Source organism: Zea mays, chromosome 1 (assembly GCF_902167145.1).
Source record: "Zea mays cultivar B73 chromosome 1, Zm-B73-REFERENCE-NAM-5.0, whole genome shotgun sequence".
Lineage (NCBI taxonomy): Eukaryota > Viridiplantae > Streptophyta > Magnoliopsida > Poales > Poaceae > Zea > Zea mays.
The window spans coordinates 87,595,025-87,667,113 of NC_050096.1; the positions used below are offsets into that span (position 1 = coordinate 87,595,025).

At 45.2% G+C, this 72,089-nt stretch overlaps 2 protein-coding genes across 2 annotated transcripts; one reads left to right on the forward strand and one right to left on the reverse strand.

Annotated features, from left to right (window-relative positions):
- The first annotated feature begins 33,350 nt into the window (after positions 1 to 33,350).
- Positions 33,351 to 55,675, forward strand: LOC100384314 (uncharacterized). Its single transcript, NM_001348678.1, has 25 exons — positions 33,351 to 33,788; positions 33,886 to 34,053; positions 34,138 to 34,215; positions 34,534 to 34,612; positions 34,853 to 34,917; positions 35,012 to 35,101; positions 35,363 to 35,452; positions 35,707 to 35,793; positions 36,025 to 36,108; positions 36,218 to 36,337; positions 36,452 to 36,480; positions 36,889 to 37,021; positions 37,721 to 38,200; positions 38,765 to 39,243; positions 39,325 to 39,388; positions 39,489 to 39,591; positions 39,706 to 39,878; positions 45,480 to 45,605; positions 45,710 to 45,780; positions 48,847 to 48,909; positions 54,236 to 54,308; positions 54,527 to 54,646; positions 54,734 to 54,811; positions 55,050 to 55,100; positions 55,197 to 55,675. Exons 1-25 carry the CDS (start codon positions 33,540 to 33,542, stop codon positions 55,305 to 55,307), a joined length of 3,264 nt encoding a protein of 1,087 aa, NP_001335607.1. The 5' UTR covers positions 33,351 to 33,539; the 3' UTR covers positions 55,308 to 55,675.
- A 4,758-nt stretch (positions 55,676 to 60,433) lies between these two features.
- LOC100216839 (Cyclin-dependent protein kinase inhibitor SMR1) lies at positions 60,434 to 61,531 on the reverse strand. The gene has a single exon (NM_001143232.1). It carries the CDS (start codon positions 61,312 to 61,314, stop codon positions 60,904 to 60,906), a length of 411 nt encoding a protein of 136 aa, NP_001136704.1. The 5' UTR covers positions 61,315 to 61,531; the 3' UTR covers positions 60,434 to 60,903.
- Positions 61,532 to 72,089: the final 10,558 nt, after the last annotated feature.

Consider the following 72,089-nt stretch of genomic DNA (forward strand, 5'->3'; position numbering starts at 1 on the left):
ACACCCCGGATCCTCTAATTATTCAGCTAAGGGCATCCCATTCCACCCTCATGGTTGCACTGTTTTCCCAGGCGGTCATCCATAGAACAGGTCCTTACGGAGAGGCACTCGAGAAACCGCTCGAGCCCCCTTAAAGGCCACAAGTACAACATCATATTAAGAGAAGGGAAAACAGCGTATCATAGATAATCTCATCATGTTCATTGATTAGAGTTTGAGCAATAGCATAAAGCTAAACAATAATAATCCAACCCAAATAGGTAAACAAGGACATGGATAACAAAAGCTAGTCAATCCTTAGGCATAAATGTGTAAAGCGGGAGGTGAATTAAAGAATGAATAGGACAGAGATAGGTCAAGGGACACTTGCCTCCACCAACCGACTGCTGCTCAGGGGCTTCTCCTGCGAGTTCCTCGGGCTCTTCGACCGGATCGTTCTCTATGCGATTGCAAGCATACATACATCCATCCATTCAAATTAGGGAACAACCAGTACACCATACAAGAGAACAAATGAAGTAAATATGCATAGAATATCACATACGATAATGAACTTACCATGATTAGAAAGAAATGAGAAAAGGTCTCGCGAGAGTTAAAGCTTATGCCCGAGACGCACTATGGGTTGATGAATAACTAGACATCACGTGTTCTAATTCCAATTGGTTCTAACAAAAGAATTAGCTACATGCACTAATGTAAACGTGACCACTTTTAGTAGATTAACATTAAATGAGTTAGGCAATTAGCTATACAAATTAACTAATGTAACCAATTTCCAAATTGAGACTCCTATCTTATTAATATAAACACGTGATTAGCGCACATAGGACACGGGGGAGTAGACGGGGCGTCTGGGGGGTAGACGGGGGCACGACGGGTCGTGCCAAGGCACGCGCACTACCCGAGCACGCGCGCGAGGCCGCACGCACACGCCACGAACTAGTCGTGCGCATGTCGGGGCCGAGCGCTAGCCGAGCTCAAAGCCGTGCGCTAAAGGCACGCTGGGCCGAGTTCGAGGCCACGCCGGGGCCGTCACGACGCGAGCAAGGCACGTCGGGGCGAGCGGTCAAGCGCGCCGGGGCAAGCGAGCACGGGCGAGCGAGGACGCGGCCGGGCGAGGACACGGCCAGGCGAGGCCGGGCGCGGGGGCGGGTGGCCGAGCCAGGGCGCGACGGGAGCGGCCGAGCCGCGGCACGGGGCGGCCGAGCTCGCCGGGGCGGCGCGGGGCGGGGCCGAGCGGGCGGGGCGGACGGGGGCGGGGCTCGCCGGAGCGGCCGAGGGCGGGGCGGACGGGGCGGACGGGGCGGCGAGGGGCGGGCTCGCCGGAGCGAGGCGCGCCGGGGCCGGGGGTGGCCGAGGCGGGGCGGCCGAGCCGCGGCGAGGGGCGGGCGGCCAAGCGGGCGGTCGGCCGAGCGCGGGCGAGGCCGGGGCGGCCGGGGCCGGGGCCGAGGCCGAGCTCGCCGGGGCCGAGGCGGGCGCGCCCATGGCGCGGGGGCGGGGGACGCCGACGGGAGGGAGGGAGGAGGGAGGGGAGGAGAGGAGGGAGGAGAGGGGGAGAAACCTCACCGGAGAGGGAGGCCGACGCGGCGGCGGCGCCGAGGAGGGGCGGCGACGGTGCGGGGGCGGGACGGGGGCGACGGCGGCTAGGGTTAGGGTGAGGGAGAGAGAGAGGGGATGACGAGCGGGGCCCGCGGGGAGGGGATTTTTGGAAAAAGAAAAGGGGAGGGGGGCGGTTGGGCCGGCTAGGCCCAAAGGGGAAGGGGGGAGCGCGGCTGGGCCGCCAGGTGGCCCACGGCGGGAAGGGAAGGGGGGGGCGGCTGGGCCGCCGCGAGGCCCACGCGGGGGGGAAGGGGGGCGGCTGGGCCGAAAATGGGGAAGGGGGGGAGAGGAGAAGAAAAAGGTTGTTCTTTTTCTAAAATCTATTTTCCTCTAGATGAATGCATTCACATTTTTAAACAATCAAAAGGTATGCATGGTTCGGCATGGTGCATCACACAAAATAAAATATTTTAGGGTTTTTCTTTACATGGGATCTCAAGCCGAATCCCGCTATACTTTGGAAAAGATCAAGGTTTAGCGAGGAGAAAAGGGAAAAGGAAAGGGTAACGCCTGAATTTGGTGAGCGAAAAGAAGAAAAAAATCTACCCCCAAATTCAGGGCGTTACAAACCTATCCCCCTTAAAAGAATCTCGCCCTCGAGATTCAGGGTTGGCTAGCAAAGAGCTCTGGGTATTTAGCCAACAGATCATCTTCACGCTCCCAGGTTGCTTCTTCCTCTGAATGGTGATTCCATCTAACTTTGCACATTCTGATGGTCTTCCTTCGGGTGACTCTGTCTGCAACCTCAAGGATTTGCACTGGCTTCTCAACGTAGGTCAAGTCCTCCTGGACTTCAAGACCTTCCACTGGCAACTGCTCTTCTGGCATACGCAAGCACTTCTTCAACTGAGACACATGAAAGACATCATGCACAGCAGACAAATTCTCTGGCAGACTGAGCTGATAGGCCACTTCTCCACGCCTTGAGAGAATTTGGTACGGACCAATGTAGCGGGGTGCTAGCTTGCCTTTGACTCCGAACCTTTTGACTCCTCTAATCGGTGACACTTTCAGATAGACAAAGTCTCCGACTTTGAAACTCAGCTCTCTTCTTCTTGTGTCTGCATAGCTTCGCTGCCTTGATTGCGCTATCTTTAGATTCTCTCGAACCATTCTGATGTTCTCTTCGGCTTCAAGCAAAATGTCTAGCCCAAACACCTGCTTTTCTCCAGGCTGGTCCCATTGCAACGGAGTTCTACAACTCCTTCCATAGAGCGCCTGAAATGGTGACATCTTCAAACTGGCCTGGTAACTGTTGTTATAGGAAAACTCTGCATAAGGCAATCTCTTGTCCCATCCGGACTGATCTTGCAACGCACAGGCTCTCAACATGTCTTCAAGAATTTGATTGGTTCTTTCGGTCTGACCATCTGTCTGCGGATGATAAGCTGAACTGAAATTCAGATGTGTGCCCAAGGCTTCATGCAACTGCTGCCAGAAATGAGAGGTGAACTGTGTTCCTCTGTCTGACACTATCTTCTTTGGCACACCATGAAGACAAACGATCCGAGACATATACAATTCTGCCAATACTGCACTGCTGTAGTTGGTCTTGACAGGTAGGAAGTGGGCTGACTTGGTTAAACGGTCCACTACTACCCAAATGGAATCGTAGCCGGCTCGTGTGCGAGGCAATCCGACTATGAAATCCATACCGATTTCATCCCATTTCCACTGAGGAATTTGCAATGGTTGTAGCAATCCAGCTGGTCTCTGGTGCTCTGCTTTGATCCTTCGACAATTGTCACACATAGCCACATGCTCTGCGATTTCCCTCTTCATTCCGTACCACCAAAATTTCTTCTTCAGGTCCTGATACATCTTCTCACTACCAGGGTGAATCGAATAGGCTGTCTCATGAGCTTCCTTGAGGATCAACTCCCGAATGGATTGGACATTGGGAACACACAAGCGGTCTTTGAACCATATCACACCTTCTGCATCTTCCCGAAAGTCTTTGCCTCTGCCATCTAGAATCAGTCGCCGGATCTCACTGATCTTCTCATCATTCTTCTGTGCTTCTTTGATTTCGCGCTCCAAGGTAGGTTCCAACTCAACTGTGACTCCTCGCGAATTGTTCAGAAATCCGAGACTCAACCTGTCAAACTCCTTAGCCAACTCATAAGGCATCGGACGAGCGACCATCAGATTGACTTGACTCTTCCTGCTCAAAGCATCTGCCACTACGTTTGCTTTGCCTGGATGGTAATGGATCTCCAACTCATAGTCTTTGATCAACTCTAACCATCTTCGCTGCCTCATATTCAACTCTGACTAAGTGAATATGTACTTCAGACTCTTGTGGTCTGTGTAAACATCGCATTTCTGTCCATACAGATAGTGCCTCCATGTCTTCAGTGCGTGAACCACTGCTGCCAACTCTAAGTCATGGATTGGGTAATTCTTCTCATGAACCTTCAACTGTCGGGACGAGTAAGCCACAACTCTTCCCTCTTGCATCAACACACATCCCAAACCTGTGTAACAAGCATCACAATACACCGAGAAGGGCTTGTGCACATCAGGCAAGACTAGGACAGGCGCTGTTGTCAACTTCTCTGTCAGCGCTTCAAAGGCCTCTTGGCACTTCTGGGTCCACTTGAACTCAACCTTGTTGCCTAGCAACGCTGTCATTGGTTTCGCAATCTTTGAAAACCCTTCAATGAATCGCCGATAATATCCGGCCATTCCAATGAAACTCTTGATTCCTCGAGTATCTGTTGGCGCTTTCCAGTTCAGAATGTCTGCCACTTTCTTCGGATCCACAGCCAATCCTTCTTTGTTGATTATGTGACCCAAGAACAGGACTTCATTGATCCAGAATTCACATTTGCTCAACTTTGCATACAACTGGTGCTCTCGCAATCTCTGCAATACCATCTTCAAATGATCTGCGTGCTCTTCTTCGCTTTGAGAATAAATCAGAATGTCATCAATGAATACCACCACAAACTTATCAAGATAATCCATGAATACATTGTTCATCAAGTTCATGAAGAACGCTGGCGCATTGGTCAAACCAAAAGACATCACTGTGAAATCATACAAACCATACTTGGTAATGAATGTCGTCTTCGGAATGTCCGAAGGTTGGATCCTGAGCTGGTGATAACCTGACCTCAGATCAATCTTGGACAACACACTGCTCCTCTCAACTGGTCGAACAGATCTTCTATTCTGGGCAAGGGATACTTGTTCATGATCGTGACCTCATTCAAAGCTCGATAATCGATACACATCCTTTTGGTGCCATCTTTCTTTTCCACAAACAAGATAGGAGCGGCCCAAGGCGAGGTGCTTGGCCGAATGTAACCTTTCTCTGACAGCTCATCAATCTGCTCCTTCAGTTCAACCAACTCTGGTCCAGATATTCTGTAAGCTCTCTTAAAGATAGGGGCGGTTCCAGGAAGAAGCTCTATGGCAAATTCAACTTTCCGCTCTGGTGGCATACCCGGTAAGTCCTTTGGAAACACATCTGGGAACTCGGACACAACCTTGATACTCTCGATTGGGTCTGCTTCACTGCTATCAACAGCTATCTGATAACAACTTCCTTTCTTTGGCTCAGGCGGGACTAACTCGGTCACTACTTCCTCTCCTAGTGGGGACACCAACTTGATTGTCCTCTTATCACAACTGATAACTGCCTGATACTTATCTAGCCAATTCATTCCTATGATGGCATCTATTCCCTGAGTACCCATTACTATAAGTTTAGCGGGAAACGCTATCCCCTTATTTCCACACTTACATTCAAACAAATGCTATCGGCTCGAATTCTACCACCGGCTGAGTCAATTTGAATGGGGGTTGACATGGTAGTAATCAGAAGATTATGTGCTTCTACCCATGATGCAGTAATGAAAGAATGCGTTGCTCCAGTATCAAATAACACTTCTGCAATATGGGAGTCGACTGGGAACATACCTACTATCATGCCGGGAGTCTCCTAAACTGCTTCAGCCTCCAAGTGGTTCAGTCTCCCATGATTGTAACGTGGCTGAGAGCGGTTGCCTGCTCCAGGCTAAGACACGTTCTGCTTTGCTGGGGCATTGGGGCCTGACTGCTGCTGGGCTGCCTTCTTCGGACATTGCATCACCCAGTGGCCTTGCTCTCCACAGTGGAAACATGCCCTGTTTCCAACCTGAGCTGGTGTTGCCTGATTGTTCTGCTGGTTTGCTGGGGCAGGAAGACGAGGTGCCTGCTGATTCTGCCTCTGAAACTGACCTCCTCCTGACTGATTGCTCTAACGGTTCTGATACTGATGCTGAGGATACTGCCTTTGGAACTACTGATGCTGTTGAGGTGGACGCTGGTTCTGCCTGAACTGCTGAGGTTGATTGCCTGAAAAACGAGGACGATTGCTGCTTCCAGGCTGGGGTCCACTGATCTTGCGCTTACGATCCTCCATCTTATTACGCTTCCTTTCTGTCATGATTGCTCTGTCAATCAGGTGCTGAAATGTCGGGAAGGTGTGATTCATCAGTTGGTACTGCAAAGGGTCAACCAAGCCTCTCAGGAAACGGTACTGCCGCTTGGCGTCGGTGTTGACATCCTCAGGAGCATAGCGAGACAACTGCAGAAACCTGTCCGAGTACTCACTGACAGACAATGACCCTTGCTTGAGAGCCAGGAACTCCTCCTTCTTCACTGTCATCAGACCTGCCGGAACATGGTACTGACGAAAGCTTCCTCTGAACTCTTCCCAGGTGATGGCGTCAGGGTGGGCATGGGTGGCAAGGTAAGACTCCCACCATGACTGAGCTGCTCCTCTCAACAAACGGGGACCATACAGGACTTTCTCTCTGTCATCACATTGAGCGGTGTGCAACTCCCGCTCCACAGTGCGCAGCCAGTCTTCAGCATCCATGGGGTCAGAAGAGTGAGCAAACGTTGGTGGATGACCTCTCATGAATTCAGCACGCTTGTCTCTGGGCATCTGAGGCATCTGAGGCTGAGGTGGGGCCTGCTGATGTTGTTGTTGCTGTTGCTGAATGGCGGCCAGAGTCTGACCGATGGCTTGAACTGCCTGAGTCTGCATCAGAAACATCTGCTCGATCAACATCGGGGGCGGGGGCGGCAGGTGCTGTTGCTGGGGTACCTCTTCCTGTTGAGCGGCTCGCTCCTGCTGAGCACGCCTTCCTCCTCGGCGCCTGTTCTCTGACATCTGCAGAATGCAACCACACATCAGAACTGATCTGGCACATCTTGCAGCATAAGAAAAGAGTATAGAATCCTTCAATAGCACTGAACAGGTGAGCATCTTCACTGATCTCTAACACAGACCACACAGCTTCTCAGATAAAGAGGAAAGTGGAATAAAAGGTTTCCCAACTATATAACTAACTCCATTAACATAATAGGTAAACCAAAATGCAGGGGGTGCCCACACTCTGGTGACAGTCATTACAAAGATCCAAACCAAACATAGTTCATCATGACAAACATAAATGCACAGGATATAGCAAACTACCCTGTCTAACTAAGACTTAACTAAGAGCGAGACTAACGCTAAGACTGTAGCTTCTACGTATATATTTTGTATTAATTACAAGACCCAACTCTAACGATCTATGGTTCTAGATTTATCTTGGTCTTGCAGTCGGGATTGCCATAAGGCTGGCGTCCACGCCGAGGTGAGCGGTACGGGTGCTGAGTCCCGACGGGAGCGAGGGAACCATCATCCAGGTGACGACGTTCCGCGCGCTCAGCCCGCAGCAGGGCGATCTCAGCACGAGCCCTACTCAGCTCGTCTAATGCATGGTCCAGCTCCGTGTTTAGCACGGCGGCTAGGTTGACTATGCTGCTCAACCTAGGATTGTCCTCACCGACGGGTGAGACAATCACGCCTCCTGTGCTGCCAGATGGACGGTGGGGGTAATATTTCAGGTCGAGACCGTCAGCTACCCCACCGAGAACCGAGCAGTAGTGCGAAAGCGCACGCCGTGCAACATCTTGCATGGCCGCCTCAGCTGAGTCCCGCTCAGAGATAGAATAGTGCTCTGAGCAGGCCTCCGCACCCTGGAGACTGTTCTCCGGACGGCGCACCAAGCAGGTCGCCTCCCAGCGGTCCGGGTAAACCCCACGACTATGCTGGTAGACCACACAGCGATACTCGATGGACCAAGTACGCCGGTTAAGTGCCCGACGTAGCAGGGTGTCGAGCGCATCGTGGAAGTGACACCCGCGAGCAGCGTCGCGAGCGACGGGTCGAGCAACACATCCTTCCGGCTCATGGTCAGCAGAGAAGTCGGTGTCGTGGCTCGAGCTGTCGTCGCCACCTCCGTCATCTGGGTCTCCTCCAGCAGCTACTCCAGCAGCTACTCCAGAAGCTGGGGCGCCCAGTGGTGGTGCAGGGGGCGCCTCCAGGGGAAGCACAGGGGAGCAGCTCCTCACGGACTCTATCTCCTGTTGGAGCGAGAAGGAAGAGCCCTGCTGCTCCTGTCGTCGACGTTCCTGCTCCTCATGCAGGCGGTGGTGCAGTCTCTCCAAGTGGCTGGACTGTCCGGCCACGGGACGGTGAAGCGGACGCTCAGCAAGGCGGGAGGGTAAGAAGGGGATGACGGACTTTCGTGCAGTGTGTCTAAGTCGAGCCATCTACAAAAGACATCGCAAGCAAAAGGGTGAGAACAGAATTAATATGACCAGCAAATAATGAATCATAAATAAATGAAGGATTAGAATAAAACACAATTTTCAGCAAGGTATAATATATAGTAGAATATAGGTTTGGTCGGTATGACCAACTTTTGAAGGGATATCAAAGTCAAGGCAGGGACAGAGGCCTATAGTCCTTAGAACGACCATTCTATTCTAGGTTAGCGGTCCTACAGTCAGCACGGCTTTGATACCACTTATGTCACACCCGGTTTTAGAAGGCAAACCGAATGCGAACCATGTACGTGCCAGGATCAGTTATTCACGTACACAGCAGTTACATAACATGGACATCATCACACAGTGCTCAAAATAGTATTAAAAGGGAAATAATAGTCGATTACATCATACGTCTGAGACGTCCATATAGTCCCTACAATAAATCAAAGTGCGGAAAAGAAACGTAGATAAACGCGGCCTTCACAGGCAGCCGACTGGGGGTTGCCGCTAACCCACGCCTAGAACTCGTCGTAGTCTTGGAACTCCTGGAAGTCTCCTTCCACATCTTCATCTTCTCCTGAGCAGTGGTTGCAATGCTGACAACCTGGGGATGAGGGGGGTTTGGTGTGTAGAGCAAGGGTGAGTACACATCAACATACTCAGCAAGTATCCTGTTTGGTTGTAGTGGACTAGCTTTATGTGGGGGTAAGTCAACCAGTTGCTTTTAGTTGGTCAGATTATTATTTACTAATAGAAAGCCAGGTTTTAGCATTAACCCAAGTTATTAGCCCAATGTACTCTTTCCAAACGGAAAGAATACCACTTACCAGCACCATAGTCATAACCAAAACCATCGATCTCATAGCCACCTGTACCATAACGTCTCTGATCAAGTACCACTAATCACTGGAGCTCCCTTGGCCGCTCATAACCGCGAGCACGGCTGATATATCAGTTTTCAAACACTCTGCAGAGGTTGTGCACTTTACCCACAAGCCGTGATTCCCATTCTGCCCGGAGAGAGCTACTCCCCATTAACCACTACCTAGGTGGTCTAGCAGGGCATCACTACGTAGCCTTTACAAAGATTCCCCGGGGCTGTAGCCGCCCGTTAGGTTTCCTAAATGCACCGCACTCCTCCCCAAGGGGGCGAACCCAAGCTTGGCAGAGCGAGCTGCATACACCGAGCCCCATTGACGGCACGACCTCTAAGCGAACTACACCCCGGATCCTCTAATTATTCAGCTAAGGGCATCACATTCCACCCTCATGGTTGCACTGTTTTCCCGGGCGGTCATCCATAGAACAGGTCCTTACGGAGAGGCACTCGAGAAACCGCTCGAGCCCCCTTAAAGGCCACAAGTACAACATCATATTAAGAGAAGGGAAAACAGTGTATCATAGATAATCTCATCATGTTCATTGATTAGAGTTTGAGCAATAGCATAAAGCTAAACAATAATAATCCAACCCAAATAGGTAAACAAGGACATGGATAACAAAAGCTAGTCAATCCTTAGGCATAAATGTGTAAAGCGGGAGGTGAATTAAAGAATGAATAGGACAGAGATAGGTCAAGGGACACTTGCCTCCACCAACCGACTGCTGCTCAGGGGCTTCTCCTGCGAGTTCCTCGGGCTCTTCGACCGGATCGTTCTCTATGCGATTGCAAGCATACATACATACATCCATTCAAATTAGGGAACAACCAGTACACCATACAAGAGAACAAATGAAGTAAATATGCATAGAATATCACATACGATAATGAACTTACCACGATTAGAAAGCAATGAGAAAAGGTCTCGCGAGAGTTAAAGCTTATGCCCGAGACGCACTATGAGTTGATGAATAACTAGACGTCACGTGTTCTAATTCCAATTGGTTCTAACAAAAGAATTAGCTACATGCACTAATGTAAACGTGACCACTTTTAGTAGATTAACATTAAATGAGTTAGGCAATTAGCTATACAAATTAACTAACGTAACCAATTTCTAAATTGAGACTCCTATCTTATTAATATAAACACGTGATTAGCGCACATAGGACACGGGGGGTAGACGGGGCGTCTGGGGGGTAGACGGGGGCACGACGGGTCGTGCCAAGCCACGCGCACTACACGAGCACGCGCGCGAGGCCGCACGCACACGCCACGAACTAGCCGTGCGCACGTCGGGGCCGAGCGCTAGCCGAGCTCAAAGCCGCACGCTAAAGGCACGCTGGGCCGAGTTCGAGGCCACGCCGGGGCCGTCACGACGCGAGCAAGGCACGGCGGGGCGAGCGGGCAAGCGCGCCGGGACAAGCGAGCACGGGCGAGCGAGGACGCGGCCGGGCGAGGCCGGGCGCGGGGGCGGGTGGCCGAGCCGGGGCGCGACGGGAGCGGCCGAGCCGGGGCACGGGGCGGCCGAGCTCGCCGGAGGGGGCGGCCGAGCTCGTCGGAAGGCGGCCGAGCCGGGGCGGTGCGGGGCGGGGCCGAGCGGGCACGGGGCCGAGCGGGCGGGGCGGACGGGGGCGGGGCTCGCCGGAGCGGCCGAGGGCGGGGCGGACGGGGCGGCGAGGGGCGGGCTCGCCGGAGCGAGGCGCGCCGGGGCCGGGGGTGGCCGAGGCGGGGCGGCCGAGCCGCGGCGAGGGGCGGGCGGCCAAGCGGGCGGCCGAGGGCGACCGGGCGCGGGCGAGGCCGGGGCGGCCGGGGCCGGGGCCGAGGCCGAGCTCGCCGGAGCGGCCGAGCTCGCCGGGGCCGAGGCGGGCGCGCCCATGGCGCGGGGGCGGGGGACGCCGGTGGGAGGGAGGGAGGAGGGAGGGGAGGAGAGGAGGGAGGAGAGGGGGAGAAACCTCACCGGAGAGGGAGGCCGGCGTGGCGGCGGCGCCGGGGAGGGGCGGCGGCGGCGCGGGGGCGGGACGGGGGCGACGGCGGCTAGGGTTAGGGTGAGGGAGAGAGAGAGAGGGGATGACGAGCGGGTCCCGCGGGGAGGGGATTTTTGGAAAAAGAAAAGGGGAGGGGGGCGGTTGGGCCGGCTGGGCCCAAAGGGGAAGGGGGAGCGCGGCTGGGCCGCCAGGCGGCCCACGGCGGGAAGGGAAGGGGGCGGCTGGGCCGCCGCGAGGCCCACGCGGGGGGGGGGGAAGGGGGGCGGCTGGGCCGAAAATGGGGAAGGGGGGGAGAGGAGAAGAAAAAGGTTGTTCTTTTTCTAAAATCTATTTTCCTCTAGATGAATGCATTCACATTTTTAAACAATCAAAAGGTATGCATGGTTCGGCATGGTGCATCACACAAAATAAAATATTTTAGGGTTTTGCTTTACATGGGATCTCAAGCCGAATCTCGCTATACTTTGGAAAAGATCAAGGTTTAGCGAGGAGAAAAGGGAAAAGGAAAGGGTAACGCCTGAATTTGGTGAGGGAAAAGAAGAAAAAAAATCTACCCCCAAATTCAGGGCGTTACAACGGTCGACTCCAACGGAAACCTGAAAAGCGCTACAGTGCGCGTACAGTGCGCGCAGAGTCAGAGCAGGCGCCAGAAGGCGCACCGGACAGTGAACAGTACCTGTCTGGTGCACCACCAGACTATCCGGTGGCCCCACCTATCAGAGCTCCAACGGTCGAACCCTAACGGTTGGGTGACGTGGCTGGCGCACCGGACTGTCCGGTGCGCCCATCGACAGCAGCCCCTCCCAACGGCCATTTTGGTGGTTGGGGCTATAAATACCCCCCAACCACCACACTTCAAGGCATCCAAGTTTTCAGCCATTGCATTCAATACAAGGGGTCTAGACTCCACTCCAAGACACAAACAAGAGATCAAATCCTCTCCCAAGTCCGGAATCACTTCAAACAAATAGTGAATAGTGAGAGAGAGATATTTGTGTTCATTTGAGTTCTTGTCGCTTGGATCGCTTTTCTTCTTCCTCCATTCTTGTTCTCAAGCAACTTGTAATCAAGCAAGAGACACCAAGTGGTGGTGGTCCTTGTAAGGGGTCTAAGTGACCCGTTGATTAAGGAGAAAAGCTCACTCTGTTTAGATGACCGTTTGATAGAGGGAAAGGTTTGAAAGAGACCCGGTCTTTGTGACCACCTCAATGGGGAGTAGGTTTGTAAGAACCGAACCTCGGTAAAACAAATCACCGTGGCATCCGCTTTATTTCCTTGTGATTTATTTTTGCCCTCTCTTTCGGACTCGCTTTTATTTCTAACGTTAACCCGGCTTGTAGGTTGTGCTTCAAGTTTATAAATTTCAGATTTGCCTATTCACCCCCCTCTAGGCGACATTCAGAAGGTCCAGCTCCTATTCCGACAGGGTCGGCAGGTACGTCGGGGTGCAGTCGCGAATACAATTCATGAACTTCCTCATGCAATGTATTGCAGTACACCTGCAAGTTGTCAACGGCCGTGCTAAGCTCCTCCACACGGGCTCGAGCTTTGGCTTCCCGGTCCCAAGAAATGGAACGTGAGTTGACAGCCCAATCAAGTGCCGAATCTCGTTCGGCAAGCTCGTCTTGTAGATGTCGGATGTCAGTTCTTAACTCATTTATACGTTGACCATCCTCTTCCCACACCCTATTTCTGTGACGTAGCTCCGTTCAAAGCTGCTCCACCTGGGCTTCCATATCTCCAATGGGGTCATTGCTGCCGCAGTTGCTCTCCTCATGCCTTGGAGCCAGCTGGTGGCGAGGCACGCCAATCGGTCCAGTGGACTTACGCGCGGTTTTCCTCGTGCGCGGCGGCATATCTCCATAAGGGGGATTTTTTTTAGTATAGTTTTTAACATGATGCATGCATAATTACAGAATCAACCTTAGTTGATTCACAACCTTCTATACATTTCACTCTACTATCCGGTCTTAAAATAAGTACTTCAGAAGTTAGTTAGATAAGAAGGAAATAAATTTTCTTAGATAAGTCTTTGAAAATTGTTTTTTAAAATGCTTCATAACATTTGCAGAGATGGGCTTCGCTCCGATACCAGCTATGACGGAACCTCCCAAGTCATTAGGCCCACCTACAGTTGTCCTTGTCCATCGGACCTCGGACAACCATGCAGGTGCACCTGATCACTTGACAAGTTTGGTATCTGAATTATTTACCTTGTCCAAGAGCGTTTCACCCGTCACACAGATATTACAACACATCGGAGGTACGAGTATGCGGAAGCAGTTACAACAACTTATTTTATATTAAAGTATAGAAAGAGTAGTATTATTACAGACCAGTAAAATATAAGAGTGTTGGAGTAATATTATTACAACCCTGGGAGGCCCGATTAACAGTAAAAAGTTTTTAAAGGAGGACACTTCCTCCCGAGGCTTCAGTCTTGGTTTTCTTCCTTAGGCACCACCTTGGAACAAAAGCAACAAAAATTTGCTGCTTCCTCACCTACAACAACATGGGTTCGAAAACCCTGAGTACGGAGTGTACTTTAGCAAGTCTTACCCATCAAAATAAAAGACTCTCATGGATATGCTGGCTTTTGGGAATCAAGGTATGGCTTATCAAGAATCAAAGACTTTGTTTGCAGAAATGCTTACTAATAGTGGATCCTTAAAAATCCAGTTTTACTTGTCAGGTTAAGTAAAGTTACCTGCATCTAGAGTTCTTTCTACCCTAGTTCAAGCACTTGACCTATACTAGCCAATTTCTTATCAACCCTTCTTGTTCACTGGAATGCTACGTGTAGGGCAGTGACCAAGTCTTCATGTCCGAGAAGTAACGGCGATCCGAATCGATTAATACTCAGCTGAGGATCTCCAGTCACACGACATATGTAGCACTTAACCTTTGCATATGTCAACTCGCCACCGGGGTTCTTAAGACCAGATCAGGTTCACGCCAACCGAGAGCACAAATACACCACCGTCCAGCCTCTTGCCACGGAGGGTACATGCTACTCTCGCCATCTCTCCACTCCCATTGCTTGTTATCTTATTCTAGTATTAGTCTGCCCGAGGCAAAGCTTACCCATGATGAGGCATGTGACCAGTTAAAAGGTCCTCGATCATCAAGCCTACATCGACAAGGTCCTTAATCAACTTAGACGGAGACACTACACCGAGACTCCCTTCTCGTGCAAGTCAACCGCCCGGTCTCAGCTTTATTATTTTCAACCCAAAGTTTGGTACCTGGCGGAGGTACATCTTTTCCGATGTTGAACCCATCACGGCCATGATGGATCCACCAACAAGTTTTATTTTGAAAACATCCCACCCACTAGAAACATCATCTTTTGTCAAAAACAAAACATTTTATTTTTCTAGAGCAAGGCTAAAAATAAGAAAAATCTTTTTAGAAAACAAGGGATCAAGGAAAGGTAATCAAATTCTCAAGGAAGGAAATGCAGCAATTTGTTTAGCACACAACTCCTATCATCTAATGCATCAAGCAAGTGAGAAAGATTTTAAAATAGCAAGGAGGTGGCAAATGCACCGGGGCTTGCCTTGTGTTATAGGTGAGTCGGGCTCTACTCCACAGATGTCAAAATAAAAGCAGTTCCCGGCCGGTGGTTCTTCAGGTGGTGGTGGTGTAGCTCTTGCCTCTTCAACTTCTACCTCTTCTTTGTTTTCTATACATAACCATATATAATCATGAATGCTCATGTAATGCCTATGCAAATGCAAAGATAATAAAAGTACATTATCTTAGGTCTTGAATACAATTTTCCTTCACGGGACTCCAGGAAACTATGGTTTTTGGAGTCAGAACTGAAGTTCCTAGGGCAGGCATCACTAGAAGACTATGGTTTTGAGGTTTAGGCATCAAACATTGTCCAAATCATACCAAACTTTACCCAAGGCTTCTAAATAACATTTAAATCTTATCTAAAAAGTTTAGTGACTTTTGGAGTTATTAATCAATTTCTAAAATTTCAGGAGTATAGTTTTTGGCTATTTTAAATACTCCAAAATTCCCTATTTGGAATAAAAATCATACTACCAAAATTCCAGGAGCCGGCCCAGCATCGGTAGAACGCGCCTACGCGCGCGCGCCCGCGTGTTTGTTTTGCGAATGGGCCCCTGCTGATTTGAATAACTTGAAACGGGGTCGCGACACTATTCCTAGAGTCACTGACATCTACAAAAACAACCCCCTAGTTCTATTTCTTTACAGAGCTCAGTCCACGACGTGGAGCGGCGGAGCAGTAGCTCCGGCGAACCCGCTCTAGCCGGAATATGCCACAACCAGTGCTCTAAGTTGGTTTACTCCTAATTCAACACCGAAGAAGCGTTTCCCCTCGATCAATTGCACTATCTGAGCTCTAAATCGCCTTGTCCACGGAGACAGCGCAAATAACGGATGAACACAGGTGTGCCCGACGATCTAGCGCGCTTTAGCTCAATTGGATGGGTCGAGGAGCATCAGGAGAGTCTAAGGACACTAAAACGGGAGAGCAGAGAGCATGAACAGACCTCGAACAAGCTAGCCACGGCGAGGTCACTATGCGTGGTATTTTGGACCGATTTGGGGGAAATCCCAAATTGAGGCTCTCTGGTGAGTAATTGGGGGCACGAACGGGTGGATTGGATGCTGGAATACCTCACGGAGCCGAGGGTGTGCTCAATTTATAAGGCCCTTGAGCGGTGGCCAGTGAATTTAAAGGAGACACGCGGCGGCCGGAGAAAAGGATGGGCACTGGCGCACGCGATTGGTGGCAATTACCGTGGCAAGCTCACCGGCGATCACCGGATGGGCTAACATGAGTCACGGCGGTGTGGTTAAAGTGCCGAGGCACGTGGCGCAAGGCTTCGAGGTGTCTAACTTCGGCGAGGGCAAATCCGAAGCGGCCGCGAGCTAAGCGGACACGGCGACCGGAGTGAACAGTGGCTGCAGTTCATCCACTGGGTGTTATTTCTTACTCCCTCAGCGTTATCCAACCGCACCGAGCACGAATCACCACGGCAGGCGCGAATCCGGGCGCATGGTCGCCGGCGGTGAGTTCACTGAGCTGGCGATCTGATCTGGTTACTGTACCATCAGAAGCTTCGTCAGTTAGTTTGATAGAGCATTTCACATTGCGATTTGCTTTAGATTTTATGTGGTGACCTGACCAACTCTCTGCATCAAAGTTGTAGCCTAACAAACCAGCTTTAAATTTGTTATAATATCCCCCATCAAATAGTCACAGGATCTTACTCAAAATCGAGCTATAAGTTCATCCAACTTCAATGTTACTGAAAATTCAGACAGAGGGCTGACTGACAGCACAACTTTGAGCTTAGTTTTCTCCCAACTTTGTATAACAACAATGCTTAATCCCTTCAGATAGAGGGCAAAATCTTTGTATTTTTAGATCTACAGAGCTCCAAAGTCAACCTGGTGCACTGAATTTCAGACTTAGCCACATGAGAGGAATTGAGTGGCTTTTTGCAAATAAGCCCATTTCACATCTTTTGACTTGGAAATCCTCACATGTGTGAACCATATGCTTTAGGGTACCCTAACACCTTGGTTTTGCACTTGGATCCAAAAGTGTGCCAAATTTACATATAACCCCCTAGGGTTTCAATCCAGGCTTTTCCAGGGGTTTATTTAGGGTTTTTGGCACTTCTAAGGTTTGGGTGCCACTTAAGTCCATTGAGTGGGATATCTTATGATTATTTCTTATGAATTTTGAAGTTTTCACTCATTTGGGCTTTATTGATACTTCTAAGCCCAGTTTTAGGGTTAAGTACCCTACCCTAGGGTTTCACCCATGACCAGTCACATCAATACAACTTGTTTGAAAATTTTGCCTAGTGAATGCATTCTAAGTGTAACAATCACATGATATGCTAATGCTCATGATGTTATGCTCAAGTTTTAGTGGCAGTAACACCAGGGGTGTTACAGCGGGAACTCACCGGAGACGAGCAGACCGGCCACGGCGGGGCACCAGAGGCTTAGGGGTTGGCCTAGGCGCGCACAAGGGGATCTAGTGGACTCAGTCGAGGGCACCACGCCAGCGCGAGAGCACCAGAGGGCGCTGCAAACAGCGAGGCGGGCTAACGGCGGCGCGGGGTAACTCCGGCGAGCAATTTTGCGCTAACCAGTGCAGTACACAGGGAAATAGGGGCGCGGGGAGGTTGCTCACCTTGAGGGGAAGCGCTGGAGGCACGAGGCAATGGTGGAGGCACAGGGACGCGACGGGGCGACAGTGGCGGAGCTCCGGCTGCGCAAGAACAACTTCGGTGAGCGTGGACCAGATAGACTAGAGAGGGGGAGGGCACACCGAAGGGTGTCCCGAGTAGCTGACGGCAAGGCGAAGCTTACCGTGGCTCTGGACGGGGCACGGGCGCAACGGCGGCCACAGAACAGGCGGTGGACGTCGGCAGGCGGGGGTGGAGTTCTCGGTTCGCGTGGGCAGAGCGAGAGAGAGGGCGAGAGAGCTGGGCAGAGGGCGCAAATGGAAGAGGGGAGGTGGGTGAGCAGGGCGCGGGGTTCAAAAGGGGCGTGAGGGGTTCGGTCGTGGCTGGAGAACGCGCGGTCGTGGGCGCGTCCACGGCAGGGAGATCGTGGGCGAGAGGTTAGGGACACGCTGACAGGTGGGGTCGGTGGGGCATAGAGAGGGAAAGCGAGCATGGGCGAGAGCAACGTCGCCGACAGGTCGGTCCCACGGAGCAGCGAGAGAGCGAGGGAGAGAGGGCGCTCGGGTTTGCGCCGACAGGCGGGGTCCACCTGTCAGGCACAGGGACACGCGGGCGCGCGTGCGGGCTGGGCTTACTGGGCTACCTTGGGCCGAATTGGCTTTTCCTATTTTCCTGGAATTTCTATTGCCTTTTCTATTTATTTTCTCTAGGGTTTTCAATTCAAATTCAAATCAAGTTTCAAATTCAAACCAAATCAAATATGTGCAACATTTCAAAGAATAATTAGGCTCAATATGATGCAACATTCTATGACTCATATGTTTTGGGCAAAATAAAATAAATAATCCCTCACTAATACAACTAACTCTAATTAAAAGAGAGAGAGAGAACTAGAGAGAGACAAACTAAAGTGAGATAGAGAAGAGTAACACCTGAATTTGGATGATCATAAGAAAGAAATTTTATACCCCCAAATTCAGGGTGTTACAGCGGGTGCTCCAACGAGGACTAGGGGAGAGTGCCGACTCTTCAATACCTCGGGAAAAATTGGAGGAGTCTTCTAAACCTTGCTTTACATTCTGCACTTAATTCAAGCATTTTACATTGTGTATTTGTTTAGCAAGTATTTGAAGTATTGTCTTAGCATTATTGTATTTCTAGTATTATTCTCTTAGTGCTAGTTGTTGGGGTGAAGTTGGGCTCTTGCTTAGGTTTTAATTAGTGTCGATTTTTAGAAAAGCCCAATTCACCCCCTCTTGGGCATCGTGATCCTTTCAATTGGTATCAGAGCCTTGCTGCTCTTAGATTAGCTTAACCGCTAGAGTAATGATGTCTGGTGGGGATGGACCTCCTCCCATTTTTGATGGTGACGATTTTTCATATTGGAAAATTTGTATGGAAGCATATTTAGAGGCTATAGACATTGGTGTCTACAAAGCCGCCACACAAGGATTCCCCGAACCTAAAGATCCCACAAATCGTGTAGGTGAAGAGTTTAACTATGAGAAATGAAATGCTAAGGCCAAAAACACCCTTTTTAGAGGCATTTACAAAGATGTGTTTAATAGAGTTAGAAACCATAAAAATGCTCATGATTTGTGGATGGACATATGTGCTCTACATGAAGGAACTAGAAGTGAGCGTGAGGAGAGATATCACATTGCTATGAGAAAATTAAATTCTTTTGAAATGCTTGCTAATGAAAATGCCAATGCTATGTACTCATGTCTCAATATTCTTGTAGAGGAAGTAAATGGCTTGGGGCTTACACAAATTTCACAACCGGATGTTGTGAGGAAGATTCTCAGTGTCCTCCCAATTTACAAATATGGACACATTATCACTGTGCTGCATCAGATGGATCTTTCAGTTGCCACTCCTACATAGATATTGGGAAAGATCAATGCTCATGAGATGTACATGCACATCAATGACAAGGATGAGTCATCTTCCAAGAAAAAGGATTTGGCTCTCAAAGCAAATCAAGAAAGAAAAGGAAAAGCTAAAGTACAAATTGAGGAAGAATCCTCAAGTGATGATGACCTTGATGCTAACATTGCCTTGATGGTGAGGAAGACAACCAAGATGTTAAAGAAGCTCAACAGAGAAGGCATCAAATTTGACTCAAGAAAGAAGAAATTCTTTTCCAGCAAAAGAAAGCCTAGTTCTTAAATGGACTGCTACAACTGTGGAGAGCTTGATCATCTTGCTCATCAATGTAACAAACCCAAGAAGAACAAGTTCAAGGGAAAGAAAGAAGATGACAATGATGATGATAAAAAGGAAAAGAGATTCTTCAAGAGGAAGGATGGGAAGCACAAGAGGTTCCACAAAAAGAAAAATGGAAAGGCATACATTATTGGTGACTGGCTCACTGACATTGAGTCATCAAGTGGATCTTCTTCAAGTGAAGAAGAAAATGATGAAAAAGTTGCCACCATTGCTAGAGACTTTTCTTCACCACCACCATCGCCATCATCGACTTCTCACCTATGCCTCATGGCTAGAGGTGAACGGAAGGTAGAAAATGATAATGATATTATCGATGATAGTGATAGTGATAGTGATGATGAATTTGCTTCACCTTCCTATGATGAACTAGCTGACTTGCTTAAAGAATACACTCAAATCATTAGGAAGTCAAAAGTTAAATGTGATAAGTTGAAAGATGAAAATGAATTTTTGAATGCCAAATATGACATAGTTATGAAAGCTAGTGATGAAATGAAAGAAGAAAACAAAACTATGTCATCCACTGTAAATGAGCTTACATCCTCCCTAAAAGATGCTAAGGATAAATGTGACAAGTTAAATGAAACTAATAGGGAGTTGAAAGATAGACTAGTGAAAATTAAGGAAGACTATACTAAGATTAAATTTGATCATGATAATCTTCTTGTTGAAAATGAACTTTTATCTTGCAATACACTTGAGGCTATTAACCCTGTTGTTAAGATTGATGTAGCAACCTCATGTGATGATTTGAGTCAAGGTGATCAAACTAGTCTACATGATGAACTGACCGAAAAAGTTAAAGTCTTGACATTAGACAACCAAAAATTGAAGAGATACTTGACTGATGCAACTACTAGAGGAGAGGTTGCCATTGAGAACAATGATTTCAACAATGAGTTGGCAGTGGATAATGAAAGGCTTAAAAATGAGGTCAAGAAACTTAAGAGTGAAAATGAACATCTTGCAACAAGTGTGCAAAAGTTCAACAAGGGCCAATACCTCCAAAATGAATTGCTCATGAACACTATCATGAAAAACAACAAGAGTGGTATTGGATACAACTCTTTTGTGCAAAAGAAAGCTACAACTCAATACAAGCCAAAGCAGACTCATAAGCCTATCAAATGCTTTGAGTGTGGAAAAGAAGGTCATTTTGCCCACAACTGCAAAGATAAACCACCAACTCCCTTGCCAAAGCACTCAAGACCATTTGCCTTCAATGCTCATTATGTTCTAAGAAAAGTAGCAAATGGAAAGGTCAAAGTTACATTCCTAGGTCCACCAAGCAAGAGTAGACCTAGACAAATTTGGGTTGCAAAGTCCTTGATTGAGAAAGTTATTGGTCCTATGCAATATAGGGCCCTCAAAACTCAAGCTTGATTTGTCTGTGGATGTAGGTGAACTACAATACCGGTGGGAGCTATTGGGTTATTGAGAGTGGATGCACACAACATATGATAGGCAACCCACGGATGTTCACCTCACTTGATGAGAATGTTGATGGACAAGACAAAATCACATTTGGGGATAATTCAAAAGGGAAAGTTCAAGGACTTAGCAAGGTGGCAATTTCAAATGATCTATCAATTTCAAATGTTCTCTTAGTTGCACCTTTGAGCTTCAACTTATTATCAATGGGTCAACTCTGTGATCTTGGACTTCAATGCTTATTCACTCAAACAAAGGTTATTGTATCAAAAATGGATGATGAATCAATGGTGTTCAAAGGATTTAGATACAACAATCTCTACTTAGTGGATTTCACCTCTGAAGATGCAGACTTAAGAACTTGTCTCTTTACCAAAGCATCACTTGGATGGCTTTGGCATAGGAGGCTTGCACATGTTGGAATGAGTACACTCAAGAAAGTATTAAAGAAGGACATGGTTAGGGGATTAAAGAATGTTGTATTTGAAAAGGACAAGTCTTGTAGTGCATGTCAAGCTGGGAAGCAAGTTGCTAACACACATCCTACAAAAGCTTTCATGTCAACATCAAGGCCACTGGAACTACTTCATATGGATTTATTTGGACCTACAAATTATGTAAGTGCTGGTGGCAATCTCTACTGTCTAGTGATAGTTGATGATTTCTCAAGATACACTTCGATGTTCTTTCTCCATGATAAATCTGAAGTTGCATCTATATTCAAGAAGTTTGGCAAGAAAGCTCAAAATGAATTTGATTGCAAGATCAAGAAGATTAGAAGTGATAATGGTAAAGAATTTGACAACACCAACATACATGAATACTGTGATGAGATTGGTATCAATCATGAAGTGTCAGCAACATATACACCTCAACAAAATGGAGTTGTTGAAAGGAAAAACAGGACCTTGATCACACTTGCAAGAACAATGATTGATAAGTATAACACACCGAAGAGGTTTTGGGCTGAAGCTGTCAACACTGCATGTTATGCTTCAAACATGCTATTTCCTCACCGACTACTTGCGAAGACTCCCTATGAACTGCTAAATGGGAAAAAGCAGACACCTCCTTCTTCTGGGTGTTTGGATGCAAATGCTACATTTACAAGAAACTCCATCACCTAGGGAAGTTTCAAAGACGTTGTGATATTGGTTTTCTATTGGGTTATTCAGCAAAGTCCAAAGCATATCGAGTATTCAATCATGCCACTGGCGTGGTAGAAGAAACATATGATGTGGAATTTGATGAGACTAATGGCTCCCAAGGAGCACTTGAAAATCTTGATGATGTAGGTGATGAGCCACTTAGGGAAGCCATGAAGAACATACCAATTGGAGCTATCAAACCAAAAGAAGATGAAGAAGAGGTGCAAAACATTGACAGGCCTTCTTCATCAAGTGTACCACAAGATGATGAAAAAGATGAGAGGCATGCAAATGAAGATACATTTGTCTCTCATGAACAAGCAAGGGTACAAGCCGAAGATGTTGATGCTCCAGGATCTTCTTCCCAAGTGGTTGACAGGAGAAACACATCACTACTTCAAGCACACCCAAAAGACCAAATCATTGGGAGTCCTTCACAAGGGGTTATTACTCGATCACATAAACATGCTTCTTTTATTGAACATCACTCTTTTGTTTCTTGTGTTGAGCCTACATGTATAGATGAGGCGCTACAGGATCCGGACTGGGTGAATGCCATGCATGAAGAACTAAACAACTTCACCCGTAACCAAGTTTGGACCCTGGAGAAGCCCCCATAAGATGCAAGGATCATTGGAACAAAGTGGGTGTTCAGAAACAAACAAGATGATCAAGGTGTGATTGTGAGGAACAAGGCAAGACTTGTTGCAAAGGGCTTCTCTCAAGTTGAAGGCTTAGATTTTGGAGAGACCTTTGCACCGGTTGCTCAATTGGAAGCCATCCGTATCCTACTCGCATATGCATCATGCTATGATATAAAGCTTTATCAAATGGATGTAAAAAGTGCATTTTTAAATGGCTTCATAAATGAACTTGTATATGTTGAGCAACCACCCGGGTTTGAAGACCCTAGATATCCTAACCATGCTTATAGGTTGTCCAAGGCGCTATATGGGTTATAGCAAGCTCCAAGGGCTTGGTATAAGCGTCTTTGCGACTTCCTCATCGAAAAGGGCTTCAAGATCGGGATCGTCGACACAACCCTATTCACAAAGAAACATAACGATGATATTTTCATTTGTCAAGTATATGTTGATGACATAATCTTTGGCTCGACAAATGATTATCATTGCAAGGAATTTGGTGAGTTGATGTCGAAGGAGTTCGAGATGTCTATGATTGGTAAGCTGACGTACTTCCTCGGCTTTTAAGTCAAGCAAATGAAAGATGGTAACTTCCTCTCATAAGAGAAGTATACCAAAGACTTGTTGAAAAGGTTCAACATGGAGAAGTGCAAACCAATCAAGACACCTATGCCAACAAATGGACATCTCGACCTAGATGAGAGAGGTAACCCGGTTGATCAAACTCTCTACCGTTCTATGATTGGTAGTTTATTGTATCTTACCGCATCTAGGCCCAATATCATGTTTAGTGTCTACATGTGTGCTAGATTTCAATCAAATCCTAAGAAAGCACATCTTCGCACAGCTGATCCGGCCACCACAGTTCCAAGGCACTCTTGAGGCCTCACGCCTCCTATTTGGCTCTTATCGTCCAGCCCCTGAGGACCCAGTGCCGGCACCTGATCCTATGATAGACACTCAGGCAAAGGATACGACCTTTCATCAGTTCGAGACTCAGGGCGCAGCAGTTCTTGACGATGATGATGATGATGATGATTTTGGGATTCCGCCTCCGCCTCCTATGCCTCCACGCTCTCATGATCATGAGGCTGGGAGTTCTAGTGCTGCCCCTACTGCCCCTCCTCCATTGACCCTGCTCTTGCTGCGATCCTCCAGACCCTTACTCAGCAGCAGGCTCACTTGGCAGCCGAGCAGGCCCGTCAGGCAGCAGTTCAGCAGCAGATGTCCGAGAGAATGCTATCGATGTTTCAGACTATTTAGGACAGACATGATACTCTGTAGCAACAGCTTCTAGCAGACCGGGCTGAGAACAGGGCCTTCTTGGCTCTCATGCTTCAACATACAGGTGTTCAGATCCATCCTATTCAGTCAGCACCCCCTCCAGCTCTTTAGGCAGCAGTTGTGCCAGCCATTCAGGCAGGACCCCCTCTTCCTTCAGTTGGTCCTTCTTCCTCTCCGCTGCGGCCGGTCACCCTGGTTTTCTTGTCGCCGGTCATCAGCTCCGTCAGCACTTAGCTACCAGTGCCACCATTTCCTGCTGTTACCACTGCTATTGTGGCGGTGTCTGTGACCTCTTCAGCTCTGGCAGCTCCTGCAGTGCAGCCTCCATCCGAGTCAGTACCAGCTCCAACTTCTACGATAGATCCTGGATCCGAGACTGGCTCTGACCCTCAGCTGGTGTTTGCTCTTCTGCCATGACCGCGACCGGATGCGCCCCCGCCACCTCCTTCCTCTTCTGGTCTGTAGGTTCGGGTTCCCTTTTGGTGTTTGACGCCAAAGGGGGAGAGATATGAGAGTTGTGAGAGTTAGGGGGAGTTAGTAGAGAGTCATTTTGATGTAATATATGTGCTTGTTACTCTCTGTACTAGCTCCACTTTTGTATGATGATTTTGGCTCACAAACTCTATTATATACTCTCGATGCTTATGTTGACTGTGTGTGTATTGTGTTTTCACCTTATATGTTATCACCAGTCTTCTAGTTCTTGTTCATCGATTTGATTTCACTTTTATATGAACAAGAAACTTACGATGTGTATGCGCTCATTCTTATTATTATGTTACACACTCTTTCTGTCAAAGATTATTGAGTACAACTAACCATCTTCTCTATTGACAGAAATTTGAAAACAAACTACTCTCACATATCCTGTAGGGTTGTCATCAATCACCAAAAAGGGGGAGATTGAAAGCATCTAGGCCCCTGGTTGGTTTTAGTGATTAATGACAACGTAATGTTATATGTGACTAACGTGTGTTTTGTAGAGACAAATGGTAAGTTAGGTCGCATTACAGGTAGATGTACTACAACGGTGAAAACAATCCCGGAGATAAGAACTTGAAGCGACGGCTAAAGCGACGAAACAAAAATTGAAGGTCTTCGTATTCCGAGTGTCAAGGAGTTGCGGAAACTCGTGATATAATTAGGTCTTTTATTTTGTTTTAGCAGTACTATAAAGAGGGGTTGTCGATGAGTAGTTTGACCAAGAGAGTTCTAGTGTAGTGTTGTTGCATATTCACACTCACATATAGTGCTAGGTGTCACTCTAGAACATACTCACGAGTTAGAACGAAAACTGATTTGAAAAATAACAGAAAATAGAAATTAGGGTTTCTGTCTGTGGGGCACCGGACTGTCCGGTGCGCCCTCTGTTAGGTGGGGCCAGGTTGGCCCGGGGAAGGGTTTTCCCCCGTGCAGAAACTCGAGAGCGCAGGGTTTGGAAGTTGAATTTTAGTGGCACACCGGACAGCGCACCGGACTGTCCGGTGCGCACCGGACAGTGACTGTTCACTGTCCGGTGTGCCATCTGCACAATGGCTAGCTATCAGAACTAGCCGTTGGAGTCAACCGTTGGCGCACCGGACTATCCGGTGCGCCCATGCGCAGCAACTTTCTAGTAACGGCTAGTTGGTGGGTGAGGGCTATTTATACCCCCTCCACCCACCATATTCATTGTCTTGTTGTCCACATTTACTCCTACACATTGGTAGAGCATTACAAGCACCACAAAGCCTAGTGAGGTGATTAGAGAATCTTAATCCCGCATTTGGACCTCATTAGCGCTAGCGAGAGCCACCTAGAGCACACACCACTTGCATTAGGCTTCTCTTGGTCAAGCAAAATTCTACGGCTTGTTACTCTTGGTGATCAGCATCACCTAGACGGCTTGGTGGCGTTGGGAGCTCGGTGATCACCGTGGAGATCTTGTTGGTGACCCGACTCAAGTTTGTAAGCGGTCGTGAGGGATCCACCGCGCCGGAGTGGCAAAGGATCATCTCGTAGTGAGCACTTGGTTCTTGCGAGGACCAAGGGGGAGCGATACCCTTGCGCGGGTGCTCCAACAAGGACTAGAGGAGAGTGCCGACTCTTCGATACATCGAGAAAAAATGGAGGAGTCTTCTAAACCTTGCTTTACATTCTGCACTTAATTCAAGCATTTTACATTGTGTATTTGTTTAGCAAGTATTTGAAGTATTGTCTTAGCATTATTGTATTTCTAGTATTATTCTCTTAGTGCTAGTTGTTGGGTGAAGTTGGGCTCTTGCTTAGGTTTTAATTAGTGTTGATTTTTAGAAAAGCCCAATTCACCCCCCCTCTTGGGCATCGTGATCCTTTCATGAAGATTGACTTCATTATCCCTGTTATTATGATTCCATTGGCTCGTTCTACGAGTCCATTTGATTCCGGACGTTTCATTGATGCAAAATGCATTTTTGTACCAATTTGATCGCAAAAAACTTTGAACGTTTCGGCATCAAACCGAGTTCCATTATCAACTGTGATGGCCTTCGACACACCAAAGCGACAAACAATATTTTACCAAAAAACTTTTGAACTGTGGCCGAAGTGATTGTAGCTAGAGGTTTAGCTTCAATCTATTTTGAGAAATATTCCACCGCTACTACAACATATTTTAAATTTCCTTGCGTTGGTGGAAGTGGGCCTAGCAAATCTAGACCCCACCTTTGCAATGACCAGGTGGGCTGAATTAATTGAGTTAGAGATGAAGGTTGCTTATGATCTCTAGCACACTTATGGCAGTTTTTGCACTTTTGAACTAGATCTGCTGCATCCGAAGCTGCCTTCTGCCAATAAAATCCTTGTTTGAAAACCTTTCCTAGTAAAGGCCTGAACCCAATTGAGCTTCGCACAATCCTGTATGTATCTCCTTCATCAACTCTTGACCTTTGGTTCTAGACAATCACTTTAGTTATGGTGAGCAGACTCCTTGTTTATACAACTCTCCCTCTATGATTACATATGGTCTTGTTCTAGCTTCCATTTTTTTGATGTAAGTTTTGTTGTCCGAAAGACAATTGCCTTGCAGGAAAGATACAATCTCAGTCCTCCAATCTTCGCTGTGTACTGGCGAGATTGTAAGCACCGCTCTCTCCATGAGCTCGATTGAAGGTGCTTTTATTGTTTCAAAAAATACTTCCAAAGGTAATGGAAGCCTCTGTGCCGCTGACTTAGCTAATAAGTCTGCATGTTCATTTTCTCCTCTTGGGATATTCTTTATAGAGAAACCTTTGAAAGAGGCTTCCAACCTTCGGACTGTGTCCAGATACTTCTCGAGCTTTGGGTCTCTTGCTTTACTGCTTTTGTCAATGTGACCCAAAATGACTTGTGAGTCGGTTTTAAGGATTTCCCTCCGTATTCCTATTGCCTTAAGCTTTCGAAGCCCCAAGAGAAGCGCTTCGTACTCTGCAATGTTATTTGTGCAGTTAAATTCCAGCCTTGCTGTATAGCTGGTTCTGGTCCTAGATGGTGAAATGAGAATGACAGCTGCTCCTGCGCCGAAGGTTCCCCATGACCCATCACAAAACACTGTCTAGGCTTCATCATCTTTAATTATTTCTTCGGCATAAGCCCCTGGCATCCAGTCAGCGATGAAATATGTTAATGCCTGAGACTGAATTGCAGATCTATGAACATAATCTATGGTGGATTCATTGAGCTCTGCAGCCCACTTTCCAACTTTTCCTATGGCTTCTCTGTTTCTTATTATGTCTTTGAGAGGCTGAGAAGAAGGTACTATGATATGATTGGAAATAATGCCGAAGCTTTTTGGAGGCCATCAATACAACATATAGTACCTTTTTCAACTCTGTATAATTTTTCTTTAATGGACTAAGCACTTCAGAAATGAAGTATACTGGCACTTGCCTCTTTGCTTGTCCATCTTGCTTCTCTTGTACCAATGCTACGCTTACTGCAGCATGATAAGCAGCTACATACAACAATAGTGGGGCTCGTGACAAAGGTGGGGTTAAAGTTATCAGCTCTATCAGATATTGCTTCAGATCTTTGAAGGCTTTTTGCTACACTAGTCCTCACTCGAAGACTTCGGCCAATTTTAGCACTTTGAAGAATGGCAAATTCCTTTCTGCTGATCTCGAGATGAATCTGTTCAAAGAGGCCAGCCTCCCTGTTAATCTCTGGGCTCCTTTTCTTGTCCTTGGTGGCTCCATCCGAAGTATTGCTTCTATTTTGCTTGGGTTTGCTTCAATCCCTTTTGGGGATACTAGACACCCAAGAAATTTTCCTTTGTTCACCCCAAAGACACATTTTTTCTAGATTTAGCTTGAGACTGGACCTTTTGAAGTTGGCAAATGTTTCTTGCAGACCAACAATATGATTTTCTTGCTTTGTGCTTTTTACTATGATATCATCGACATATGTCAGAACATTCCTGCCGATCTGAGAGCTGAGGACTTTGGAAGTCATTCTGCTGAAGCTTCCTCCAGCATTCTTGAGCCCCTCGGGCATCCGAAGGTAGCAGTAAGTTCCACTAGGGGTTATGAAGCTTGTTTTAAGCTCATCCTCCTTTATCCAGATTTGATGATAGTCTGAGTAACAGTCTAATAGACTCATGAGCTCCGAAGTGGTTGCTGCATCTATGAGTGAGTCTATTCTTGGCAAAGGAAACTCATCCTTCGGGCATGCTTTGTTGAGATCTATAAAATCAATACACATTATCCATTTTCTATTGGCCTTATTTACCATGACAATGTTGGCTAGCCATTCTGGGTATGTTACTTCCCTAATTACTCCAGCACCGAGAAGCCTTTTAACTTTGTATCTTGCCCTTTCGGCTTTGTCATCAGACATCTTCTGAAGCTTCTGCTTCCTTGGTCTGATGGCTGGGTCTACATTGAGTGAATGTTCAATAACATCTCTATTAACACCACATAGATCATTGGCTGACCAAGCAAAGGCATCCTTGTTGTTGAACAGGAACCTCAACAGGGTTCTTTCTTGCTCATTAGACAATTGAGATCCCAGCAATACCTTCTGCTCAGCTATATCCTGGCATAAAAGCACGGGCTTCGGTTGATCTGCTGAGGTAGCTTTATCCCTTTTGTGCTTGTACTATTGATGGGCTTGAGTTTCATCTATGTTATGAATAGCCTTTAAATCTGTCCAGTTTCCTTCGGCCCTTCTAGCAGCCTATTGACTCCCATGCACAGTGATGGGGCCTTGGTCTGATGGTATCTTCATGCATAGATATGCTGGATGAAGTAATGCTTCGAAGGCGTTTAATGTTCCTTGTCCAATGATTGCATTGTAAGGATACTCCATATCAACAATATCAAAGACAACTTGCTCTGTCCTTGTATTGTGAACATAGCCGAAGGTAATCGGCATTGTTATCTTGCCAAGTGCCACTATCTGCCTTCCTCCGAAGCCACAGAGGGGATGTGTTGCATCATGTATCTTATCATCTTGCTCTTGCATCTGCCTGAAGGCTTTTGCGAAGAAAATATCTGCTGCACTGCCTGTATCGACCAGGACATTGTGAGCCAGAAACCCTTTGATAACACAAGATATGACCATTGCATCATTATGGGGATAGTCTTTGAGCTGAAGGTCCTCTTGAGAGAAGGTGATTGGAATGTGTGACCATTTGGATTTGATGAAGAGTCCTTGCACTCCAACATGTTGTTCCCTTCTTTGTGCCTCTTTTTTCTGCTTCTTGTTGGCTGGCTCAGAACTTGAACCGTCCGTGATTGGGAGCACCAGCTTCGTAGCCGAAGGTGCCATGGCCTGAGCTCCTCGCAAAGCCATTGTCACTGTTGTGGTCGGAAGTGAGTTCACCGGAGGTGGGCACCAATGTTGGTCACTCGTTCTAAAATATTGTGAATCAAGAACAAGGCAACACAATTATTAGTTATTAGGGACCTTCGTCTTCCGAAGCATTATCTTCCTGAGGATATAATACTCATCAGACGAAGGTCATGAAGGACATACCTTCTTCATTTAATATGTGGACAAGAAAGCCTTCAGCTTGCTCGAAGGTGAAGGCACGAGAGAGTGATTACAATCCAGCGTGAACAGTACGGTGTACTATTTATCTATTTATAGGCATGTGACGCAACCCGGGTGAAATTACATTCATGACCATCAACATTTACCTACAGACAACTTAGAATACTAAGGTCTATCTGGTATTTTCTTCTTTTGCTTGACTTGAACCGAAGCTGATGGTAGCTTCGGCATTTGACGATGCTGCTTCTATTCAAGGCCTTCGTCTTGAGAATCTTCGGCGGAGGAAGGGAAGACCTATATATCATTTTGCCGAAGGTGTTTTCGTCTTGAGGACCTTCGGCGAAGAAGAAGACCCCCAATAGTATGTTACCTTTAATTGCAAGTTAAGTCGTTTTTAAGTTCTAGTTTTTGTCAAACACATGACCCATGATCGATTGCTACCTAATGAAATTTTTATTGTTTGGAAGACTTAAGAACAGACGAGGAAGCACTCAAGGACATGGACGAGGTGTTGTACAAGGAGAGGGACAAGCACAACAAGCAGTCCTACTTGGAGATGATTTCGAGTCCAATTTGGAGTCTAGGACCAGTTCAACTTCAAATTGATGTCCAAGATGCATACGAACTAATATTTGGACTTTCTTTATATGGATGGAAAGCTAATAATGAGAACTTTCCAATGCCTCTAAACTCACTTCCAAAATCGACCGGAGTCAGTGGAAACCTTACAGACAATTTCAAGATCAGAATCTAATTTGTTACCATATAGGCTCAATGGGCCTTGTACCGAATTGGGTCCAATAGGGACACATCTTTAGGATTAGGCACACCCTAAAATTATATAGATGCTCAGCCGCCACCGTAAGTTAGACTTGGATTTTTATTAGATTATTTTGTTCTCGTATAATTTCATTATTTCATTGGTTTGTAGAACCACAACTTTAAGATATATACGTGAGATTGTGTTCTTCTTTTGTTCTTGCTTGTTTTTCTCGTTTGTTCTTGGCGAGAATAATTCGTGTTTACATGGGTTAGTAACCAACATGATAGTGGTGTAGTGATTGTATGAGTTTCTTACATCGTTAGAAAACTTCATATCATCAACGCCGATATCTCCACCCAAACGACTTATCGAAAGATCAAGCCTCTCATACTCTATAAAAGATCATGGCATTAAGGGGCCCTATTGAAATGGTTCCAAAGAAATGATTTCAGAGAAATCGAAATGGACAAAATCAGACTTAAACGGCCTTGGAAATGCAATGGTGAATAGGGATGATACGCAATAGATCATTTAATTGTATTGTGCCTAGAACAACAATGGCTTAGCCCTAATGATATGGTAGCACTATACGGTTCAATGTGCCTTTTGTGGCACGTGGTCGATCATTGGGTGAGTCCTAATATTGACTTCGGTCAAGTGATCATTCCACTATTGTGCTTTATATGATTCAGTGAGGGTTGAACTTGACTTAGTAACAAGTTGGACAAGTTGTTGGGGTACACCATTTGATCTGATGGAAACTTTTGACTCCTGGCAAATCCGCTGATGGGCAAGACTGACTTTGTGACAAGTTAGCCAAGTCTCAATAGTGCATTGTATAATCCTGTGGAGACTTTGTGATTCCTAAACTATCATCTAGTGAGAAATATTTTGATATATTCCTTTTTAACCTTTAGAAACATGTCACTGGATGGAAAAATTGAGCAAATATTAATCACACATATTACAACTGAACATGAACAAACTTCACCTCTACAAGAAAAAAAATTGAATTGGTAGAAAATGGGAAATCCATATTTCTATAATTCTATTATTCAGAACTACATCATTTTCAGGACAGTTAACACATTAGAATATTGATTGATCACATCTGGTGGCACAATCCATACTCTCTACATTAACCCAATAAAATCACAAAATAGAAATATAGTTAAGAATAACAAGAAACAATCCATTTAATTTCTATAATCATGCCTCTAGCTGAGTTGGTTAGACGCTGCGAGTAGCACTTTTCAAATCCTGAGTTTGACTCCCCTCGATATGGGGTTAAAAATTCCCACATTGTTGGTCTCATATTATTAGTTAGAATCATTAATATATCATACATTTGTACTAAGCAAGAGAACTTATTAGAATGCAAATAGCTAATGTGGAAACAAGTAACAAGGGTGATTTTATATATAAAAAAACTGCAGCCCACCTTGTATCATGTCTATTCAATATTATAATATTTACATATTTTCACTTTTAGGTTGGAATAAGTTGCAATGCAGACTACAGAGCTAGGTATTGCACTTTTCGATAGAATAGGTAAGAGACACAATCATTAATAGGAACGACACCAGTTATATATATAATGTAAAAGCATGCAAAACAATTACATTCTTTACCTCTGAGCTCCATCCCCTAGTTCTTCATAGTAATCATGATCTTGTACAAAACTGCGATATAAAATAAAGCAAAAAGGGCATGTAGTTAGCATCAACCTTACTAAATTGGTTATAGAAATGCAACAAAGAATAAGTCTAAGACAAATACCCTTGTGTACGCAGCAACAATGCCCGGACCTCAACGTGCCCTCTCGTTTTTTTAAGAGGTGGCGTATGCTTGAAGGACATGACCTTATTCTTCAATACTAGACAAGAATCCATATATGAGACCTAGGGGATGCAGATTAGTGATGAGATGTTCAACCAGAATGAAAGGGCCTGATCGTTGCTGAGCGGGGGAGTGGGCCACGTAAAGCCACTAACGATCGGGGAGAGGGGGGGGCGACACCTCAGGGAAATGCATCAAGGATCATGATGAGAAAAGAGCTTTTACTTGAATCACGACAATGGGGGCGACAAGGCGAGTGTGCTGGTGAGGGAGGAGAACGACAACAAATCACGATGGCGAGGGTAACAATGCGGGTGTGATGGTGAGGGAGGAGAACGACAACACGCTTCATACGTGGCTTCTCCCGATGGCGTCACATTGAGATCGTGGAGGGTCGTCCGTCCAACGGAGGCGACGACGTAGGTGCGATGATGATGGCTAGGGCTGTTAAAAGGTTATCATCTTTAGCGACCAAACAAGAGGAGAGATATCGCGACACGCACCGGAAGGGAAGGCTCGAGAGATCGGGAGTAATGACATAGAGGTGGGAGGATGAACCAAGGGAGAAATGGATGGATGTAGGGATAAACTTCTACTTTATATTTATATTAGTAGAGATATAGATAGTTTGAAAGAAAATATAGATTTGGAAATCGTGAAAAAACAGCTATCACTCTTACAAGTTGGAGTGAGACTGATCATACGCTTCTTCGCGTGTAACCTCAACGGCTCAACCTCACCGTGCTCCCATTCTAGTCTCCTCTCCACTTCATTACACATCCCCGCGAAATCCCGGACCCGACGCGACCAACCACCTTGTTCAGTGACCCCCTCCCCCGCGCGATCCACCGCCGGCGCGCGTGTACCCTAACCACCGTGCGGATCTGGGAGCAGCTGGCGGCGCTCCCTCAAATGGTCCCCGGCGGCGAGGGGCCCCCCGGAAGGCAGAACAGCTGAGATGCGACGCGACGCGGTGCCGCCACCCACCGCCCCCTCAGCCTCCTCCTCGTCATCCCTCTTCAGCGGCGGCGGCGGCGAGCGGCTGTTCGAGTCTGGGCCCAGCCCGCTCGTCTTCCTTCCCCTGCTCCTGATCCAGGGCGGTGGCATGGACCTCTCTCGCGTCGGCGAGAAACTCCTCAGCTCTGTTCGCTCGGCCCGCTCCCTCGGCCTCCCACCGATCCCCACGGCGCCCCCTCCCCGCCCTGAGGTGCTTTATGTTTTATCCCTCGTTTCACGGCTTGCTTTCGTGCATTGTCGGATCAATGAGGCAGAGGTCGCTCACATTTCTTTTGCACCTTCTATAGGTTCCAGAACGAGCTGCGGCGGCAGCAGCTGCTGCACGTGCGATCGCCGGGTTGCCACCTCACGAGAGGATCAACCTGCCATCCAATTCGGAGGACTTGGTCTCCATCTATGGGAGCAACCCCCAGGGCCAACCGGTGGAGGAGCTCGAGGAGGTGTTCTATGAGGAGGTGGGTGCTGCATTTACATAGGTTTGGCTGTCTGCTTCTTTCAGGATTGATGTGTTTTGAGTTTGAATTTTGAATTATTCACAGGAGTTTGATCCAATAAAGTATATTCTGCAAAGTATTCCGGAGGAAGGAGGTGGCGATGCCACCTATTTCGATAAGCAGGTTAGTGGTGGCAGCTTATGTTTTTCATTTCTAGGACATTGTGAACGAAGTACATGCTAAGAAAAATTTGCATGTACCATACTTTGAGTAATGTGTGCATGCATAGGTGCACATAACTAAATTTGTAATGATTTGGTGTTGGTTTCAACAATAAGTATGACCTCAGTAGTAGAAACCACTTCCTGTTTTGTCGTTTAGAATCATTCTAGTGGTCGATTAACTGTAATTGGTACCAAATGTCCTGCTCCACCTGCATGAACACGTGCTTTTTAACCAAATTAACATCATCTATTTTTCTAAAGTGAATCTTTTTTTCAGTCTACATTGAGATTAGAGCAGCTTGACAAGATTGCAGAAAGATTAGCACACCATGTTATGGGTCATCATGAAGAAATGGGTACGTCTTTTCTCTGCATAGGATTGGATAGTTTTCAATTGCATGCTTTTTTTTTGGGTTCCAACCAATACATTTCATGAATGTTCATCTCCTTAAACATGTTCAGGTTTTAATTCCCTATAGCTATGAAATAATGAAGATATCTAATGCTGCTTTAGCCTCAGTTATGCTACCAAAATGCGATCTTTATTGATTTCCTTTTAAGGACATTTCAGATTACTGATATTTAGTTTTGGGCAGTGAAGGGGATGCAGTTAGTGATGGAATTAGAACATGACTTAAAGGTTGCAAATGTAATCTGCATGGTAATATCTTGTGAAACTTATTCCTTTCTGGCATTGTTTGGTACCTTCTTTTATATCTAGGACTCTAGACCTTACAATGAAATCAATATTTCAGAATGGACGAAGGCATATAACCTCTTCGAAGAATGAGGTGTCGAGGGATCTGGTTGTCAATGTAAAATCAAAAAAGAAACAAGCTTTGCTGGTAGATGCTTCATCTTTTTTTTAATCTGTTATATCATGCTGATTTGCAGCATTTACTTTGGAAACCTGGTGGCTGTTCCCAACCAATCGTGTAGACCACTAAAAATCACCATCCTATTTTCGATTGATGTCTTGAGGAGGAAATTATTAGTGACAATGTGACATAGTAAATTCAAATGCTTTTCTCTTCCATTATCACTAGCTCTAGGTAAACTGGGTCGAGGATCTATAAATAAAAAGATTTAGTTTTTGTGTAATGCAGGATGTTCTTCCTATCCTTACAGAGCTTCGTCATGCTCTAGACATGCAGATGGAACTTGAAACTTTTGTTGAGAAAGAAAATTACTTTCAGGTGAACTTGGTTTGGCTATTGTTATTCTATCTTACTTCATCATTAGTAGACTTCTTTAACCTAGGGTGATATGAGCATCTGTTCATTCTAATCTTGCTATTATAAATTTCTGACCCATAAATCACCTATAAGAATATGGGTTGTTGCTTTTCAACCTGAACAAGCTTAGGATATGTGTTTATGTGTTGTCAAATACCAGTTGTCCCTCAGTAACAATTGTTAGGTTTCTAATGATATCTTACTGATGTTTCTAGGCATTCCAATTATTGCCTGAATATTTGCAAATTTTGGAGAATTATTCAGGCCTTTCTGCTGTACAAGAAATGGGACGTGGTATAGAGGTAATTATGTTTTTCTACGTTCACCTCTTATAGCCTGTCTTCTGCTGTTGAGATATTTTTATCCTTAAATTTGAGAAATGTAAGCTGAATTAAATCTATCCACTGTTGATATATTCAAACAAAGAAACATCTTCTGCACCTTCGATTTTAGTCAGGCTATCTGCATTGTTCACTCCAGTTGATAGATTCATATTTTATCCTTGTGATGATATTTCTGCTCTGACTATGCAGGCATGGTTAGTTCGGACAATCCAAAAATTGGACACCCATTTACTTGGTGTTTGTCATATCTTTGATGCAGAAAACTATCTAACTGTGAGTGTTCTCAAGTATCTTTTTTTATGGGTTCATTGATGGACATGGTAAATATTATTTATCTATTTTGCTAGAATACCTTTTTTTAACAATCATATTATGGATGTAGGTTGTTGATGCATATGCACTAATGGGTGATGTCAGTGGCATGGCTGAAAAGATGCAGAGTTTCTTCTTGCAGGAAGTGCTGTCTCGAACACACTATGTCCTGAAAGAAATGTTGGAAGAGGTATTAGATTTGCTTTATTGGCATGCTCCGTCTATTTTTGCTATTCATATGATTTCCGTGTCAATATTTTGATATATTTTAGTTATCGATTTTCTAATCATAAGGTGATTGCAGGAGGTTGGAAATAATACACAGAAAAATAGGTCTGTATTCAAGCTCTTATCTTGGTTCAATGGTTCTTTTGGTTGCATTCTAAGATTAAATAAACTATTGTGACTTGTATAATAGGGATATGGCTTGGAATATAGATATAGCTAGTAATTTGCGAGTCACAGCTTCACAGTTGAATCTATAAGTGGATCTAGATTTTTTTTTTGTTTGTGTGGAAAACTTGTGTGGCACTGTGGACCCTGTTTTTCTTTATTTCCTTTTCAAAAGACTTGAAGTTTGTAATAGACGCAATAAGGCAGGTCAAGAAGTAATCTTGTCATATGTCTGCAGTTTTAAATTGTTTAAAACCATAGACTATTGGTTCATAGAACCAAAGTATCAAACTGCATTCAAGTTTCTCTGAGCATTCACTTCACCAATTATTTTTTTGTTTTCTGCAGGTTTACATATAGTGATCTTTGTGTTCAAATTCCTGAACCCAAACTTCGCCTCTGCTTGTTGAGAACCCTAGAGTTTTTATTTTCATTGATGTGCTCATACTATACTATTATGAGCTTTTCTTCAGGAGATAAGGTACATCTACTTTTTTTCTGTCCACTTTATTGTTGAATCTTCATACCTCACTGATCAACAATCATGATTTTTTTTTGGTAAAAAAGCTGCCTAGGCTCAGTGCGTTAGTGCAAACAAATATGAGAAACTACAAATTTCATTTTTCTGCTTTGTTGAACATATAAACTACATAGTTGCATTGGAAAACCAAAAGGTGACAAGAATAATCAAACCTACCAGAAGCCTAGAGCTGAATAAGCTTCTTACACTCCCGGTTCAAAGTATAAGATGTTTAGGACATCCACATGGTCTAAAAGGCGACACCTTTACTAGAAATTTAAATGAAAATATGGCATTTCATAGAAAGTAGAAATTATGAAGGTACTTTTCATGGTGAATAGAAACACCTATCTTAGTCAAACTATGTAATTCTGCAAATATTGATGGTTAAAGTTTTAAAAGCTTGACCAGCAGGAATTCTAAAGCGACATATTTTGAATTGGAGTGGAAAAGATGTCAAATGCTATCAGTTCTAAACTCTTTGTTTGGTGGAACGGGGCAAATCTGTTTTCAGTATGAAATAAATCTGAGTTAATACTACCTATCCTCCTATCCAATAACCTATATATACATATATATGTGGACCTGATGTTATCTATACTTAGTCTAATTTTCAATATAAGGTTTTGTTCTTATTCATGAAATTGGTTTTCTCTCCAGAATATTGACTCCAAGGGCCAAGATGAAGCATATAAGGATGGCACATCTCAGAATAGCAGCGAAACTTTAGTTAATTTAGGAAGAGGTCATTCAAGTGCAGCAGTCACTCAGGATGGTTCTGCAGCTGAAAAAATTGACAGAGCATCATCATCTGAGGTCAGCAACCCTGATACTAGTACATCAGAAACAGGTTCTCCATTCTATCAGCTTAGAACAGATGCTACGAAACTTGTTGCACAAACATTTCAAAGAGGGCGAAGAAATCTTTGGCAGCTGGCAACAAGTCGCTTATCTGTTCTATTATCTAGTTCGGCTGTTTGTTCAACTAGCACATACCAATTCCTGAAGAATTATGAAGATCTTGCCATCTTCATTTTGGCTGGCGAAGCATTTTGTGGATTTGAAGCTAGTGAGTTCCGCCAGAAGTTGAAGACTGTCTGTTTGAACTACATGGTGTCCTTTCACCGGCAAAATGTATATGTATGTCAATAACTCTGACTCGGTTCTTAATGATTAGTGCTCAAAGTTCAAACATGTGAATTTTGAACTGCTATCATCTTTTTAACTGCTTAAAATGTGTATGCAGTTCATGACGTGTTTGTAGTCTTTACGAACATTCTTCATATTTCTTTTCTTTTCTTCATTGGTAGTGCTGGTTTCACAGTAGCCCATTTTTGTAACTGATTTTGATATAAGCTACCAGTGCTTTTATGTTTCTACAAAAGGAGTTTGCAGCTGATATGAACATTAGTCAGTGCAGCCACATTAGAAGGCTTTGCATTGATATGCACCATAATTCCATAAGTCACTACATGCACAATATAATCTGTAAGAAAATACATTAATAATAATGTTTGATTGTAGTTCCATATCAAAAAGAAGGAAAAAATGTGTATTTTTTTGGGAATGTGTGGTTGCTCTAGTCAGTACTGTGTTTTACTCGTACTTTTTGGACTTAACTGCAAAGATGGGAGTTGCAAGCTGTTAGCTCTCTATGCAGTGAGTCATTCTTTAACTTACTGTGTTTTGCCACTCATTTGACAGGCACTTAAGATGGTACTGGAAAAGGAGTCTTGGACAATAATGTCCGCTGAAGCTTCACAAATAATTAGTTTAGCAGGTCTAACTGGTGATGGTGCTGCACTGTGCTCTCCTACCAGTAGAAGTCCTAAGTTGCCAATAAATTGTTACCATGGGACAACTACAGCCAACTCAGGAAAGGAAAAGCTCGGATTTGCTTCTTGGCTTGTGATTGAAAATCCATTTTCTTTTAAGCTAGAAAATGGCTCTGCCGAATCCCCAAAGTCCAATATGCTTGTTGACTCATCAGCTAGCAATAATCATGGCAATGGAAACAATTCATCTTTAGATGAAGAGAATGAAGACCTTTTAGCGGATTTCATTGATGAAGATAGTCAGTTGCCTAGTAGGACACCAAAAGCGAAAATGGTAAAAGGCAATTCTTTACATTGGAAAGATGGAGACATTTCATCACAGACAGGCTCATCACTTTCTCTATTAAGGTATTAAATGCTTGTGTAGTTGTGTTAACTTAGTAATGTTTCTATTCACTGCTTCATAGGCTAAATTACCACTGTAATCAGGATGATGGACAAATACGCCAGGCTGATGCAAAAGCTGGAAATTGTCAATGTTGAGCTTTTTAAGGTTAGTTATATGTCGTATCCACCACCATATTATTTTTTTGGGGGGAGGGCAAGTTTGTGGAATGTGTAATATTTTCTGATTATGCTGCCAAAATTTTCAGGGTATCTCCCAACTATTTGGCATCTTTTACCACTACATATATGAGACATTTGGGAACCAAGACAAGAGTCAAAGCAGCAAGCCTTTGCCTGATCATCAATCATGTAAGGATTTAGTTCTCCACAATGAGTTCTCATATGCACATTTCTTAGCTATTACTGCTTATATAGATGATCACCTTTCTTATTTGTCCTTACTAATACTTGCGATGTACTCAGCTCGGCTTAAAGCCGCTTTATCAAAAATAACACAAGACTCTGATCAGTGGACAAAGCCAAATACTGTTTCATATTCACCTTCATCCCCTTTGTCAAAAAATTCAACTTTTGGTCAAATGGATGTGATGCCTACTGCACCTCCCAGTTCAATGTTCACCTCCTATGGGTTAAAGGTAACTGCTGGTTTCATGTGGGCATGCTTACATAATCCTATGTAATCCCATCTCATTTGCAGACTTAACATGTTTTCTTATAGGACCTGACTTGTGATATTTATCATGTAACATTCACCCTGTAATAGACAAGTGAATAGTTTTTGCTTGTTTGACTTGAGCTTGTCTCATTTGAGTTCAACTTTGCTAATTCTTGCAGTTCAAAGATATACCTTGAAGTCAACTGCAGATATGATTAACCTGTTCTCACCATTAATTAATATTTATCGACTTATCAACTATTGTTTTGTTGTCTTTATAATGATAATCATTCCGAAGTTTGTTTGAAATAAAAAGAAATGGTAGGTGTCCAGCTTTTAGGCAATACATTTTACTCTGTGGGACAATTCTTCGTTTTCAGTTTGCTGTTCTTTTTAGGAATTTCTGTATTGTTACTGCCTTACTGCCATAATTGAAGTGATGATATTGATAGAAAGGTTTGAGGGTTTAACCTGTTTTCACCATTGATTAATATTTATCGACTTATCGACTATTGTTTTGTTGTCTTTATAATGTTAATCATTCCGAAGTTTGTTTGAAATAAAAAGAAATGGTAGGTGTCCAGCTTTTAGGCAATACATTTTACTCATTTCTGTGAGACAATTCTTAGTTTTCAGTTTGCTGTTCTTTTTAGGATTTCTGTATTGTTGCTGCCTTACTGCCGTAATTGAAGTGATGATATTGATAGAAAGGTTTGAGGGAAAACCCCTAACCCTAACTGGGTAGATGCTGTATTAATGTATAGTTAAGTACATGGGATGGGCCAAGACCCATTACAACACATAACACATGATCTAACACCCCCCACAATTGCAACTCTAGCCACTATAGATGTTGAGATTAGACCAAAACTTCAAGAGCACCATCGATGGGAGGCCCTTCATGAAGATATCGACGAACTGGGAGATGGTCGGGACACGAACATCGCTGACAACATGCTTGCAGACAAAGTGGAGGTCGATCTCCATGTGCTTCGTGTGTTGATGCTGCACGAGATTGGTGGCAGTAGACGAGGGCGGTGCGAGCAAGAGAGTTGTGAGACGCCTCAGCCACACCGTTGGCCATAGCGTGGTACCCAGAGTCAGTGCTGGAGCGGGAGATGACGGGTTGCCACTTCGAGGACTAGGAGACCAGGTTGACACCCAGGAACACAGTGTAGCCCATGGTGGAAGACGAGTGTCGGGACAACATGCCCAGTCAACATCGGTGTAGATGACCAGCTCGGTGGCCAGAGAGGGCCGAAGAAGAAGGTCGTGGTCGAGGGTGTCATGGAGGTAACAAAGGATCCGCTTCGCAGCGGTGAGGTGTGGCTCCCGCGGAGTGTGCTTGTGGAGGCATACCTGCTATACGGCGTAGGCGATGTCGGTCCTGGTGAAGGTGAGGTACTGGATGGTCCCAGTGAGGCTCCGATAGGTTGTCATGTTGCTGACTGGGGTGTCGATGTCGTCGGAGACCTTCGCCTGGTTGTCGACAAGCATGGAGCAAGGCTTGCATTCGGATATGCCAGCTCATTCGAGGTGTCGACGGTGTATTGTCGCTGGTGGAGAAAGGGGCCCTACGGACGACGCTCTACGGTGACCCCTAGGAAATGGTGGAGAGGGCCCAAGTCCTTCATCGCAAAGTCTTGTTGCAGGGAGGCGGTCGTTCGATAAAGGAGGGCTGGGCTGGACGCCATGAGTACGATGGCGTCGATGTAGAGTAGTAGGTAGACGGTGTCAGTGCCATGTCGGAGGACGAATAGGAACATGTCTGACTTGGCCTCGACGAATCCCAACGAGACCAAGTAGAAGGCGAAGCGATTATACCAGGCACTTGGCGCCTGCTTGATGCCATAAAACGAGCGGTTAAGCTTGCACACCATAACCAGGTGAGTGGAGTCGACGAAGCCGGGCTGGCTGCAGTACACCATCTCGGTGAGGGTGCCATGGAGGAAGGTGTTCTTGATGTCCAACTAGTGCATCGCCCAGTTTCGAGAGAGCACTAGGGAGAGGATGGTCCGGATGGTGGGCTTCACAAAAGGCTAAAAGTCTCATCGTAGTCCACTCCAGGACGCTGAGTGAAGCCATGAAGGACCCAACGGGCCTTGTACTGATCTTGGGTGTCGTTGGCCTTGAGCTTATGTCGAAAGACCCATTTGCTGGTGACCACGTTGGTGCTAGGGGGCGTGGTACGTGGTCCCACGTGTGGTTGGCTAGCATGGCCTCGTACTCCATAGCGTGCTACCATACCAGTGGGGTCGGCGAGCGTGCTACGGATCGAGGATGACACATGTGAGAGGCAGAATGGCGGGGGCCGTGAGCACCAGCCGATCGACGGGATGAAGAACGCCGGCTGACCGCCGCGTAACCATCGGGTGGACGTGGCGAGGGTCACGGTGGATGGCGACAGGATGGTACACCGGCGACTCGTTATGAGAGCGGGCCATGGCACTTGACCGCACGTCGCTGGTAGACGCCTGCGGGATTGGCAAAGCGAGCCGAAGGCAGCGACAAGGACAGGGCTGCACGTGGCATGGATGGTGTTGGCGGGACTGCGGTTGGTGCAGCAGCAGACAGATTGGCAGGTAAAGGAAGACAAGGGACGTCCATCGGGTCGACATCCAGGAGGGTGTCGAGGTCTAGGGGATGACGAGCCGACAAGAGGGAAGACGACCTTGTCAAACACCACATGGTGGGATACGATCACACGGTGAGTGGTGAGATCAAGGCACATGTACAACTTATGGGAGTACCCGAGGAAAAGGCAGCACATGGGACAAGCTTATGAGGAGCGGTGGTGGAGATGTTGGGATAGTAGGCACACCCGAAAACGCAAAGGTGCGAGTAGGAGGGGGTTGTGCTTGTGCCGAAAAAGGCGGAGGGTGTGGGGTGGTGAACTGCCATGGATGGAAGACAATTGAGGAGGTAGGCGATAGTGTGTAGGACCTCAACCCAGTAGCAGGCGGGGAAGGAAGCTTGGAATAGGAACATAACATGTTGGTGGTGGTACAAATCATGTGCTCAGCCCGACCGTTCTGTGGGGAGGTGTAGGGACAGGATAGTCGCAGTTGAACTTTGTGAGAGAGGAGGAAGGAACGAGAGGAGTGGCCGAACTCATGATTGTTGTCGCCCTAGACAGCATGGACAATGTGACCGAATTGGGTGGAGACCCAAGCAAAGAAGTGCGAGAGCATGGTGAAGGTATCGAACTTGAAATGCAAAGGGAAAGTCCAAAGAAAATGAGAAAAATCATCCAGAATCAGCAAGTAATAAAAAATGGGTGATGTCCACAGATCACAGTATACAAGACCAAAAGCCTGAGAAGCCCTAGAGTAGGAGCTATGGAAGGGAAGGCGAACATCCCGACCTAACCGACAAGCATGACACAGACTATCAAAATTGCCCCTTCTGCTGGAGATGACAGAGCTACTAGAGTACTAGACAACTTAGACATGATATCAGACCTTGGACGACCGCGACAATGATGCCAGGTGATGGACAAAGCAGTAGTAGTCAACGCATGTGGGGTGGACATGGCGATGGAGGAAGCTGGCAGCCAAAGAGTGTACATTGGGCCCTGAGCTAACATATCGGGTGAGAAGGGTCCTAGTTGCCAGATCCTTCACATATAAACCAAAGGGGTTAAATTCCATAGAATAAGAGTTGTCGGTGGTGAACCGGCAAATAAAAAGAAGATTTTGATGTTAGGAGCAACAAGAATATTCTTGAGGTGGAACGATCCTGGAAGAATTGAGTTACCTACTGAGGTAACCGGTAGGGTGGAACCATTCCCCACAACGATGGAGGAAGGGAAAGACAGGTGAGGGGGATGGGAGTGAGATTACATGACAGCGTTAGAAGTGGTATGGTAAGACGCCCCAGAGTCTGCCACCCAATCCAGAGCGGTGGGTGGAGTTAGCGGCATTGTGCTGAACGAGCCGACGAGGGACTACTGATCGCAGCTGCCACCCTATGGGGACTAAGTGGGCGAGGTGTCCCTGTGAGCGGAAGGAGGGGCGAGAGCGAGCCTGATGCTGAGTAGGGGGCGCCTGAGGTGGGGGCACGTCATCGTGAGGTGTGTTTAGCAGAGCCTGCTGCGAAGAACAAGTCGAGGAGGCACCCGCAACTTGGTCTGGCCACATAGAGATGGTGCCAGTCCAAGGGTTGTAGATGGACAGCCACATGGGACCCCCACTCCCAAGAGGGGCACTGCTGTGAGGGCCACCACCCCCACAGCCGCCCTTGCAGTGGCGGCGACCGCCCTCAGAGCTGGCAGCCTGATGAGGCCCCCCTAGAGTAGGAGCGAAGGCAGGAGGCCGCGGAGGAAGTCCCCTAGTGAGTATGCGCCATAGAGGGTTGGGGCAAACTCGGTGCACTCGACGCTTTAGGTGAGTTCCTTGAGAAGTAGTTCGTTGCGGACGTCGAGGAAGGACAGGAATGGTGTGGAGCGCTTGATGAGGGCCTTCAGGTATTATAGTGATGGAGAGGCCACCCTGGGAGAAGATTTGGAAGGAGACATTGAGATGGAGGGCGTGGGCCTCTCGGTTATTGAGGATTTGGGCCTCGAGGGCAACCCAGGCCTGGCGTGCGGTCCCCCTGCTCGCGGACAACGTCCTGGAGCTTGACGTTGAGGGTACCAAGGAGCCACGAGAGACCACGATGTCCATTCGATGCTAGGACGAGAGCGGGGGGAAGCGGTGTTGCCGAGGACATGGTCGTCGAGGGCGTAGTGCTGAAGAGTGAGGGTGGGAAACCAAGAGTCCATGGATTGGGGGAGCATCGTCCCAGCCGGCTGGTGGGGCGTCAGCCGCCGGAGCAAGGAGGGCGGCGTCCCGTGGGTGGAGGCGTTTCGAGGGGTTGGCAGAACGACATCTGGCAGGGCCACGACCTCGACAAGAGCGGCCGCGAGCACAGGCGGGACCACGAGCACGAGCGAGACCACGTCCGCTAGCGCAGAGGATGTAGCGGGCTTCGAGAGGCCCGTGGCTAGTGCAGGCACGGCGCACGATGGGCCTGAGGCCACGACCAAGGCAGGTGCGGGCGGAGCCTTGGCAGCTGCAGCCACGGACGCCCAACGTCGGCAGAGATTCAAGTGGGGGAGGGAGGAGGAGATGGAAGTGGGAGGTTGGCCATCCATGGCTAGCGACGACGAGGTCTGGGGAGGAGCCAGCGACAACGACCTCCTGGTGGCTAGGGGAGGAGTGGGGAGGCTGTCTTTGATATCATGATAGAAAGTTGCTTGTGGACTTGCAACTCGATTACATACCTTACAGTGGTAGAGAGTGGAGGTCAAAATAGCACATAGTGTCTTCAGCAAATGGTGTGTGTACCATGGAGGTAAAATAATGACAAGGGGGAGAATCTAGATGGACATCTGGATTGTGTCCTTTTGATTACTATAAGCCATTGGATGTGTCCCACACTATTAATGTAAACTCATGGAATCTGAAGTTACCTTTCTGCTCGGGTAGGTTGTTTTGAAAGCATAACATTTTTTCTTTATGCTTTGAATTTTTTTTATGTCCCTGACTCAGTTTCAGTGTCCTCATTCTAAAAAGTGCATTTCAACTTGTTTTTCCTTCAGGAGAGATGTGCAGCTGCTGAAACATTATCATTGGTTGCTCGAATTTTGAACCGATCTAGAGCCCATCTACACTCAGTATTGTCTAAAAATAACAGTTCTGTTGTTGAGGAGTTCTTTAGGACACTGGTGTGTTTCTCTACTTTGGGAGGTTTTTATTGCTTATTTGGTAGTACAAAGAAAAAAAATGCAATGCAGTATTGTAATTCCAGAATTCACCTTCTTTGTCATAGGTGGACTCTGTTCCAGATTTGACAGAGCACATTCACAGAACGAGTGCGCGTATGCTTTTGCATATTGATGGGTATGTTACATCATCCAATCCCTTCTCTTTGTCCATAAAAAATTGTGTGGGATTTGCATTACCATTGATGCTGGCATACTGTTAGTAGTTAGAAGGATAGTACTCCCTCATTTTCAATTTGTAAGTCACTTTTAGCTTTGTCCTAAGTCAAACTTCTGACTTTGGTCAAGTTTATAGAAAAATGCATGATCGTTCATTGGATACACCGTGGCTCGTCAGGACCTACCTGCAGGTTGTTAGAGAGTTGCTGCATTGTTTTGAGCAGGTTTCTGGTCTCAAAACTACATGTTCAAAAGTTTGGTCATTCCCATTCATTGCTTGGAGGAAGATATCACACTCACTTCAGATATCTTTTCATGTGTTATCAGCTGTTTACCTTGTACCTATCTCGGGATTTCTCTCGCAGTTCCTAAACCCTCCAGGGCTGACTTAAAAAAAAACTCGACCTGCGGGGGGTAAGACAGCCCCCGGGCATTGTATTAAGAAGAAGACCTTCTCACACAGGTCGAGAAAACCCCCGAACCCCTGCCACACCCATACACAACGGCATCGAAGCCCATGTGAGAACGACCACGACCGGGGCTGAGCCTTAGACCTGTGCTTTGGCGTGGGACAGACGAGGGGATTTTTTTAACCACAACCTGAAATTCGCTCCCACGGGGAGTCGAACCCAGGACCTGAGGAGTGCTACTCAGACCACCTAACCAACTCAGCTAGAGGCCCTTTCGCCCTCCAGGGCTGACTTGCTGCCATCAATAAGGTTGCCGACAAGCTGCCAGGATGGAGCCCCTGTTAAGTACGGCTGGTAGCCTGGTGGTTGTCAAATCGGTGCTCACAGCAACCCCCATCCACCTAATGATAGCCCTGGATCTGCCAAAGTGGGCTATTAAATTAATAGTTAGTTGCCCGTGTGTTACTAAGGTTTCTATATTCACAATATTTATAATATCTATTCTTTATAAAATACAAATGAACGGGTGTTCCAGTGGTTAGAAACTGAGCGTGGGAGGGAGAAGTTGATGGTTTGAACCCCAAGTTCTGCGTTTATTTTTTGGATTTTCTCGCTGTGTGTGAGAGGTGAGAGGGAATCGCTGGAAGGAGACACAAAGAAACTCTCACTCAGTGTTCTTAAGGCGTCGCCTAGGCGACGCCTAGGCGTCCAGGAGCCCGGGCAAAACTGGCCGCCTTGCTCGCCATACCCGCCTAGGCGCTAAGGCGGTTTTCTGATCCACTTGCTCGCCTAGGCGCCTTAAGAACACTGCTCTCACTTAAATATAGTAGAGATTGAGGAGAGAATGAGAAGTTTTCTTTGGAAGGGTCGGGAACAAGCCAATGGACATGGTGTCCAGGGCACGAGTTCAGCAGCCTATCCAGTATGAGGGCTTGTTCATGATCTAGAGCATCTTGGTTGGGCACTGCACATCTGCTGGTTATGGTTGCTTAAGTCAGACACTTCGAAGCCTTGGTCAGGCTTTCCTATCCTTATACCAAGAAAAGCTCAAGTTTTGTTCGATATGGCAGTACACACTCAAATTGGTGATGAGGAGTCAACAAAGTTCTGGACAGATTGATGGTTACAGGGAAAATATGTGGCTGAATTAGCCCCCAACCTCTCTAATTTGATTCCCAAGAGAATGGTTAAAAGGCGTACAGTGATTCAGGCACTCCAAAACAGGGGATGGGTGGGAGATATTAGGGGGGTTCACAGTAGAAGTTCTGGTAGAATACCTTACCATTTGGGACCTAGTTGATGGCATTGTGTTACAGCCTGATACTCCGGATCAGCATAAGTGGAAGCTTTCTTCTTCTGGTATTTACATCTGCAGATCAGCCTACAATTCCATGTTTGTGAGGACCATCAAGTTCTCTCATTGAAAAAGGGTATGGAAGACATGGGTGCCAGCGAAACGCAGGATGTTTGTGTGGCTGGCCATCAATAATTGTTGTTGGACTTCAGATCGTCTATCCAAGCGCTGTTTACCCCATCAACCAGCCTGCCCCTTATGTGATCAAGTTGAGGAAACAATCAATCATGTCTTGTCATCATGTGTGTCTGCCAGAGAAGTGTGGACTTGTATCCTGCGAAGATTGAACCTTCCTACTATTTTGCCACCCAGATCAGATAGTCGCTTCAACTCCTGGTGGAGCATCGTTTCTAGAAATCTAGCTAAGGAGCTGTGGAAGGGCTTTAACTCTTTAATAATCCTAGTTGCTTGGGAGCTGTGGAAGTGTAGGAATGCTTGCGTTTTGTAAGGACTAAGGAGTTAGCCCAGATATTCAGTCTGTCCTTCTCTTGGTGGCTTTGGAGGGGCACTTGTGGTGTCAGGCAGCTCTTTTTTTTTTCTCTTGAACCACGCAGGAGAACTGTGCGTCATTTCATTAAGAAAGAAAAGAGATAGCCCCTAAGATTAGGCTCCCCCAGGGGTGTACAGAATCAGGACACACTTTACAGACTTAAACCACACACGACCTCCAGGGGGCAGCACTCACGACTAAATTCTGTAGCGCTCTCGCCCCCGCGAGACACCACAAAATGCCCAGCTGCAACCACAGATTGCACCACAACATGTGCATCCAGCCTAACCCTCTCAAAGACACATGCACTCCTATGCTTCCAAAGCTCCCAAGAGACGAGCACCACCAGGCAGCAGCTTCTGCCCTTCAGGAGCTTCTCCTGAGGTCTCTTGCTCCTAGATAGGGAGTGACCTGCCCCTGGTAGTGTTTGGTGGTGTAATGTTCCCTCGATCAGAGTGGTGTTGGTTTTTCTATCCCCTAAGGGGTTGCTGACCACTCAGGGGTTTGTATTCTTTTTTTTTTCTTAATGAAATGACGTGTGATTCTCCTGCGTGGTTTGAGAAAAAAAATAGTTCGATAGTTCTTTTATTTGGTATTGCAAATGTTAATATATTCTATACACTTGTTCGAAGTTGGACAAGTTTGGCATAAGAAAAAACTTAAACTGAATTGCAATTTGAAACGGAGGGACTAGTACCATACCTTGATGTATTGAATCATCACACATGACACATGTATGCTCAGTTGAGTCGTGGATGAATGTGTTTTCAGGTATCCAGATAAGATTGCGAATGCTAAATGGGAGGTAAAGGAGCTTGGAATAGAGCACAATGGGTATGTTTATGCTTGAGCTTTCTTAATTTGAACAATTTTACCGTTTTTTTTAGTTTCTGTTTTGGCAGCTTTTCTTACTGTTTGTTATGCTTCCTTGAAACTCTCTGTTACCTCTTCATAATCATTTGTACATTAGTTTTATAGCAATTCACCATGTCTAAATCTAATCTTGACAGCCTTGATGTCCTTTGTTGTATGATTACTGTAGAAAGTACTTTGTGGCAATTTACTTTCAGTGGCTGTGGAGTAGACCATTTTGATATACGATTCAATTGTAAACTTGCACTTAATCCATCAATCTGCATGGATCTGGTGTTTGTTGGGCTCTATGGTAAATTGGCAATATATTGTGAAAAGTTGGGCAAGAGTAAATAGGAAACTGAAGTTGTGGCAGGAGACTAGAGTCCAAAGGTTAAGGATAGCATAAATTAAAGAAAAGCTTGTCCAACACCGATTAAGATGGTTTGAACATGCCCCGCGGAGACCTTTAGAGGCACTAGTGTGTAGCAGGATCTTAAGGTGTGATAGTAATGGGAAGAGGCAGGAGAATACTGAAGTTGATATGTGCAGAATCAGTAAAAGTAGATTTGAAAGAATGGATTATACCCAAAGATTTAGACTTGAATAGGAGCAAATGGAAAACAGCTATTCACGTGCCGGAACCTTGATTTGCGGCTTTTGATGGGTTTCAACTCTAAGCTGTCCCAATTTGATTGGTACTAAAAAGCTTTGTTGTTATTGTTGTTGTATTGTGAAAAGTGCAAATTACTGCCTCCCATGTGCGCACACTGGAAAGTTGTCTGAATAACCTCCTAAAGTAATTTTGTGACCATTTTACCCCTCCAGATCTTTCAAATGGTCCAATTTATCACCTATACCATATTTCTTTATTTCTCCACATACAAGTTGAGTTTCAAATTCAGTTTTTGTAGGGTAATAATAGTGACAGTGAATTCCATAACTTATGTTAGAAAAACACTTTGAGTTTTTCATCATTCTTTTGTATAATTATGTATCTATAGGCTGTAGCATTCATTTATTATTAAATGCCAGAGCTAAAATAATGATGAAAAGTTCTCAATATGTTTTTCTAACACAAATTGTGTTTTCTGTCACCCTTCAAAGCTAAAACTCAACTTATATATAGAGAAAAAAATGGACAAATCCTATTAAGGGGTGGATTGGACCAACTGAAAGATCTGGAGGGGTAAATTGAACACAAAATTATTTTAGTTCATATGCAGGGAGAATAAGTTTTTTTTTCTTGAATACGCAGGAGAGCTACGTATTTTTGTATTAAGAAGAAGAAAGGGAGGAGAAACCCCGGTACAAAGTTTCTACAATTGCCTAACAACACCAGACACACCCCATACAACTAAGACACCTCTTCTAGATGGAAGAAAGAGAGCGCTTTGGCTCCAGCCATACGCCAACCCATTAACTCCTCCCTTGCAGCTGCCAACACAACCGCAGCGCTAGGGTTACACTTATAAAAAACACACCTATTTCTATGTTTCCACAGAGACCATGCACCCAAAATGACTAGAGAATTGAATCCCTTGGATAAAGGTTTGCCCACCCTGTCAGCACTATTCCTCCACCAGGTTTCAAAACAGACATCAACATGGGAAGGGCAGAGCTCCTAGAAACCACCTGTCTGCAGAAGGCTGAACCAAAACTGTTTTGCAAAACTGCACTGAACCAGCAAATGGTTGATAGTTTCTTCCATCTGGTCGCAAAGAGGGCAAGACTCCGGGTGATCCAAACCGCGCTTAGCAAGTCTGTCAGCCGTCCAACATCTATCGTGCTCCACAAGCCAAAGGAAGAACTTACACTTTCCTGGAGCCCAGGATTTCCAAATGCGTTCAGCAGGCTCAAAGTTAACAGAGCCAAGAAGCAAAGTCCTGTAAGCTGAGCTAGCCGAGTATTCACCCGATTCACTGAACCTCCAGGCATGCACATCGAGAACATCCGGCTGGAGAACCATCCCCTCTAGCAAGTCACAAAGGTCCATGAGATTAGCAAGGGCTGTAACAGAAAATAGCCCCCCTCAGGTCAGCCAACCAATTGAGATCAGGCAAGGCGTCTTTGACCAGGCGCCTAGAAGCAATGCGCTTGGGCACCATATCCAAGACAGCAGGTGCCACATCCTTAATACATTTGCCATTTAACCAACGATCCTTCCAAAAGAGAGTATCAGACCCATCTCCCAAGTGAGTGATAACAGCCGCAGCCACCAAGCTTTGCACAATGTCACAAGTTTGAATCTGAAAATCCGACCATGGCTTAGTCCGATCAGATTTTTGCAGCCAAGGCCACCTAGCCCGCAGCGCCCAACTCATGATCCGAAGGTCACTTATGCCCAGACCCCCTAGGTCCTTAGGTCTAGTGACTTTGGGCCAAGTCAGCAAACAATGGCCACCATTCACCTCCTTCCTTCCTCTCCACAGAAAGCCTCGTCTAATCTTATCGATTGCTTTAACAGCCCAAGGAGGGAGGTCCAGCGCCAGAGCAGCATAGATAATTTTTTATGTCATCACAAATTGAACATAAATGGCTCTACCAGCTTTTGTCATCATATCAGCTTTCCACCCAGGTAACTGAGCTGCAGTTTTATCAACAATTGCTTGAACTTGACTTCTCCTAATCTTTCCAAGAGAAAGAGGGAGGCCAAGGTACTGACAGGGAAACTCCGAAATGGAACATGGAAGGAGCTCCTGAACACAAGCAAGATCATCCTCAGAACATCGAATAGGAAAAACATTACTCTTCTGAACATTGGTCTTTAGACCGGACGCATCCCCAAAAATCCTAAGGATTTCCAGAATCAGATTTATGTCCGAGGGGACCGGCTTGAGGAAAACCACCGCATCATCCGCGTACAAAGAGAAACGGTGCTACAAACTGTTCGTGGACAGAGAGTGAAGCAGCCCTTCATCAGAAGCCCTCTGGATTAGCAAGTTGAGAGTGTCCATGACTAAGATGAAAAGCAATGGAGATAAAGGGTCCCCCTGCTGAAGACCCCGCTGGTGAGCAATGTAGTCCCCGGGAACACCATTTAATAAAATTCTCGTCGAAGAAGAGGCTAACAACCTCATACTAGATCTGCCCAAAACCCAACTTCTGCAGGACTTCCAACAAGAAAGCCCAAGAGACCGAATCAAAAGCCTTAGATATGTCGAGCTTGAAAAGAATGTGGGCTTGCCTTTGACGATGAAGAAACCTTGCAGTGTGTTGCACTAGCATGAAATTGTCTAGGATAAATCTTTTCTTAATAAACGTCGTTTGATTAGGAGAAACCATAACATTCAAATGCCGAGCCAATCTGTTGGCCATCATTTTTGTTACTAACTTCGCGAAGCTATGGACAAGGCTGATTGGACGAAAATCTTTCACTTGGGCTGCACCCTCAACCTTAGGCAAAAGAGTGATATACGCTGAGTTGAGCAGCCCCATGTTTCTAAATTTTCGAGCCCAAACACAAGAGATCGCTGCCATTACATCAGCTTTGATTGTTGCCCAACAAGCCTTGTAGAAACGACCGGTGAAACCATCCGGGCCCGGAGCTTTATCTGACGGCATAGATTTTACAGTGCCCCAAACTTCTTCCTCTGAGAAAGGCACATCCAACTCATCTAGATTGAAAGAAGGCATCCCAAGGGCATCAAGATTAAGAGAGTTTTCTCTCCCCAAAGCAGTCCCGAGCAGGCCATCATAGAAATGGAACAAAGCATCAGCCTTATCCTCATGTGACGTCAAAATAAGTTGTTTGCCTCCAGGAAACAAAAATGTCAGTTTTTTCTCGCTTGTTTGTGTTCCGTTTGCTTGGGTCTGAGTTTCAGAATTTTGTTTTCACACCTTCAGTTGGGGCTAGTGGAGGGATTCTAGTGGCTTGGAAGAATAATATCAGCTCATGTGGCTCTAGGATTGATGATCATTGTGTCTCGGTGAATCTTAGCCTTGAGACTGGGTCATCTTGGTGGTTGTCATGTGTCTATGCCCCTCAAGGGAATCATGAGAAAATTCAGTTCCTACAAGACCTCAGATTGATTAGGACCCATTGTTCTGGGCCATGGCTGGTTGTTGGCGATTTTAACATGATTCTGAGTGATGAAGACAAGAGTAATTCCAATGTTGATCGTGCTATGATGGGCAGGTTTAGAAGGTGGAAGGATGATCTTGCCCTGCTGGAGCTTCCTCTGATTGGGCGCATGTTTACTTGGTCGAATGGGCAAACCTGTCCTACTTTAGTCAGATTGGACAGGATGTTTTGTACTGCTGATTGGGAAGAGTTATTTCCAGATTGCCTTCTTCAGAGTGCTGCAACTCAAGATTCGGATCACCGCCCTCTCTTGTTGGGCCTGCATGATATTAATAAAAGGAAAGGGCGCTTCCATTTTCAGGCCTTTTGGGTGAAATTGGAGGGTTTCCAGGATGTTGTGGCTAACGCTTGGAGTTCGATTCCCGCAGGCCAGTGCCCTCTTGTTAGTCTTTCCAAGAAATTACATGCTATGGCAAAGGCTTTGCAACGTTGGAGTGATAATAAAGTGGGGGATTTAAAACTTCAACTTGAAATGGCTCGGGAGCTCCTTCATAGGCTGGAGATGGCTCAAGACAGCAGGACTCTATCTCCAAGTGAGGATTGGTTAAGGCGTGCTCTTAAGAAGCACACCTTGGTGCTCTCCTCCTTGTCGAGATCTATAGCCCGTCTTCGGTCCAGAATTAATTGGTTAAAAGAAGGGGACGCTAATACTTCCCTGTTCCATGCTCAAGCTAGATTCAGAAAGAAGGAGAATAAGTTGGACTTTTTGCCAATATATTAGTGTTTCCTGTATATCTCGCCATACTTCTTTCAGACAAAATTGCACCTTTTGCCCAACAAATTCGATATTGAAGTATTAAACCCATTTATTACGTTACTGAATGCGTTGCAGGTTGTGTTAATATATAGCCAAATTTACAGTCGAATTCTTATGTCTTATGTGTATAATACAGGCCACGAGCCGACGAGGTCTAAAGGGGTGTTTGAATGCACTAGAGCTAATAATTAATTGGCTAAAAAATTGCTAGTGGAATTAGCTAGCCAACTATTAACTAATTTACTAAAAATAGCTAATAGTTGAACTATCAGCTAGAGTGTTTGGATGTTTCCAGCTAATTTTAGCCACTAACTATTAGCTCTAGTGCATTCAAACACCCCTAAATATGCCTGATTCTTTACTATAAGAGGATTGGGAAATGGTTTCTATTTCCATAATCAGAGCAAAGACTACAGTTACTGCTGTGACTTTAATTGCACCACTGACCAAGTGTTTGTTATTTGCAGATATGTTGATTTGTTACTGGGCGAGTTCAAACACTACAAAACAAGATTGGACCATGGAGGAATTTCTAGGGAGGTCGGTGTGAGAGAACTAATAAAATAGTTCCTCTCTTTCTTTTCATCCCCTTCTCTTTTGACCTCACTTTGTTTTATTTTTATCCCACTGCTAAGTAATGAACTTACTAGTGTTTATCCTGTTCCGCTTCGACTTGAAAAGGATGCTGTCCTTTCTTACTCTGAATCATTTGACGACGGATTTACTGACCAGTGCAAATTCACACATGTGCTTCCCAGCTCCAACACCTTCTGCTAGAGTACGGCGTAGAGAGCATATCGGAAGTTCTAGTCGAAGGTCTCTCTAGAGTGAAGAGGTGCACCGATGAAGGGCGTGCTCTGATGTCACTCGACCTCCAGGTCTCAATTTCTCAATTTAATTGTGTCACACATTCGGAAGCGAATGCCATGGAAGAATCCGTAGTGACGGGGTTGATGTTCTTTCAGGTACTAATTAATGGGCTGCAGCACATCGTGGCATCAAATGTGAGGCCGAAGCTGCAGACCGTGGACACTTTCATAAAGGTAAGCAGAGCGAAATTAGTGGTAGCCAGTTCCTACGGCACCTGGTTACTTAGCGGTTGGCACGTTCTGACTGCCCAGAGCCGAGCATTCACCACTCTGCAGTCCCTAGGGGATTCTCCATGAACAGCAGTTCCATCCGCGTTCATTTTGCCATTCGTGTTCATTTTGTTCTTATACTAGTGAAACCTTGGCAAAGGAAATTGTTGTTAACATAACATTTCTTGTGCCAATGAAACAGGCTTACTATCTACCGGAGACCGAGTACGTCCACTGGGCGCGGTCTCATCCAGTAAGGACTCTGCGAAAACTCCCATCTCCCATTAATTGAACCTATGTGGAGGTACAGATGAAACCTAAAACACTGCTTGTTTCTGAACTCAAACAGGAATTCAGTACAAGTCAGGTAGTCGGGTTGGTTAACCTGGTGGCCACCATGAAAGGGTGGAGACGGAAGACGAGACTAGAAACCGTGGAGAAGATCGAGGCGGGGCCATAGACTCGGTGACAGGTTTTTTTTTTTTTTTTTTTGCTGTGTTGTTTGCTTCAGCTGCACATAGAGCTGTAATTTCCCCCCTCATTTTCTTTTGGTTTGATGACCCAGGAATAGGAGGGAATCCATAGGAGAGGAAACCCCTTCCTATTCAATTTTGAATAGCAAGGTGTTTTCTCCCCCATAGATCTACTCCATTTCCCTGATCATCAAATCAGCCATTAGAACCATTTTTTTGTTGAACCCGTCGCCCGCTCACCCATATTGTATATTTTTAAGCGTTGACCCTGTATTATATCAAGCGAGTTGACACTCCCAAGAAGGAAAAGAACTGTGCACCACCCTACATGGAACATTGGCTCAATAAATATGGCTCGTTCAAAAAAATAATAATAATATAGCAGCATTAGCACCCCCTTGCGCATGGCGCAGATGCCATTATGAGCCCGCACGGATGCGTCTCAGAAACAGTGTGGCAAAGTTCTGGTATTCGTGTAACGCGCTGTAATAGCAGATTCATGGAATCCAAGGCACTGGACTTTATTACGGGAAGATTTAAGACCAGTTCAGGTCCTGTAGCCATTGCCTATGCACCTGTAGCCTGAGACATTTTACAGGGTTTTAAGGCGGGCTCAGGCCTGTTTCCATCCGTGTTGTCAGTTCAGTAGCCTTCCTTTGATGAAGATCTTTTAAGGCTGATAATCACCGGGACCGGCCTCGCATGGTTTGCGATGCCATCGCACGTTGACTCTCCATTGGACGGGCAGTTGGAGGAGTCACCAGAGGTTTTGGCAGGTGTTTAAAGACCGTGCAGAACTTTCAATGCCGAGTCCTGGCCCCGTACGTGTGCCTCGGGATCTCATACTTCCATTTACACAAGTTTTTAAGACGAGCTCAGGGCCCGTAACCTGTGTCGTCCGTGCTGCCAATTGCCCTCGCCGTCGTCCACTGTGCGGAGCAGCAACAAGCCACGGGAGGAGGCTTCGTGGCATTGGGACTCTGCGGCTGCGCGCGGTCCCTCCCGACCGTTCCTGGGCGCCGGACGGCTGCAACTGCTCGCGGTGCTGCTGTCCACGCGCAAGCAAACAGTCGGCGGAATCATTCCGCCACGCTGCGTCGCACCTGCGCGCCGCACAGCGCTTGCAGGCCGCCAAAGCTGCCGCGGTTCCGGTAGGATTCACTGCCGCATGATTGCCCCCGGCTTGGCTCGCTCCGCTTGGCTCGGATTCCCTCTGCTTTGCAGGCTGCTTGGTTTAGAGGTGTTTGGTCTAAGGAGATAAGCATGCATGATGAGTTCATTTTTCTTAGGTTTGGTAGGACGATTGTTTTCTTATACTAATACTATTTGTTAGCCTGGGTGAAGAATGGAGTGATGACACATTGACCTGTACTCCCTCCGGACTCCGGTGTAGTATTAGATGTCATTTTAGACAACATTTCGTATACCAAGTAACGAGTAATGGAGGAAAAAGTTTCAGTCGTACCCATATTAAATAGGGTTCCAACGTCCTCTTTAGTATACGCGTAGCCAGCGATGCATGCAGAAGCCAAGAGTAAAACTTGACAAGTAAAACTTGACAATACTGCTTTTGTATCCTAGAATGATATTTTTTTGTTACAGTACACTTATTTATCTAGAATGACATCTAATACTACACTAGAGAGAGTATTATTTTAGAAACTAAAAAAATTAGAAATAAATAGACGATGAACCACCTCATTTCTTGAAACCAAATACGCCATCAACACTTCCTGCTGCTGAAGCAGGCAGTGGCACGGCGGGTTGGAAGGCGTCCTACTGCAGAAGCAGAGCTCTCATCACGTGCGTCAGCTTCAGCCTACGAAGGTGGCCAAATCATTCCAGGGGGAGAAAGGAAGTAGCAGTTGAGCAAGTCTGTCTCACCGCAAAGATCTGTTTGCAAGGGACTTCGGCTTCTCCTAGAATGGGGGATGGTTCCGCCTCGGCCTCCGGCACCGCGAAGCAGATTCTCTGGTGAAGTTAAATTTGGTAAAACGATTTCGGAGAGCATTTTCGAGGAGAACAGATAGAACCAGAAGTTTTGGCTCTAGTTCCTACTTCGCCTTTTTTTGGTGGCTTCAGTCAAATATTTTTTGTCGTTCCTGTTTAAAGCTTGTTCGGTTACGCTAATCTAGAAGGAGATTAAAGGAGATTAAATTTACTCCTAGTTATTTTTAAGTAGGAGAGAATTTAATCCCTCAAATTAACTTCTGAATTAACATAACCGAACAACTGAACAAGCCCTTAGTAGGCCCTCTTGATAAGGTGGAGCTAGACCTCTCCTATGTTAGATGCCATCCAAGGGCCCAACACCAAGATCCTATTTGGCAGGGGTCGGGCTTCGGCTCCCTCCAAAGACAGTTCTAACTCTTTTTGATGATACAGATTCTCTAAAGTTGCAAGAATACTTTTAAAAATAATGTAGAAAAATAGTTTCGCCTGTTTTTTTTTATAAATGATGAAAGATATGAAACGTATGTAGTACCACTTAGTTGATTTGGTTGCGCACTGTATGATGTTTCTAATGAACCAAAGAATAAACTTCAAAATTAATACAAATAGATAAATAATGGTCTTTTGGAGTACGATGAAAGTTACAAAGTAGGCATGACCACCACATACATTTTCTCCTCATACTTTCTTTTATTCTTTTCTTTTTCTTTCTTTCTCCCCTTGTTTTACTTCTCTATTTTCTCTCTCCACCTTATCATACATATCTTCGCTGCCACACAACACATACAAGTAGATAGAGTTGTTCAAACGGGCCAGACCTAAACAAAAAGCATGGTCTAGGTCTGATGTGGTATGTCCTGCCTCATGCCCATGTATGGCCCGACCAACCACCGTATCTGTTTGAATTCTCCCTTTGAGGGGAGGGGTATATAAGCCAATCCTTTGTAGAAACTCATTTTATGTGACCGTGGTTGAGATACCAAGGGGGTGGATCTGCGCATCATCAACCTCACTAATGTCTTCGGTGCATCGATCATAGAAGTGAGTTCTCCTTCTAGAACCATAACCCTAATTGTAAGCCTAGATCTTGTTTTGACCATTATTTTTATTGCTTTTGGGGTAGCCACTGAGGAATCGAAGGTCAGAGAGATGGCGAACGATGGGATCGGGCACTCCATGACCATCAATGAGGAGTTGTGACTATGTGGGTTGCTTGGCGATGAGTATGAGAATGATCTTTGCATGGACACCAAAGAGCTTTTCGATCATTTTGTTGTTGATCCCATTCCCCTTGACCAGAATGAGGACCATGCTGGCAACTATGTTAGAGCCGCTGTCGGTGGCCTAGTCGATGCAAGAGTGGTAGCTCTAACTAGCCACAAATCGCCTCTTCATTCAAAAATCTAGGGTGACTTTAAGGAGGTCTCCAAAATGGTGAACAATTAGTAGATGAGGTATGCATATAAGTGTCTCTATTGCTATAGCAGTACTCTACGCTTTTTAGTGGTGTCACTAACCATCTCGCTCGAAATAAAGATAAGTGTGTTAAGAGGCATGAGAAATGTCGTGTGTCTCAAACTCAAATTATTTTCAATCCTGATGGTAGTGTTTGTCACTAGGTGTACAGTCTTGAGGTAGCTCCGAAGTACTCCACATATAATCATCCTAAGCTAATAGAGTCTTTAAAGGACTGCACTTTTCTTTGTTGTTATTAATTCTGATATTTGGTCTAGAAATGCTAAAGTGGATTATCTTAGTGTTGCGTACCATTATTGTCAATGGGCAACTAGATAGTAGTGCGCTTGGGCTAAGGTTTATTGATGCATCTCGCCATGCACTGTGGACAATGCAACTACTAATAAAAATCATTGATAAACCAAAACATGTGCTTAAAGAGTATTTGGGTTCTAATACACTTTTATCAATGTTGTGTTTATCACATTATAAACCTGGTAGTTAGGCTCTAATGGTAGTTACTCCTTTGATTGAGGACTTTAGAACATCGATACCCTTTTTGAACTCTTCTAACCAAGAATCGCTGCATGCAAGAGTAATTGCATTGATGTTGGTGTTATATGTAGGAAGTTTGGATTGGACATGGATGTTAGTGGAACCCCACATATTTAATGCTTAAGAACTTGCTACCTCACAAGAGTACTTTTAGTTAATTTATTGAGGCTCAATACCCTGGCCCAAAGGTAGAGGGGGTTCTTTCATTTCTATGACCACTAAAATATTGGCATTTCTTGAACTGTTTTATGACTCATCAATTGTATTGTTTTGTGCGTACTATCCTGCTATCCAATTTATTGTTCACCACATTGTTAAGATTCACCTAAAGAGGTATCGAACTAATGAATATATTAGACATGTGATTAACAAAAATAATATAAAAATTCTAGATATCCATACCTAATCTTTATGCTATTGCATTCATCTTGGACCCAAGAGCTAAAATTAGGGGGTGTTTGAATGTACTAGAGCTAATAGTTAGTGGCTGAAATTAGCTGGAGACATCCAAATTATACACCTTAGCTAATAGTTCAGCTATTAGCTATATTTAGTAAATTAGTTAATAGTTAGCTAGCTATTTGTTAGTTAGCTAATTCCATTAGCAATTTTTAGTCACTATTTATTAGCTCTAGTGCATTCAAACACCCCCTTAAAGGTTTTACCAAAATTCTTAGGAAGTTAACTTCTCTTACAGATACATATTATACTAATAAGTTGATGGATACTAGAACTCTACTTGTCAAACTATACAATAAGTATGATGCATTATATGACTCTATTAGGTTCAAAAAGGGTGTCCCTCTAACTCTATTTGGTGAAAAAAACAATATTTTGGGATAAAATTTATGATGATGATGTATGCAATAAGTCTTGCTTCAACAATTAGATGTTCTACCCTCCATCCTAATCTTGATCTATCTAGGACTATAGGCAATAAGTCCTGCTTCTGCCTCTAATGGTGGTTCTGAACTTGCAGCCAACTTGACATAATCACCAGTTAGATGATAACTTCAATATCACCAGTTAGATGATAACTTCAATATCACCGCCGCAACTTGCAGCCAGGGTAAGCGCGCCGCCGCTGCCGGCGGTCTAAATCGGACACTGCCCTGCGCTGGACCCACTGCACACGGAAGAAGATGGAGCTGATCGCGTAACAAGTGAATGAGAGTATATATATATGACGCTAGTGGTACAAGTGAGCTTAGCTTCTTCGTTACACACAGGGGCTACATGGAAGAATGGAGATTCAGGGCATGCAGCTCCTGCCTAGTGCCTACAGCTAGCTAGCTAGCTAGTATTGCGCTACACCTTTTGACACCATGACACTATCATCACCACATACACACACTGAACAGCATCTAGCAACTACAGGAACTGATTGTGAGCTATAGATAGAGGAAACTAGCTAGAGAGATGTGCCGACGAGCTGTAGCAGTACAAGTACAGCAGTCCTCTCCTAAGCACCCCCCCTACCATGGACCTCCGATCCTAATAATAAGCTGCTGTATGTGATCGATCCAAGCCAAAACCACTTGGCTCTGCACCTAGCTAGCTACCGCTGCTACACGACCTGTACTACTACTACGACTAGCACCTGCCAGACGAAGGTAGCTACTATCTCTTCTTGGGCTCCGGGCAGGCCACCCTCCGGCGCTTCTTCTGGGCGGACGGCGGCGGCGGTGGCGGCGCCGCGGGGCGCGGGCGCCAGAAGAGGCGCTCCAGCTCCTCCAGCCGCAGACTGAACACCTCCACCTCGAACAGGCGCTTCCGGCACGGCGCGGGGGCCGCGGGCGCCCGCGGCTTCCGCGGCGCCGGCGGGCAGGTCCCCGGCGGCCTCACCTGGCTCTCCCCGCCCGTCGGCGTCCGGCAGCGGTAGTCCTCCTCCTCCTGCTGCGACACGGTTGCGGCGGCGCTCTCCTCGGCCACTGCTCCCACCGCCGCCCCTGCCCCGGGCAGCAGGAGCGGCGAGCTGCACGGCGAGAACGCCGGCGGCGCTGGCTTGTAGAACTCCGGCGACGCAGACATGGCGGGTATGGGGAGGCTTCAGGCTTGTGTGTGCGCGCGCGCGCTAGCTGGTTCTTTCTTGAGAGAAGAGAAGGGAAGAGGGCGGTGTGTCGTGGTGAGTGTGGAGTGGAGGAAATGAAGCGGCCGGCGGGCGGGCGGGCGGTAGGTTGCTTGAGACACTTGGTTACTTCTCCTCCCTCCCTGTCTCGCTTGGCCTTGGCCTTTGCCTGGGGATATGGTCTGCTTTTGGGAGGAAGGACCCTTTGTTTCGGCCCTTTTGTATCGGGCGGGTGTCGTTTTGTACCCAGCACGTTGGAATGATCCCGTTATTGCGTTTAGGTCCTTGGCGAGCGATAGGCCCCCACCCCAAAATCGTGCACAGTGCACGCAGCACACATGATGGCATCATGCTACGGATACTCCTCCCCACTGGGCCACCACTCGCTCGCTTCAATTATTAGGCTCAATACAATACAATGCAGGGCTCAGCGAAAATCTCTAGCCCGAATCTCACGGTACTAAAGTATTGTACTAAAAACGCTTACATTCCTATAGCATCGTGTTTGCACGACCGCACCTGCCCAAAGTCATCATCACAGCATCCCCTTCTTCTTCCTTGGGCACCTTGGAAAGGTAGCCTTTCACTCCAGATCTCCTTAAAAAAACGTAATCTCGATCATCGGTCGTCATACTCATCCGTGACGGATTAAAAAGATCAAAGGAAAGGGCTACTTAAGGTCCTCTTTGCTTCAGCTTATAGATTATATAATCTGGATTATAATCTAAATTATATAATCCAGATTAAAATATAAATAGATTATAATCTGTATGAAGCTGTTTGGTAGTCTAGATTATATAAATGTAGATTATTCACAAAGAGAACAGTACTCTTGTCTGTTTATTTGAGGTGAGTAAAGAAGGATGTCATATATTGTAATTTCTATTTACATAACCATAGGTAGTGGGTCTTTTACCAAAAAATAATCTCAAATAAGCTACGCTTGAGGAGATTGTGAGATTACCATAATCTGGGTTTTAGATTATATAATCTGAACCTATAATCTAGGTGTTTATTTACCTACTGGATTTTTTGCGCTGGATTATATAATCTAAAGAGATTATAATCCGAAACAAACATGGCATAAGTCGATCAACCGTGTGACACTTCTAGTGACTTCTAGTGATCTGACAGTATACAACTGGTACTTTGTAGTAGTCAACCTGATCGATTAGCCACCGCCACCTACCAGCCTAAAGCCTAGGCTCGACCACATACGTCTGACTGTGCCATGCCATGTAGGAGATGGAGGGTGTTGGTCATTTGTTCTCAAATATTGTGAATTAAGAATAAGAAAACACAATTGTTAAATATTAGGGACCTTCGTCTTTCAAAGCATTATCTCCTCATGGATATAATGATCATCAGACGAAGGTCATGAAAGACATACCTTCATTGTTTAATAGATGAACAAGAATGCAAAGAGACGAAAACAACAAGTGTATCTCATTGACTCATTCATATTTCCATTCCACAAAACATGTATGAGTATTGAGAAGATTTACATTACAGTGATACATTCGGCTTGCTCGAAGGCGTTAATGCGAGAGAGATTACAAATCAGCGTGAACAGTACGGTATTACTGTTCATCTATTTACAGGCACGGGACGTAGCCCGGGTAAAAGTACATTTATGTCCCTGACATTTACTTATGATCGTAATATAAGTCATTGAGGATTAAGTAGTCCTTTTCCCCTTCGGTCAACATCATCATCATGCTTCATCACCATTACAAGCCGAAGCTGTTAATCTAGCAAAGCTTCGACGTTTATTCTTATCATCCTAAAATCATATATTCATCTCGTATGCCTTCATCATGAGGAAAAGACTTTCATCGTGAAGACAAAACTCCATGTAATAGCTTATACTGAAAACAAATGGTTAATTATATTTTTGAGGACCTTCGAAAGATGAAGGACCCCAACAGAGGGCAACCGTCGGACAAACAGTGACGAGCCGACAACTAATAGGTAGCACAGAAGTCAGACATCGGGTGGCTAGCACTACCGGAATCACGTTATTTGCCGAGTGTCTAAGACACTCGGCAAAGGCTATTTTACACTCGGCAAATATTTTACCGGCAAAGAGTTCTTTGTCGAGTACTTTTTTCGGACACTCGGTAAAGACTTTGCCGAGTGTCAAAAAATACTCGGCAAATTAAGAATCGAAAAAATAAAAAAAATAGCAAAACATTTTTTTAAATTATAGGAACAACTCTCCAACCCTAACTATTACCTTATCTATTGCTCTATCATTTTTCACTATTATTTTGAATCAAAGTTATATGTTTTGTGAATGGTGAGATAATATCGAAAAGCACTCGGCAAAGAAAAACACTCGGCAAATTAACAATCGAAAAAAATAAAAAACATAGCAAAACATTTTTTTAAATTTTAGGAACAACTCTCCAACACTACCTATTGCCCTATCATTTTTCACTATTATTTTGAATCAAAGTTATATGTTTTGTGAAGAATGGTGAGATTCGAACTCGCAACCTCTCTCGCGCATACCCTACTATACCACTACACTACTACACCAATTATATTTATATTACGTTTTCATTCCCCATGTATTATAACAAACCGAGAGTAATTTGATTATTTAAGGCACTAAATGAGTTCATTTGAATATGTGACCAACTATAAAGTTGCATAATTTTTTGAGATCTACAAGTTTTGTTTTAATAGTTTCTACATTCAATCAACCGCGTGACACTTCTAGTGACTTCTAGTGATCTGACAGTATACAACTGGTACTTTGTAATAGACAACCTGATCGATTAGCCACCCCCACCTACCAGCCTAAAGCCTAGGCTCGACCACATACGTCTGCCGGTCGTGACCGTGCCATGTAGGAGATGGAGGGTGTTGATCATTTGTTCTCAAATGCTGTGAATTAAGAATAAGACAACACAATTGTTAAATATTAGGGACATTCGTCTTCCGAAGCATTATCTCCTCATAGATATAATGATCATCAGATGAAGGTCATGAAAGACATACATTCATCGTTTAATAGATGAACAAGAATGCAAAGAGACGAAAACAACAAGTGTATCTCATTGACTCATTCATATTTCCATTCCACAAAACATGTATGAGTATTGACAAGATTTACATTACAGTGATACATTCGGCTTGCTCGAAGACGTTGATGCGAGAGAGATTACAAATCAGCGTGAACAGTACGATGTTACTGTTCATCTATTTATAGGCACGGGACACAGCCCGGGTAAAAGTACATTTATGTCCCTGGCATTTACTTATGATCGTAATATAAGTCATTGAGGACTAAGTAGTCCTTTTCCCCTTCGGTCAGCATCATCATCATGCTTCATCGCCATTACAAGCCGAAGCTGTTAATCTAGCGAAGCTTCGGCGTTTATTCTTATCATCCTGAAATCATATATTCATCCTGTATGCCTTCATCATGAGGAAAAGACTTTCATCGTGAAGACAAAACTTCATGTAATAGCTTATACTGAAAACAAATGGTTAATTATATTTTTGAGGATCTTCGGAAGAGGAAGGACCCCCAATAGAGGGCAACCGTCGGACAAACAGTGACGAGCCGACAACTAATAGGTAGCACGAAAGTCAGACATCGGGTGGCTAGCACTACCGGAATCGCGTTATTTGCCGAGTGTCTAAGACATTCGGCAAAGGCTATTTTACACTCGGCAAATATTTTATCGGCAAAGGGTTATTTGCCGAGTACTTTTTCGGACACTCGGCAAAGACTTTGCCGAGTGTCGAAAAGCACTCGGCAAAGAAAAACACTCGGCAAATTAAGAATCGAAGAAAATAAAAAATAGCAAAACATTTTTTTAAATTATAGGAACAACTCTCCAACCCTAACTATTACCTTATCTATTGCCCTATCATTTTTCACTATTATTTTGAATCAAAGTTATATGTTTTTTGAATGGTGAGATAGTGTCGAAAAGCACTCGGCAAATAAAAACACTCGGCAAATTAACAATCGAAAAAAATAAAAAAAATAACAAAACATTTTTTTAAATTTTAGGAACAACTCTCCAACCCTACCTATTGCCCTATCATTTTCACTATTATTTTGAATCAAAGTTATATATTTTGTGAACGAAGGCTTATCCCTGCAAGCGCAATCAAGAACACAAGCAAGAACAGGAAAGAAACGCAACCAAAATTGTATTGATTACGGGATGTGGTCTCACAAACCGATGACGACGATATTGTTCGATGACAGAATTGATCTAAGCAAAACCCCAGCCTAAATGTGGCGACGGCTGCTGAATAAATAGAGTATTAGGGCGTGCGTGACCCCTAGACTCGCCCCTAATGGGCTCCGACGCGATACACGGCCCAACGGCCCAACAGACGGTGTCAAAGCACCAAAACAGAATCTGAACGCTGACTTGTTTCAACGATTCCCGTTGACTCCGGATGAATTTTATGGTGAAACGAGTTGGGTTGGTTAGATAATCTCGTTATCTTTCCAACCATATCCAGTCCGTCACAATCGGAGTCCGGATGCATCTTGGGCGTACATGTTAGTGCAGACTGGTCCTAGAACCCGAAATGGAGTCACAGCCGACTCGGACTTGATCTCCTTCCTGTTGTGGACGCCCTTGCTGCTCCTCCTCAACACCTTGGTCTTTCCCAAGTCCTTGCTGGTCCTCTCCAAGGTACCTAATCATCAAAACATCCATGGCCCCAAGTGTAAGCTCTGAAACACAATTGACTAGGGTAGAACGTACCTGGAGATTTAGTTGTCGTGCACGAGATCGTGTTATCGGTCCATTCATTGTATGTATAGAAGTGATGTCCTCATCATCCTCCTCCTCTTGAATTGGAGTCGTCCTCGACTCGATCTCATCTTCGTCACCCATATATGGCTTCAAATCTGAAATGTTAAAGGTAGAACTAACCCGAAAATCTGGAGGCAACTCAGGTGGTAATCCAGGGGGTATCTCAGAGGGAAACACATCCATATACTCTTGCAAAAGGTTAGCAATAGCCGGTGGCAAAGCAATAGATGTATCATCAATGGAATAGAAAACATTTTTGCACACTAAGGCATAGCAAAGTCCAACAGAGGCATGTAACTCATCAAGATCAGATTTAGTGGCTAGCAAAGTAGGAATTTTTAACTTAATAGGTTGCTGATTTTCAGAGTTCAAAACACCTTTTTGCTTAGCATTAATCTTTTTCTCATGTTCTAAGTGGACCATTTCAGTGGGAGTCATAGGAAGCAACACATTTTCTTTCCCTTACGCACGAAAGTATATTTATTAGATCTACCATGGTGAATAGCATCAGTATCAAACTCCCAAGGACGTCCCAGTAAAAGAGAGCAAGCATCCATACTCACCACATCGAAATCAGCAAAGTCATGGTAAGAGCCAATAGAAAAATGCACCCTTGCTGTTTTTGTTACCTTGAACTTACCGCTGTTGTTAAACCATTGAATGTGATAAGGGTGGGGATGATGTCGTGTGGTCAAGCCAAGCTTCTTGACCAACTCAACGTTCACCAAGTTGTTGCAGCTACCACCGTCAATGATGGTATGTACACGACAGTCCTTGACGATGAGGAACATGTTGAAGAGGTTGTGGCGCTGTCTGTCGTCGTCGTCACTAGTCGTGGCACTCAAAGCTCGTTGCACAATCAAGGCCTTATAGGTCTCGGTCGCTGTTGTACCAAGAACCTCTTCATCACCATCATAAGTCTCTGCAATGTTAGCTCCAACAGTATCTTCATCTTCAACATCAGAAGCACTAACATACCCACCATCACCAGTAGCAATGTATGCCCGTTTGCTGGGGCAATCTCGCTGAATATGGCCAAGTCCATGGCAGCGGTGGCACTTGATGTCGGAGGAGCGGCATGTGGAAGAGGTGGTCGTAGCAGGTTTTGGTGCAACACCCGAAGGCACCAAGGACTTGCTATTGTCGTGTCCCTGTGATGCCGAAGGTGCGGTGCTGCGTGTGCCGCTGGTGGAGGAAGATGTGGACGTCCGTACGCCCGAAGAGGATGATGCCTTGGCTGGCGCCGGTGGTTGGTGTGGTGCGAAAGTGCTGCTCCTCCGCTGTTGACGACCCTGCAATTCTTTTTCTGCCAACATAGAAAGATGGAACAAGCATTGTATAGAATGATATTCTTTATAATCAACAATATCCTGAATCTCCCGCCTCAATCCCCCATAAAACCTAACCATTTGATCCTCCGGATCCTCAACTACCCCACATCGTAGCATACCTTTCTGAAGCTCTTGGTAGTATTCCTGTACCGACATGTCTCCCTGATCTAAGCGTTGCAATTTTTTCGAAGATCACGTCTATAAGAAGGGGGAACAAAGCGAGCTCGCATCTCCTCTTTTAACGCATTCCATGTTTGTGGTGCATCACGTGTGTTAACTAGTTCATTCCACCAAATGATAGCAAAATCTCTAAATTCACTAGTGGCTTGTCTAACCCTATGCTGCTCAGGAACAAGATGGGAATTAAATTTTTGTTCTACCGTCATCTCCCAGTCTAAGTAAGCTTCAGCATCATAAGAACCCATGAACAGTGGAATAGAGAACTTAATCTTGGCAAATGGATCATGGTCTGGTTGAGGATTATGATGATGACGTCTACCATTACCTCCCATACCTTGTCGATTACGTGCGAAGCGTTGTGGCAGCGATGCATAAACATCTTCATCATCGTTGTCGTCGTCCACAGGAGAGTGAGATGGGGCTGGAGTTGGTGGTGGGGGACGAGCCTCCAGTACGTCCATGCGTGTAACAAGTTCATCAACTCGTCGATCAAGCTGCTTATAGGATGTCGAGGCAGAGTCCTGGTATTTTTTAAAAGCTTCAGTCATCGCACGCATCATCTCCTTCAATTCCATCTGAGAGACACACTCATCGTCGTTAAGTTTAGGCCCCTTGTCCTTGTCCATTTGATTCTTTAGTCCTGTCATTGTTAGCACAAAACAGAGACAAAAAGGCAACAAACAATGTGAACCCTACAACTATCTCTCAGGGTGGTGGTGGAGGTGGAATACAAATTATGAAGCGTCTTACCCTGCTCTTACAAGGTTCTTACCAGCACTGCAGGTGGCAAACAGTGACCGGTGTGACTGTCCAACGAGCGTGGCTGTGATTGCAAAGGAGTACCTGTTATGCTCGAGAGAAAACTGGAGCTATGGGAAGGCTGACTAAATATATATATGTGGCACATAAGTCAGTAACAGATAGCAATGCTGAATAAGTGTTCCAAGTACTCGTCCTAGTTGTTGGCCTAGAAAATGTAATAGAACAGTTGGACCAAGGCACAAGAAAGGAGGTACAAGTATCTAGGTGCAGCAAGAAAACAGGCTTAGGCAAAATAATCACAGAGGTGCATAGAACACTGGCGTTTCTGTTTATGTGCTACTCTTTTCTTTTCTTTTCTCTTTTTTTGTTTGCAAATTTTTTTTCAATTTTTTTTTCTCTTTTGCAACAGCACATAAGAAGAAAACACACCAAGTTTTAGATTTTTTGGGCAATGATGCGTCCTCTGGAATTTCTACAAGTTTGCCCTAAAATCGGAATAAATGTTTGGAAAATCAGAAGTCCTATTTCCAGGCCGAATTTGGGAATTTTAAAAATGGCGAATCCGGCAAAGCCGGAAAGAATCGGATGCAAAATTTAATTCTGTGCAATTTGAAAAAAATGGGCCCGATTCGAGTTCCGAGGCGAAAGTTATGGCCGTTTTAAGTTTGGTCTCCAAATCAGGGTTTGTGGCGAGGTGTTGGAAGGGTGGGGGGTTCGGTTTTTTTGGATAGGGTCGGTTTTAGAGATAGGATCTATTTTGTGGATATGGTCAGTTGTAGAGATATGATCTATTTTGTGGATAGGGTCGGTTTTAGAGATAAAATTTGTTTTGTGGATATGGTCGGTTTAGATATAGGATCTGTTTTGTGGATAGGGTCGGTTTTAGAGATAAGATCTGTCTTGTGGATAGGGTCGGTTTTAGAGATAGGATCTGTTTTGTAGATATGGTCAGTTTTGTAGGATGGAAGAGGATGGACACAATCAAACTGAACCAAAACAAATCTAAACCAGCAACCAAACTCAACCTAGAACACGAACTCAGAACTGCGGACTCTAAAACTGAATTGTGCAAAGGCTAAGGCGATGGTTTTAGGTCGCAATAAACTGATCGTATTTTTTTTTGGCTTTCTGTGGACTATGGGACGAAACAAAACTAATCTAAAGGTAGGATTATACCTCACGGGCAACCAGGAAATTTGATACCAATTGATAGTAGACGCGGCCCGATCTTCCGTGAGATACGATAACTTGATTGAGTGGAGATCTCGACGTTGATGATCCAAGGCTCCGAGCGAACGGTTCCTCGCAATCACTACACCACGGCTCCGTTTGTTATCACCCGTGACACACGAATGACCTCGCCACGAAGGCTTATCCCTACAAGCGCAATCAAGAACACAAGCAAGAACAGGAAAGAAACGCAACCAAAATTGTATTGATTACAGGATGGGGTCTCACAAACCGATGATGGCGATACTGTTCGATGACAGAATTGATCTATACAAAACCCCAGCCTAAATATGGCGGCGGCTGCTGAATAAATAGAGTATTAGGGTGTGCGTGACCCCTAGACTCGCCCCTAATGGGCTCCGACGCGATACACGGCCCAACGACCCAATAGACGGTGTCAAAGCACCAAAACAGAATCTGAACGCTGACTTGTTTCGACGATTCCCGTTGACTCCAGATGAATTTTATGGTGCAACCAGTTGGGTTGGTTAGATAATATCGTTATCTTTCCAACCATATCTAGTCCGTCGCAATCGGAGTCCGGATGCATCTTGGGCGTCCATTTTAGTGCAGACTGGTCCTGGAACCCGAAATGGAGTCGCAGCCGACTCGGACTTGATCTCCTTCCTGTTGTGGACGCCCTTGCTGCTCCTCCTCAACACCTTGGTCTTTCCCAAGTCCTTGCTGGTCCTCTCCAAGGTACCTAATCATCAAAACATCCATGGCCCCAAGCATAAGCTTTTATCGGTTCATTCATTGTATGTATAGAAGTTATATGTTTTGTGAATTGTGAGATTCGAACTCGCAACCTCTCTCTCGCGCATAACCTACTATACCACTACACTACTACACCAATTATATTTATATTACGTTTTCATTCCCCATGTATTATAACAAACCGAGAGTAATTTGATTATTTAAGGCACTAAATGAGTTCATTTGAATATGTGACCAACTATAAAGTTGAATAATTTTTTGAGATCTACAAGTTTTATTTTAATAGTTTCTACATTCAATCAACCGCGTGACACTTCTAGTGACTTCTAGTGATCTGATAGTATACAACTGGTACTTTGTAATAGACAACCTGATCGATTAGCCACCGCCACCTACCAGCCTAAAGCCTAGGCTCGACCACATACGTCTGCCAGTCATGACTGTGCCATGTAGGAGATGGAGGGTGTTGATCATTTGTTCTCAAATGCTGTGAATTAAGAATAAGACAACACAATTGTTAAATATTAGGGACATTCGTCTTCCGAAGCATTATCTCCTCATAGATATAATGATCATCAGATGAAGGTCATGAAAGACATACATTCATCGTTTAATAGATGAACAAGAATGCAAAGAGACGAAAACAACAAGTGTATCTCATTGACTCATTCATATTTCCATTCCACAAAACATGTATGAGTATTGATAAGATTTACATTACAGTGATACATTCGGCTTGCTCGAAGACGTTGATGCGAGAGAGATTACAAATCAGCGTGAACAGTACGATGTTACTGTTCATCTATTTATAGGCACGGGACACAGCCCGGATAAAAGTACATTTATGTCCCTCGCATTTACTTATGATCGTAATATAAGTCATTGAGGACTAAGTAGTCCTTTTCCCCTTCGGTCAGCATCATCATCATGCTTCATCGCCATTACAAGACGAAGCTGTTAATCTAGCGAAGCTTCGGCGTTTATTCTTATCATCCTGAAATCATATATTCATCTTGTATGCCTTCATCATGAGGAAAAGACTTTCATCGTGAAGACAAAACTCCATGTAATAGCTTATACTGAAAACAAATGGTTAATTATATTTTTGAGGATCTTTGGAAGAGGAAGGACCCCAACAGAGGGCAACCATCGAACAAACAGTGACGAGCCGACAACTAATAGGCAGCACGGAAGTCAGACATCGGGTGGCTAGCACTATCGGAATCGCGTCACTCGACAAATATTTTATCGGCAAAAGGTTCTTTGCCGAGTACTTTTTTCGGACACTCGGCAAAGACTTTGCCGAGTGTTGAAAAGCATTCGGCAAAGAAAAACACTCGGCAAATTAAGAATCGAAAAAATAAAAAAAATAGCAAAACATTTTTTAAAATTATAGGAACAACTCTCCAACCCCTAACTATTACCTTATCTATTGCCCTATCATTGTTCACTGTTATTTTGAATCAAAGTTATATGTTTTGTGAATGGTGAGATAGTGTCGAAAAGCACTCGGCAAATTAACAATGAAAAAAATTAAAAAAATAGCAATTTTTTTTAAAAAATTTTTAGGAACAACTCACCAACCCAACCTATTACCCTATCATTTTGAATCAAAGTTATATGTTTTGTGAATGGTGAGATTCGAACTCGCAACCTCTCTCTCGCATACCCTACTATACCACTACACTACTACACCAATTATATTTATATTATGTTTTCATTCCC

Bases quoted from the DNA above. Each gene is read 5' to 3' on its own strand.
- LOC100384314 (NM_001348678.1), top strand. From the start codon at position 33,540: ATGCGACGCGACGCGGTGCCGCCACCCACCGCCCCCTCAGCCTCCTCC. The intron at 33,789-33,885 runs GTGCTTTATGTT...CACCTTCTATAG, and splicing joins CGCCCCCTCCCCGCCCTGAG to GTTCCAGAACGAGCTGCGGC. The intron at 36,338-36,451 runs GTATTAGATTTG...AGGTGATTGCAG, and splicing joins TGAAAGAAATGTTGGAAGAG to GAGGTTGGAAATAATACACA.
- LOC100216839 (NM_001143232.1), bottom strand. From the start codon at position 61,314: ATGTCTGCGTCGCCGGAGTTCTACAAGCCAGCGCCGCCGGCGTTCTCG.